Genomic DNA, 59,577 nt, shown 5'->3' with positions numbered 1-59,577 from the left:
GAATGTGGACTAATATTCTAATCTTACATCTTCCATTACAACACATACTGAGGGTGCATGGACAATAGAAAAACATAATTCCATATAAAAATACATTTATTTTGAACAATTTTAAAATGGCAATTTGTCCACAGTAAGAAACATGATTCAAAACAAGACGATTAATATATCATAGACAAAAATGATCAATATCATAGATCATGCACAACTTTTGGCAATTGCACAACTAGACTATTAGACAAGTGTTTAATCATTTGTTTAATGTGTAAACTTTTAAACCAACTATGTATATATACAGTACTTGCTCACCCTAATATATTATTATATGTTTTATCACAGATAATTAGGGCATGCTACTGTAAAAAATCAAAGAGGACATACAGCTTGCCGTGGGACTGAATGTCAGAAACATACCACTGCCTGTATGTTCAGTGAGTTGGCTTTACAATAAAGTAGAATGGTGCTGCTCAATAGCTTTACAATCCATCTCGCTCTATATACAATTTTACAGGCCGGACTTACATGTTCATACGTTACATTTTTGCTGCATACCATCATCTGAGAAAGCACCATGTTATCTTACAGAGCAAAATCCAATTCATATTTCTTTCTTATTCACAACAGGCAGATTTTGACATTTTATATAATATTAATTTGTGTATATTTACAACTCAAAGACCTCTAGTTATAGGGCAGTAAATGTTAAGGTTTATCAAGAGCATAAAGTGGTTACCTGACATAATGAACGTATGACTAAAATGATCTATTAATCATATTTCTGTGGTATGGAGTCAGAGCAAACAGATAAACAGACAACTCTTGTTGTTTGGCTTATATATTCTGGATATTAAGAAAAGAGGCAACATTAAAAAAGAAAACTGAAAAGGTTACATTCATTTTATAGCCTGTTGGTTCAATTTGTGAGTTACAGAAACATTTCTTTAATTAGTCTATCATTTTAAGTGCTGAAATACACTTTTGCTTAAGGGCCTAAATGTTCTTATAGTAAGTCATGATCATTCTCTGACATTAAATGTAGAACATAACTTTTACTCATGTACAGTATACATTTTTTGTCTTACACTGACCCATTAAATGGTACTTTGCCCATTTAAATATAAATTCCCTCTGCAAAATGACCATTTATATATCAATTACCCATTGATTCTTGAAGAAAACGTCTTGCATGCCTCCACGGTGAATGAAGAATCCAAAAACAGAATATGTGAGTTTGTAAACAGATAGTTTTGCTGCTGTTAAACGTTGCTGCCCATTACTTTGATGCTTCAAGACTTTTCTCCATTTTTGGATTCTCCAAAAATTTTTCTTCTTCAAGGCAACACTTGGTGAATAATTGATATACAAATGGTCATTTTGAGGGTGAAGTATTAACAACAACTCAGTCTGTTTGTCCCATCCTGTTTTTCTCCTAATTAAAAAAATGATAATATGTCACAGGCAGTAAAGCATTCATCAAATGTACACACTCACTGGCAGCTAAATATTGAAAAAAATACTCATATTGGCGTTGATGTAGAGTGAGGGAAGCTTGAGGCTAATTTGACATTTTGTGCTAGGTAACGTTATCAACCAACTTCACCAATTCACCGCCCTAAAAAACTAGAGGCCCTAGAGTCTGGCTCGGTGGATTGATCTTAGTCAAGTATTGTAAAGTAGGTATTTACTCTACCCATGTGGGTTGAAAACATGACATTGAACAGGTGCAGCTATCAGCATGAAATTATTTTTAAAAAAACCAATGCCAACAAAGCAAACAATTTCAGCACAATTGTAGCACAATTTAACAATCTGTACTTACTCAGTAACACAGTCTTAGACATTAGTACAGTTTGGAAATTCCCTTGTAACAATTCTCTCCATATTTCTTCCAATTCCACCTGAAAACATGGAAACAAATAATAAAAATAGACTAAATACAGGGACAGTCAACTGATTTTGTAATAACATGCACATCACAAGTTGCTTGTTTTGAGGATAAAATAATGAAAGAGACTCTTTGCAAACACGTCTGTGATATTTCTGCTTTATCTACATGACATTAATTTTGCCTTTAACATCAACCAAATAACTCAAAGTTCAATCTTGCTTTCTCTCTAATCCTTTTACTTGAAGATCAAAAGTTTCGTACAAGCTTTTACACTTCATAATAAATTCATTACCAATGCATATTGGGTGAAAAGCCCCCCCATTGTTTCAAAGGAACATGGCCTCTCCGCGCAGGGCTGTGCTGTTGATGGAGGGCTGATAAGATACGATTGCTGTGACAAGTGGGGTCGTTCAGATTGTGCAGACACAAGCTTATTCAAAGGTGGCGCTTTTATCTCTCAACTGTGCCAGTAGTTTCAATTCAATGATTTGTATAAAGCTGTGTGAGGCCAATTTCATGTGCGCCCATACACCTAATAACCTGGTAGGGAATTCATCAAGGTAAAGATCCTGCAGTCAGTTCAGATTTACTTTAGAAAATATGATTTATTAGGTTTAAATTGCTTTTACATGGAGAATATTTTAAATGAATGTATGTAGCAAAACCACAATTTGTAAAGTAAAAGATGAGATAAAGTTCAAAATAAAGATTCAAATATGTTATGAGCACTAACAGAAGTTATGGAATCAAACGGGACTGTAGGAAATCTGCTTGAAAGATAAAAGTAAAATCCTTCACTTTTACTCCATCTAACAAACTTAAGAATAAAATAAGAAATAAAAGCTGTTTATTAAAATAAATTATTACATATTTTTAATTGAATATAACAAAATTTTTGGCCACTTGGTGGCAGTGGAAACAAGTTAACATTAACATTATCCCCCTTTAAGTAGAAATGTAATAAACACTAATTCTGTGTCTCTCACATTGAGAAATACTGATTAGATTGCTCGGTAGACCTGTTCTAGCAATGTCCTGCCTCATCCTGAATGTCTTTTACAGCTTAATAAGTTCTTATCTCAACTAAACTGCAAATTTCTACCTATCATGAAACATGAGCCCATGTTTGAGCGGTCATATTAATCATTCAGAACCATTTTGTATTAACATAAATCATCACATCATTACATTAAAAAACTAATTTCAATCTGTCAAATCCTGTTTTAAATGTTAAAATCTTCGTTTTATGAATTTTGATTAGACTTCATAGCTGTAGCTGCATTGAGAAAAACTCAGTGACTAGCAGATACCCCGTCTTCTTAGAGCTTGTAAAGCTATTTGGACTAAAATGTGAACGCATTAAAATTACTGAACCCAGATGTTAATTAAATTACAACTGGATAATGTTTTTTCTTCTGGTAGGGGGGCATTCTTTCCACTGGCTGGAGCAAGACCTACCTTACAGGCAATGGAAAAGTACTTAAAATAGATTTAAAAGGGATGTTCTCTTTACACCTGGCATATTTTAAATACGAATAAATCAACATGTATGTATTCACAATATTCAGAAATGATGGATGATAGATTGTAAATATGTTCTTGTAAAATGGATACAACAGAAAAATCAGACTGCATGGGAATTTATCGCAGCTTCAGAGTATTGATGAAATCTTTAAACAGCAGGTTGTAGATTAATTTAATCTAGCGAGTTCCAAATCAAAAGGCCCCATGCTGCTCTGCCCTTTTGTAAATAAACACTTTTGAAAGCAACCAAAAAGAAGTTAATTAGTTTCAGATCAGCAAGGACACAGAAAGGTAGAAACAGCTGAGAAATGAAGAATAGCCAAACTGCTGAGTGACCAGAAAAACGGCCTGCAGCCCACATGTCTTTGTCAGGAGCACTGCAGTGCTACTTTTGTCAAATAATCCACAGTGTCGGCAGGGACTGAATAATTCTCATCTAGCAGACGTCACGGTGGATGTCAGCCGTAGCAGTCAAAAGGTTAACATGTCATCGTGATATCTGGTTACTGTGCTGCAGTTGGGCTTGTGGCATGCAATTTGCAAAAATATGACACACTGATAAAGACGTTCCAGCTCCTGAGATGTGTGCTGCACTTCAATGTACAGTCATTTAAACATGACTGAATTTTATTTTTATTTGAGTCAACACCAAAAATACAGTTACAGTTTATTCAAAACAGATGCTCAGTGAATTGGTTTTTAGGGCAATGCAATGTTAATCAGTATCAGTCTCTTACAGTGACAGTCATCCTTTAAATCCTGTATTAGTGTGTCTGAGCAGCGCACAGTTATTAATATTCTGTATTTCATTTAGTCTGGGCATAAAAGAATGCATTACAGCTGACATATACTTTCATTTTCGACATCCTTAAATACATCGATTTATGTATTTTTGGAAAGTACAATCCTCAGTTACTTTTATTTTACTTGAGTATTTTAATCATATACTACTTTATGCTTATATAATATTGTACATGTTACTCCACTGCATTTATTTGGTATATTGGTTTATTTGGTTACTTTGAATGGGTACACCACCGAAATGCTTTTAACATGTTAGCGCATCAATTGCTGCTTAGTTAATACTTATACTTTTATATGTTAACATTTTCTTGGTAATACCTGCATACATAGCATTACGTGGCATGTTGCAGGGAGGTTGCAGATTGCAACCAACTTAATACCCCTTCCTTTGCAAATGTGAGGGTAGGTGCTAGAATGTATTACTGCTGGTTACATTATCTTGCTTATAAGGTGAGTCATGCTTCATGTATAATTTGGCCTGGTACTTATTAACTACAATGTTGCGTTGTAGCAGGCTTCAAATAACCGTCTGTGCTGACGCCTGTGCAGCATGCTGTATTGATTTTATGTTACTACCTTCTAGCATCTAGCACCTGCTGTACGCTGGCCTTCGGGTAACATAAAAATGTGAAAGGCCTTGCCTAGATTTTGGTTTGTCATTTCTACAGCAATTGTGGATTCAAACCTTTTCTTGGTCAACATAAAGGAAGCAGCTCAAGTTTCAAAATCAAAGCCGCAAGCAGCATCTAGCCTTCCCCCACTGCATAAAATGCTCTATATTCACATAATTATCGTCAATGGTGTTAAGCAGTAAATATATAGCTAACGTACCTCTGCTCCTGGCCTCCAGCTCCTTTTCCATGAGTTCTTTCGGAGAGGGAAACTCACTGAGCTTGACCTTGGTCATGTTCTCGTTCTGACCAACCGTACTGATCACCTCCGGTTCTTTCTCATGACTGTCCTCGGTCTGAACATGGATCCAGGGGATTTTCCTAATCACAAGGAGTTATCAGAGCAGCCGGGAAGGTTTTCACCAAAAACAAAAATAAATCATTTTTTATAAAGAGGTAAATTCAATACAATTTATTTTATCTATGTGAACGCACCTTTTGAATTTGTAGATGAAGAATGCCGCTAAACCAACAAACACCACGGTGAGCAGCATCAGCATGGCCGACCCACTGTGGATGGAGTTTGAATCCACAAGTGGTGCTGAAAGACAAACCCATCTCATTTGGACCCAGACAAATGCTTCCTTTTGTTTCCTTAACCATGTCTTATTTCAGAGAGATTACTTCAGTCGCCCCATGTCATGTAACTCCTGAAGGTGCAGTTTGAAGAGCTGCTCTCTGCATGTTATCCCCTCAGGGTATTAAAAGGAACCTTTAGGAGGGCTGCTGCCTCTCCCTGGGGTCCGTCATGCAGGTAGCTTATGCATAGTCATGGATTTATAAATGCTGAGATGCAATATTCAAAGTATTTCCCCTCACCTCCCATCTTTCTCTCCTTCAGAAAGAAGCCTATGAAGTCTATGACCTTTCTGGATCATTTTAAAGGCAACTCAGACCTTTGTATGCAGACACAAATGAAGACAGATCCGTTGGTGGATGAAAAGGGTAAAGCCACGCAGTGTTGATCGACACGTTTTTGCAGTATGCTAAAGACCCGGTGACCCTGCAGATTTCCTCAGTGCATACCAAATGCCTTCTTTGTCAATCATGTCATTGATTGGCTGATTTCAAAAGAGAACTACTGTCTCATAGGCTCAGGTTCAAAACTGATTCACTGTGAAGGATATTTATATCCTGTGATATACAGCATCATATAAATCTCACTCAGGGAATACTGTTGTCTTATTTTTTCAGTGTTTTGGTAGGTCTCAGTCATCTCAAGAAAGACACATTGATTACCTTTGGCACATCAGCAAGCAGAACAAATAAACTGAAGACTCACTCTACCAAACTGGCAAAAAATAAGACCAAAACCGCTTTTTATGTACCTGAAAAAAGTTTTTAAATGCACAAAAATGATAGGCTCAGGTTAAAATAAAACTTACCCAAAGTTTGCTGAGTCATGTACACAATAATGCGAATATCAGCTTTCAGCTCAAATTGGATCAGGCCTTGGTTCAGGGCAGTAACAAAAATATCTGAAATCTGTTTTAGGTTTTTAACAAAAAACAGAAAAAGACAGGATGATATATTATGCCACAATACATACAAATAAAAGATTATGAACTGGAAGCTTAAAACTAACACTTTCCTAAATGATGTATCTTTCAAGAGTTAAATGAGAATATTGACACCAATCATGTATGTACTGTACATTGAGCATGGAGCTTAACCCTGGAAGGTTTTTAGCTTAACTTAGCATAATGACTGTAAGCAGTTGAGAACAGTTAGCCTCGCTCTCTCTATCGTTCAAAAATGCATCTACATATAAACAGAATTGGACCAATTAACACATTACAGAATTTAAACCACAATTTGTCACTTTTACATTTATCTTGTGTATGTAATAAAGAAAGAAGATATAACCTATTGATTTGTTAGCTTTAGATCTTCATTCTTAAAAGCATCTTTGGGTTTATTGGCTCCTTTACATAACAGTATGAAAAAAAGTACATCAAAGAACAACATAATTATTTACTGGTGGACATAATTTGGTAACAGCCTTCCTATGTTTTTGCATGTATAATTGTCTGTGTCATCTTAGTAGAAGTGAAACTGCTATTCTTCTACATAATAATATTAATATTCTTTCTAAATATTTACCGTCTCCAGAGCCTCCTCAGTCCCTCTCTTGTGTTCACTTGATGTGTGCTCATCAGGCAGGATAAAGAGCTCTGCTGTAGACGGAAGTCCAGGATACAAAGAGACCAGCAGCTGATCTTCAGGAACCCCAGAAACCTGCAACGACAAAACAACACATCAGGTATAAAGTTTAGACTGTTACTTTTAAATAAAGTAAAAAATGACATTTTCACACTCGATAACTGTGTCTGATTACTGTCAAAGATAAACTAAAAAAAGACAGCATGACTTCTGTATCAATACTGCACACAGGTCTAAATAAGTAATGACCCTGAAAGCCACTGGTGTGGCTGCTGTTGGCTCCAGGAAAGACCTCTGAGTAATATGGACTTGATGTACCTGTGACAGAGCTGTCCGCACCACACGCCCGATGTCATCCCTCCATTCAGGGATGTCAGGATTGTTCTCATCAAGAGCTGGCGAGAACGACAAAAGCAGCGACCTGAAGAACTCTGAAAAGGCAAAGTGATGTCTGTTAGAATATGAATGTTACTTCTGGTTTTGTTTTTGATTAATCTGATGTGCCGTTTTGTCTTCTTTCATTTGGCAACATACACCTTGAAGTTAATTGCTCCTCAAGATTTCGTGTTCGCATACCGTGACATTTTATTCATTAGATAAGTCCACATTGACTTGCAGCCTGGACTGAGAGCCATCATACTTTCCCAGAGATAGCATATTGCATATTCATGTAACGTGCATCGCACCAATTAAAGCGCTTTGAAGAACATCTACCGCACTCACCTTTAACAGTTATAACTTTGAAATCCTGCATTATGGTGTTCCCAGATGCAACCTGGACCGTGACCTTGTTTTTTCCCTCTTTCTGAAATGTGTATGAGATGCTTCCCTCCAAGGTTATAATGGGCTGGATTTCAAAAGGAAAAACACAGAGAATTTCACAGAAAAGCCTGCATCCTCTCAGCTGAATATAGAATACTACGTACATGCAGCCCTTGACATACTGTATAATGAGCGGGTGCTGCAGTGAACAAAATCAACGTGATAAATAAATATGACCATCCATCCTTACTGGATCTTCCAAAAAGACACAGCACAAGTCACGTGCTGTCACATGTTATGATTTGTGTGAAAGCTCTGTGGATTTACACTTTGTAAACAACACAAGGACACTGAAAGAAGATGGAAAAGACTGTAGTAAACAGTGACGAAAAGTGTGAGAGAAACAATGGTGGGAGTAGAAGCTTCTCACCTCGGAGCTGTTATCAAACCACCAGAAGAAGGTCAATGTTCTGGTGTGACTCGGCCAAACCACTGCAGTTAGATTAACCTCCTTCCCCCTGATGGCTACAACGGGAGCGGAGAGATATACGTGCTCCACTGGACCTGAGGCAGCAACACATACACCACCACACATTCATACATACATGGATTAAACGTGTGCATTAATAAATGCAGGCACACACACACACATACACAACACAACACACATTCATAGTATTAATGCGATCATAGCTGCTGTACATTTAGCTCCAGGTGTGTGTTTTTCCATTTTCCAAGGCTAAAATGCATAAAAGTAATACAGCCATGACTGAAATTAAATTCGGCAGAGTGGGAACGTGACTACCCATGAAGTAGAAGAGATTCATGCTATGTGCACTGCCGCAGGAATGAGTAATGATGTTTCATATTCACATACTGGTGATGTGTAAAAACAGTGAGCTGCTGTCAGATCCCTGGCTGTTTTCAGCAGCAGCTGTCACTCTGTAAATCCCAGTCGTTCTGTAGATGTGGTTGATGCCATCATCGGTCCTGCTCAGGTTAGAGTATGTGATCTTGATGCCATCCCCAAAGTCTAGCTGGATGCTGGTCCTCAGCGAGTCTCCCTGTGGACAGGCGGTAAGACATGGCATCTGTCACCGTGGCTTAGCTCAGGATACTTCAATTAGACCACATACGAGTGAAACAAGCAGGATCTACGACTAAAGTGCATGGGGCTGGGATGTCTTAGAAGACCCGTCATAAACGCTTTGCAGGTGAATATGAATGGATGAAGACAGAAATTCAATTGAGAAAAGGAACGGTAAAGTTAAAAGAGAGTGTAAGAAAGTGTCCCAACAATTTATTTATTAGCTGGTGCCGTCTTGCCAACTGATAAAATAATCCAAACCAAACACACCTATTCCCATTATCTAAGTGTTTGCACTTAAATTTAAAAAAAAAAAAAAAAACTTTGACTGCACATAGTTTTAGTGTCATTCACCCATACTTATATATACAGTAGGTATCTGTGTGGCTACCACAATAATATGAAAGCCCAATACAATCAATATTCATTTGCGGTGCTCACAATATTCAGAATTACATTTAAAGAATCACAGCGTATCTTTCCACTGTCAAAAGTTTTTACAGAGATGATTTATTCAGCAGAAAGTAGTTCTGTTCTGTTCACAGGCATATGTGAGGATTATTCAGTAAAGATACTGTTTGAATCTTTAAATTTGCCTTATTTGCCTTCACCCCCACAGTTTTAGGCTGGGGGAAGAAATCGCAAAACCTGGACCATTAAAAACAAAACTATGTTCACCCATTCATGGTTTCCAGAGGGTGTATTCTTATGACTTTGGTTATGCAACACCACAAGGTTGGTATTTTTACTTTGGTGATCACCTTTTTTAATTGCCACTGAAATATTGCCACATCTTCTTGGTAAACTAGCAGAACATTTGGCACGTCCATTGTCATTCACTGTTGCCAAATGATGAATCTGTGATTGTCTAACTTTTCCTCTCACTCCACCATTTGACATTTGTGGTTTTGAGTAAAATATTTCAACAACTATTGGATTGATTGCCATCTGGAATCATCCCTTTGCGCAGGGTCTTTTGTTCCCAGAGCATGTGTGTCTCTTGGTATAAACTAACATTGTAAGTGATTGGTAAGGGCTGTCTTGGCAGCTCAAATTGCAAATGCAGTTTGAATGGTATAAATCTGTTTAGCCACTGTGGAGATACAAATATCAACATTCAAGAAAACTGTCTTGCCAAACAAATTGGAGGGCATAATGAGGAGTATGATATCAGTAGACTATTATCTGTGGGGGATTTCAACATGTTGAGCCATACATTGAATATTTTATCTAGGGATAAACAATGCTGAGAGCATAAAACTGTTTGAAAGGCCTCCTCTCAGTGTGTCATTTAGATGAGTTGGGGACCACTGAACCCTGGGGAGATAGATATTCTCCCACGTAATACACATTCAAACTGTAATAACTTTGGTTATCCACAGATTATCTAGTGCCATCACAGGTAGAATGTTTGAATTTGTCTAATGCTTTACATTACTTACAAATTCAAATATGTGAAAAATGAATGCAATGCATCAGCCTCAGATGTGCTTTGTGTTTAGTGCTAAGCACATGTAAGCATCCTAGTATACTACGATGGTAAATGTGGTAGACATACGTGCAAAATATCATTGTGAGCATGTTACCGTTAAAAGTTAGCTCACAGAGCCTACAGTCACGTTAGTCTTGTTTAAATTTAGTTGAATTAACCCTTTATATCCTAAAACTACAGCTAACACGGCGGTGTCCATACAACTCACATCATCGAGGTAAACCATGAAAGTAACGTTGCTTCCAACAGTGGCACTGAGCTCTCCTTGACTGGTGGACAGCCGGAGGCCTCTTGGTGGTCTGGGTCGACACGCCTGCCTCTTGGGGGAGAACACATTCCTCCCTGCCTCCTTACAGTTATTGGACAAAACCTTCCGATACCTTTGAAGCATTAAAGAGAGTGCTGAGTGTTGTCATTATCCTGTATTACATATGAATGTATATACTATCGGCTATTTTTAGTAGCATACAACTTTGCATAAATGTATGTACTTTCAGTGAATGAAGACTTGGCAATAGATATGTAACATACTACAACTTTGGATTGCTACTGTCCAGAAAATCAATCAATAGCTTACAGATGAACAGTGGTGTATACTTGGTTTTGTCACTTTTTGAGTGTGAACACGTTCCATACTCAAAATTGGCTCATCATCATTATGTATTATGGAACTGGGACACAGTCTAAGTTACTTTCTTCCGCTTTACTCAGAGGCTTTTTGTCTAAATCATTGAAGAAGTGGACCATTTTTTTCTGTTTGTGTTGAGACAACATGACAAACAAGCTGGAATGGAGTAATATTGTTTTGTGATGGATTGAACATTGGGAGCCACTTACCCTGTGCTGTTAAGAAAGCTTTGACTGGTGCTGCAGCTTTTAGCCACACCATTTGGATTAAACCAAAAAGCAGGGGAGCACTTTCCGCCTGCCTGGCGTTCCCACCCATAGTCACTGCCAAAAATAAAAACCCACAACACTTCATAAAATGATAAACACTGCTACTCACTAAGTAGTCTAGCTTCTACAAGCTTTTGTAGTGGGGCAAATGCTTTGCAGTTCATTCGCTTCGTGGCATATTTTAAAACCATAACTAGAGACATGATTGTCAGACAAGCGGGATCAAACAGAATTTTAGACAGATGGATAAAAGATATTTAAAATTAATTTAGTGATTTATTATTAATTGCATTCTAATAAGTCACTTGACATTATGCAAATTACAGTAGCATGATGAAAAGTTCCTAACTCCCATCTACAATTTCAAAAATATAATTAGAGTCGATGAACAGTCATATTTGTTTTCAAATAAATGTAAGATGTTAGATAGATTTTAAGGCGTATGGAATTCGGCAAAGTGATTTGCAGTGTTTGATGGTAAATGCCTACAAGCAGACAAAAGTAAGCACAAGTGAATTAGTTGTTAAAAGGAGAGGGGATGTTTGGTACACAGGCAATAAAATAAATAAAGGATCACTGGGGATAAAAGTCTCAGTTACAGTATGGACCCACTTATAGAGAAAAGGGCATTACCATTCAAAATCATAGGCTGTGCAGAGGCATGGCTCTGAGGAGTAGATCCTTGAATAGTCCTGGGCCAGCATGCAACGGTTGCCTGGCCTCCGCTTCATATAGATCTGCTTCTCACCCATTACACACAGCTCTCCCTATCAAATAGAGAAAAAGATGTCATTTTGCACAAAATTTAAAGAATCTCTAGAAAGAAAAAGACAAACAGAAATAAAGATTTTGATCATGCACTAAGCGAGAGTGCTGTGTTTACAGTTACGAAAGGCGTGCATCTCTTCCCGCTGACAATAAATCAATAAGATTTAATATTCCTGTTACCTTGTTGTGCAGGTGCCATGTTTGATAATCTCCATCCATACATCTCCTGCTAAAGAGGCCTTTGTAATCGATCTTGATCAGCTGCCACTCTGACCGATGACTGAAGTGTCCAAAAAAACTGGAAGATGTTTCACCAAGATGCACATTTAAGATGAGACCATCTTGAGACACACATAAAAGTAGAACTGCAAATATGAATCATTTATGATGACAGGCAAGATAGGAGCACCAGGTGGACCTTTCTTTGTTTACGTCCACAGAATTCTTAAGCCAGATAATATTTCTTATATTCCTGGTGGACTGTACTTGCGTGTCTCTGCTTACGTGATAATGTGATTGTCAGATTCTGGCTCCATTAAAACTCCGTCCACATACAGAGGTGCCAAAGAGAAACTGTGACGGTCCCATTTTTTACCTTCGTCTAGACTGATCCTTCAAGAAAAAAAAACAGCTGTCAACGCATGTACATCGGTCTATTCTGTCTATCCATTTAGTTTATCTCTCTGCAGCCACTCAACATATTGTTTTCCCTGTGCATATAGCATTAAACATCCCAAGCACGGATGTTAAGTAGGGAAAAACAAGGTACAAAGAAACATGATAAAAGATTTGGGATGATTTAGCTTTTGCCACAGTTGAAAAATGGAGCACCTCAGATTCTCTTCGATGTGAAAAATTATCTCGGCACCGAGCGGAACAATAGAACAAATGTTCCTCGGCCCAGGGAAATTTTTTGAAGGTGACAAAACAACAGAAAAGAGACTCATGTTGTAACATTAAAAATACATTTGAGGGGTTTCAAATCACCTTTCCTCCGACTTAATCACTTTGACAGGGCTGGAATGTGCAGGGACATCAAAGTATATAGTGTTACAAACCGCCACAATATAAGGGACTTATAAGGGCCTTCTCAGTCTCATATTTCCATTTTGCTCCACTTTTCATTTACATAAAAGCACTCAAACCATCCTATTCAACCGAGAGTACAAAGCTATAACACACTCTCCTCTGTTGGAAATGATTGTGACAGTTCTGAAGCTGCGGTGCCATACAATACTAGTACAATAATCATGCAAACTTGGCCCATCAGCATTTCAAAACATTAAATGTAATCATATGCTGCATCAAACCCAGAAATTATACCCAGGTAATTTCCCTCTACAAATCCAACACCGACAGTTTCTGCCTACGGTAATTATGATATCAGCTATTGTTGAGCATCAGCTACACCTACCACAAGTGTCGAATAGGTGTCGCTGCATGTAAGACTGCCAGCAAAGCCCCTCCATTGTCAAGAAACCAAACATTGTGCTCTTCATCAAAAATCTGTAATGGTGCACATTGAAAAAAAATACACTCATGACAGAACACTTTCAATATGAATACTTAATCCATTTAAGGATAAATGCATGCAATGTTTAGACCTACCTGTCTCCAGCTATTTCCTGCATCAGATGTTATAAACATCCCAAGGTTGGTGGAGGACAGCTCTGTTCCGATATTCCCTGGGAACAAAAACGTGAATAATTTCCCTCAGTGTGTATTTACATAGCAAAGACTACATAACACACCCACGGTATGGACACAATCACCTGATAAAATCATTAAGAGTTATTCTGTGAATCTGTGCACGCCCTCATTTTCCACTTGAGGACATACCTAGGACTTACTGCAACCTAATCATCTCACCGAAAATATGAGATTAAGGAGCTGAAGCTTCAGTATCTGATTTCAATGACAGAAAGAGGGCACTGTGTGATTAGTTTTGTGTGTTTTTGTGGTTGCACTGCTACAATGCATTCATCTGAGAAAGTAGGATACATCTGGACTAATCTGATCTGATCACTTTAATAAATAAAATGCACTTCCTTTAGGTAACTCTACCTGTAGCCACAATAATTCCGGGCACAGACTTTTTGCTGGTGATGGGTCCGGACGTGTAGGGATTCTCTGACATCTCCAGATGAAGATGCAGCGAACAAAATGGCTGTCAACAAAACGGATTCCATTGGAGACAATATGTATCAGACAGATCTTCACAGAGGCAATTATAATTAGCTTTGCCTTCAAACTATGCTTCCCATTGAGAGGAAAGTGCTAACATTTTCAGATAGCATTTATAAAACAAAGATACTTTGTTCTTCTCATCTCCTCTGCCTAGAGAAAAAAAAGACAGGAAATGGCTGAGAGGACACAGAGGGCATTTGAATTGTTTCATTCTAAAGCAAACAAGGCATGTAATTAAAATTCCCCAAGATGCACTGATAAAACTGGCAAAATTGATTCAAATCATTTTCACTCATCTCTCAGACTAAAGCACATTGAAAAACATCAATACGGCTTTTCAAACAGCAGAGGTTGGAGGGGGGTCAGAAAGCAGACAAGAGCATAATGGTCATCTGTATGATAAAGCAATGCTGTAACCTGCTATTAACTGAACAATTTACATTATTTCAAACAGACTCCAAAGAATATACTGACTGGATTAGATGAATATCATACCTGCTGAATAACAACACGGCCGCATAATGAAATTCAGTATAATCTAACATTCATTAGTCCAGTGTGACTACAGGTAGTAAATTGAAATCACAGAGGTTAATGGGAAGTCTGGACCCCTGAAACTATACACAATGACACTGTGTGCTTTACACTGATAATAGGAATATTCCAGCTGAGCATCTCCTCTGCTAGTTAGAAGACTGAACCTGAAGCTGGAGCCTCGCCCTGTGCAAATATGGCTCTGAATCAGAGAAGAACCAAAGCCCCACTGATGAGGTTGAAATATTTGATGAATGATATATCTCATATGCTTCATTTTGTGTGAATAAGAGCATTCATTCACTACTGCCGAAAGGCTCAAGCTCACCAGAATGCAGTGAAGGTTATTTCCACCCACATCAATGGCAGGAGCTGGCAGCATGGCCCATGTTTGTCCCTTGTTGTATGTGATGAAAGTCTTGACCTGATTGTCCAGCAGTTTGTTGGCGAGATACATGCCATGTATCCCCTCAACCTACGAAGAAAACAGCAAAGATGCATTTAGTACATCTACATAGAAGGTTAAGTTAGCTTTGGTTTGTTTGTCACCAGGATCACAGGAAAACTACCGGCTGGATTGCCATGGATCTTTATGGAAGGGTCTAGCCTGGGTCAAGGATGAACCCATTCAATCTTACAGGAGTTGATCCGAATCACTGGGCAGACACACAAATGATTTTTCATTTTTGTTGACATTGTAAGATAGCGCATGGGCTTGGCGGAGGTCCGCACTCTCCGATTGTCTTTCTAGTTCCTAAAAATTTTGAAATCTTCAAAGTTGTACTTTTTATATTCCACCGCTGCATTTGAGCTTCTTAAATGTAAGGATTTGCTGCTTTTTTCTGCTTCATGTCAATTTAAAATGAATATCTTTAAATTGTATACTGTTGATCAGATAAAACAAGCAATCTGAATATGTCCCCTCAGGATATGAAAAATGTGATAGAACATTTTATAGAAAAAACGATTTTCAATTATTGGATAAAATAATAGCCAGATTAATTGATAATGAAAATAACCAGCAGTTGTTGCCCTACTTCAATTCCAATCACACGTAAGTAAACTGACAAATGTTTTCTATTACTCTGTGGAAGTAACATTAGTGATGCAGTGACAGCAATAGACCATGAACAAGACTAACTACGCACCTTATAAAAGTCAACCAGTAGGTTACCGGCAGGTCCTCTGTTGGTTCTCAGGTTTTCTAATGAAAGGGTAAAGTAGACCCCGGGGGAGTCTGAGATATACAGGCTGTATGTGTTGTTCTGATTCCACTCCTGGACTGCAGCAAACACCTGCTTTTCATCTGTACTGATAATATGCATGTCCTGCAGGGAAGTGTGGGTGAAGGGAAAGTGAGACGGATGGAAAGAGAGAATGGGTGAGAATGACAGGTGCAAGCGAGCAGACACAAAGAGGGAAAGCTTTCCCTTACAAAACAACAGTTGTAGGTCTTTTATCCTACAAAAAAAAATCATTTTTATCAATGATAATGCATCTTTTTTGTTTGTTTGTTTTACAATTATTTGGTGTCTTTGTTGCTTACCTTTGGGAGACAATATTTTGGTAATTTCATGCGCTTGAAGGACTCTCTCATGTAGGACACAAAGTAGCTGGCTCGTCCTGACTTGGTTACCTTTGCAATGAAGTCAGAGAAGCTTTGTCATTCTTTAAATAGTCCACATATACATATTTTAGTGTTGCTTTACCCAATACCTTGTTTTTCTCTATTTTAGGTCAGTGACTCTTATTTACATTTTGATGGATGCCATTAGTTTTTCCTACATAGAAAGAACTATGTAGACTGTGAAAAAATTAAAACAACAAAATGGGATGTGAGGTTTTATTATTATATTTTCACAAAATATAGTCACATCTCAAATGAGATCTAGAACGAGGACATGAAGCCAAAATGTCTCCTGAAGGAGGAGTACCACTTTGCAACTCATGACTGACTTGATAAAATGCTTGCGATTTGTCTTGAAAGCAGTCTAAAACTACAAGCACAACAAAAATGATTATCATTATCCCAATTAGTCTAAAGCTAAGAGGCGTTGAAAATTGTGTTGACTTTATCTACAGTGTGTCTTGAAGATCTTAATGCACTACCACTTTCTCGTCCACTTACAGGCTGGGTAACACGACGTGATTGCTTATTTTCTAATCAACTAGAAGGATGGTGTTTGTCCCCCAACACACTACATTAGGGCTCTAATGGAATAATCTATCGAAAATCAATGAGCTGCATTTTCCCAGGCCACATTTTTGAGGATGTTGCACTTGGCTGTTCCTTCTCTCCCAAGAGAGTTTGGAGGTGTTGAAGACTGCTTATTTCGTTGTAGCCCAATCGATAACCTCATTACTCTTTGTCAAGTTAAATCCAACTGCCCTGAGCAATGAAAGTCACAAGAAAGTCATCTGTGCCACCACAGCGTCGTGCAGACACTCTCTGTGTCCAGTTATTTTCACCAGACATCTTCCTCATGTCTGCTTCTGCCTTGACGGTCAATCTCATCTCAGCTAAATGCAATTTGGGAATTTTTTATTGAATCACCATTTCTGAATCACGCTCTGATGTATTTTTTTCCCATGTATTTTCATTCTTACATCGCAGCCATTCCAATCAAGTCTGTGGATTAAGTGTGTTGAAAGTGAAACTGGGTCACCGCTAAAGTATTGCTGCTGTAACATCATATCATATCAAAAGATTTAATCCGTGAATAAATAAATTAAAACATAAACAGCCAACATTTAGGGGATTTCATTCTTAATGGAAGAGTGCATAGTGCAAACAATAAACGTTAGATTTTTAGTCTAACAGGATGACCAACTGCATCAAGGCTGACCGGCGGAGAAAAAATTACTGAGCTGGGGATGGAAATCAATGACAGCAGAGGGCATTTGAAAATTAAATTTCTAATAATGACCCTGACTGCCTCTGTCTAATTGGAGTCAAAGTCAGAGTCAATAGTAATAAGGACACCAACCTGTCTATTCACAGTTCCTTTGCCGTGTGAGCTCAGCTAGCAAACACATTTTTTTCAGGCATGGGTATGTGTGTGCGGAAACTCAAACACTAAGCGTGCCTTCACATGAACGAGACAAAACATAATCAAAACACACATTGTGCAAGTGGGGAACAGGTGTGTTGTGGAAAGCCATTATGGAGGTTTTGATGGAAAAGCATGGACCTGATGATAGACCAAAATAAAAAAAAAATAAAAAAAACCCAAGAAAACCAAAAGGAGGATATGACTAAAGGAGAAAAGTCATATATTGCAACGCAAACCTGTGTGAACACATATTCATCCTGCACAACCAGCGAGTTGGTATCTACATGCCCAGGAAAGAGGTATAGTTTGTTGCCTTCTGTGCATCGTTGGGCTCTGCACTTCACATATTGTGCGCCTGAAGAGATGCAAAAGGAAATCAATCAGAAGCAAATTACAACCATTTACACTGTGTATGTACTGGAGCTGCCATACATATGCATATGCTAAACATACTCTTAAGTTCATAGTTGAAACAAATTTAAGCTTGGTTAACTGTAGACATAATGAAAAAAATATTCAAGAACGAATACTACAGTAGACAGTCTGCCCTTTTACAGTCCAAATTAGCTGAAATTGAAGACAAATGCAGAATTTATATGAGACAAAAAGAGTTTGTATGCTAATTCAGAGACAGATTTTCTCACCACAGGAGGAATATGAGCATATTTTCTAATACAGGAAACCCTTTTAATTGGTTTGACAGAACGTACCATGCTGTTTAGAAGTGGGGGAGTTGAGGTTTGTCTATGAGACGCAGGGGATAGATTAGAGAGCAGAAACATCCATCAACCCACTAAAACTCTCAGTTTTTGTCAGGAGACACCTATTCTGCTTTACTAGACTTCAGGGACCAATCTGAACTACAAAACTTCCCCATGACCTCGCTCTAAATGAGAAGCAAGGGGTCCTGTGGGTCTTGCTACCGCAGCAGACTGGAGAGCAGCACTCACGGCCTTTTGCGATGCGCGTCTCGATGTGGACCACATCTGATTCTCTGTCCAGCCCCATTACCGCCCTTGGAAGAGTGTGAGGGGGAGAAGATGGAGAGGAACAGAAATGGAAAGAAAAGGGAAAATGAGATAAGAGATGGGGAGGCCAGGTCAAGTATCACAACTGTAGATGGACATCTTTACTGTGAAGCCTGCGTAAAGATGTGTTTATCTCCTGTAAATCAGTCAGTGTAGAATCTGCTCCACTGGTGGCAATTGATCTCAATTCTCCAGAGCATCAACACAGGCAACAAAACATCAGCCATTCCAAGAAATATCTGCCATAGAAAATGTGTTGTTATAAAATTGTAGGTGTCTGAAACACTATTTTGAAAAATAACTATCTGACATAATGTGCATGAAGGAATGGTTTTCAGGAGCACAAATAATGCATTGTTTCGGGTGCTGCTATATCCGCTGTGCTGTTCTTATCTATCTAACGTCTCGCTGTTAACACATGTGGAAAGGATGTCCTCCATCCAATGTCCTTTCTCTCACTGCTACAAACCGCTCTTCAGTTTGACACGTGACATGACAAACAGGGATAAACAGGCTCACATCATTATTCACTGTCTTGTACCCAAGTGGTCGAGATTATTTAATGACAGCGACAACAAAAACAGCATGTCATGTTTGTATTAAGGCAAAAGAAGCACAATATTCCTTCAGGTCTACGTGAAACGGATTTAATCTGTTCTATGCTTGACTGCCTTGATTGAGATCTGTTTTTGACAAGAGGTCACTGGATCATTCTGGCAGTGTCATGAATGCTATCATTATGCAAATTACAATCAATCACTGTGCAAAAATAGGATCCATAATCATACCAGTAGAAACGGCCTGGCATTACGTTGTCGTGAACAAGCTGCCATTTCCTCCCAAAGTCCATTGAACTGTACAGCTGCAAGATAAAAAATCAGGCTGATCTTCATCACACAGGAAGATATTGTTAATGTCCATCACGTTGACAGCATCACATTTAAAAAGTATGTGATTTTATTCAAATTTTAAAAAGTATTCAACACCATATATTATCTTCATCATTGTGGATTCTTTCGGAAGCTACCTTGCTGTCATGACTGTAAGCCAGGATCCAGTTCTCCTGTGCCGGGTGGAAAAGCAGGCTGAGGATATTGAAGTTAATGGGATACTTCTCAAAGCTTGCCCCTTCATCTGAACTGATGAGAACAGCGCTCTCTACCTCTGGGTCGCTAAGCATCATTATCTAAAGTACATAGGGCCAGACAAGGGATATGGCATTAGAAGAGGGAGAGAGGGACATACCGTCATTTGGCAGCAATTTAAAGAAAATCCTGTAATTTGATGTCAGAAGTGAGCTTGTGAGATCTCAGACAGAGATAAAAGCAATGGGGAATAGCTGACCTTCTGTTTGTTGGTAGGGCAGACATACAGGTAACTTAAAACGGTCCTTGAGCCCACTTTGTCGTTGAGTTTGGTGTAGGTGCTTCCATAATCAGAGGATCTGGACAAAAACAAGCACCACATGTTGTAAGTTTGACGGAAAAATACATTAGAGATCTGCCTGAGACAGATTTTAAAGTACCCTAAACTTGTTTGGCATGTTTTAGCCCATTAACTGCAAGAAAGTTATCCTTCGCGTGACTGCATCTCCAAAGCATAGCACACATTTTTAGATTGATTTTCTACCTCTAAGGCAGCCTTTTGCTTTATGGTATGAAATTCCACTTGAGAGAGCGACTAGCTTCATGCTAATGTGTTATTTTTGTTTTTGTTCCTCTTATAAAAGCACTTTGATGCAAGAAATGTACTGAAAAAGTGAGCAGTCATTACTCCTCTAGTCATCTACTGTTGGTGCTGAAATTATAAAAAGGACCAAATGAGAGAAATAACAGAAAAACATACTCTCTAATGGAAAAGTCAGCTCTTTATTCAACCAACAGTTTTCAGCCCAGGGTGGCAGTTCAATAAAAAGCGGAGCTTTCAAGTAATCACTTAATGTTGCAGAGATATATTTTTAAGAATGTGCTTTACAAAAAGACTGATTAATTTAATAACTATTGGCGGAACCCTGTGGAGTCTTTGACCCACAAGTAAGAAATGCTTTGATGAATTTTTACCAATTTTGTTTGTATGTTGTGCTCTACATGCAGTGTTGTCAGCTAATATCAATGGAAGTAAGCCTGCTCAGAAAGTTTCTGGATGTTGCAAGATTACGTCAAAAAATAATTTGCATATCTGTAATAAACTCATTCTTGTAAACTCTGTGTATTTTGGGACATAATTAAACTTAGATAGTAAAGTAAATCGTTTACAACAAAAACAAAGGAGGAGGAGTTCCCAGTGGGGATGAAGATTGTTTTATCCACTTTTACATTTATGTTACAGCCGAGCTGAAGATTGTCAAACTGAACATCGACATATTATAAATATTAGCGACTCTCGTATCATGCACGTAAGTTAAAAAATACACAGTGAAAAACTGTAAGACGCAGAGAAGGAAGATATCAGCCAGTGAAGCTCAGTGAAGGTGAAGCAGCAGTCAAAGCGATGCATTCACTGTAACATTGACCATGTCTTTCAAAATAAATGATCAACATTTGGTGGCAATAACCCTGTAAGAAACGTAAAAATGCACCTAAAAACAGGACACAAAGATTATGCATTACCAGTGCAGGTTTCAAAATGTTGTATTGAAAATGTTTTATAAGGAAAGTTATGCATTGTGTTGTGCGCCCTCAAAGATACACACAATAAACAACACTGAATGTCAACATAACTGTGCTCAGAGGAAAACTCGACAGGGTCAACAGTAATGTAAGTGCATCCTGTAAATGCAATTTGCAGTAAAAAGATCTGAAACATCTAACACGAAGCATAGTCCTTGGCTTGAGTACAACTTCTCTGAGTGAACACATTGTTATCTTACAGTAGATAAGCCATTATTCTCCTTTCATGCTATTCGATGTTTGTATATCGAAAATGGATGCAAGGAATTTAAAGACACCTTTCCCAGAGCAGTGGAGAAATCCTTTTACATCTTAAATTAGTGTCCTTTTGTTCTCCTTGCTTTCAACTGACTTAGATATTTAGTTTCATCTTATTGAACTCAGTTTTCTTTTCAGCAGGGGTAGCGTAAACGTGGTATTTCTGTTACTGAAGTGCAACATGTTAGTAACAAAAAGTTAAGTTAAAAAGTAGATTTAAGAAAAAAACAACAACAGAACAAATGACAGTTATAGGTCCTTATTACAGGTCCTACATTGTAAAGAGAGAGGAAATCCATGTATGGTTTGATTATAAAGCAGGTTGTGGTGCAATAGAAATACTGGGAAAGTAGACAAATACACACATTGGAAATTGTTCATTTTTACAGCCCATCTTCATCCCACCTCGTCATATATAGCCGCTTTGTCAGGACCCCTTGGCGTCATTTCAATGGACTGGGTAGCCCTGGGTGTTGGTCTCCTGAGTGAAAATCCTGTGTTTGTATGACCAATCCATCGCCATGACCTCCTTCCTGCATAACTCCCTACTTTACCGCTCTTTATCCTGGAGCGCTTCTTTTGAGCATCTAATTATGCCAAGGAAGGTTTTACAGTTGAAACGTTGGTGCGTTTACAACAGACACTCAAGGGTGTGCGTCGGTATAAAACTGTTCCTCATCTCGCCCGTGCATCCCATGACAAGAGTAGATGACGTGTCTGTCATCCCAATCTTCATATTTCTCCTCACAGCAAACAGCCAATACACACTCTCAGTTCTACCTGAGTGCCTCTAAATGTAATTTCACTGCATAATTGGATAGAAACCTAGTGTCTGCAATCGTTGTCTGTGCATTAATCTGAATCTGCTCATTCGGTGTTGACACTGTTTACAAAGACTTACCCCTCAACACATTTGTATTAGTGCTTAAGTACTCGTTTCCGTTGTCTTTGATTGAGGCTTCTGAAAAACGCTTCTTAAATGATATTATTACATCCTGAAGTCTCTTTTGCAGAGAGAGCAGCTATCTGAAAATACAAAGGCTTCTGCAAGTCACCCATTGATCTGCACATTGCATTCTGCCACCAACAGTGGCCTGGAGCTGTAGTCATTAATCATTTATTGTGTTACCATAGAAATCATTTACTCCCATTCTTTTCATAACATTCAAATCTCTGCTTTTCTAAAACCCATAATAAGAGCCTCGGTGCACCCCCTGAGGTACACTCTAATTTACTTGTGGTGCTATTGTTAAGCAGGCACCTTGATGACGGAAGACCTCCTGTACACAATATGGGATTTCAAAACGTGTCGAGTCGGGTGTAAATCTTAGCGGCGTCTCTGGTGAAACAGATATTAATTTGAAACTCTATGCTTGGTGGACTGATGGTCTGTTTTTCACGTGTATTTCAGAATGAAATGAGTTCGCTGCAGGCTATGGGAGAGGTGAGAAAAAAGCCATATCAGAGGCTGGATTGGCCTCTGTGGTATAATCCTTAATGAATTCCATTCTTATTTATGATCTGACAGGGCACTGTAACTCACCTCTCAATACATACAGAACGGAATTACTACGGCTATACAGTAGCAATTGCATGTCAACTGCTTCTGAAACAAAAGGTTACGGATGACAATCAATCAAAAAACTCCATCAGGAAGTTTCTAGGTCAGAGGGAAAGAGACACAAACAAAGAATACTTCAGATAAATCTTCCGGTTTATCTTTCAAAAATAGTCTCTCAAAAAGTTTCTTTCCTGATGATGGACAGAAAATAGGTTCAGCCTTTTCTAAAAGGTTTTTTCTGCGTTGTGTTATTTATGGCACTGAAGGAAGCATAGATGAGGATGCTTCATTCTGAACCACTTCAGATTGCTTTATTAAAACATACTTCATATTGGCTTCCAGTGTAACTTGATTGTTCATATCCTAGCAAGAGTACACTATAAATCACACTTGCACTGTACCGCACTCCCTATGAATACATTATCCTTATTGTTTATAGGGCTGTGCTTATGCATTTTTCTAAAATCCTTGCAATGATGGCATGACATTTCTATTTAGACAGAAAAGGAAAAATAGCATTGATTAAAGACAAACTTACCTCCAGAGTGAGCTCTCAGTAACAGCCCCAAGGTTGAAGTCATACAGCTTAGTCAAGATCAGGATCACCTACAACATAACAGCAACAGACATTCTTAATTACATGCCAGCGTATACACTAAAAAGCTTTTGCATAAGTGTCTTACAAGCATACATCATCTGTCTACACTTAATGATGTGGAATGAATACAACATGTCTGCTACATCCCTTTACTAATAAACAGCAGCGTCATACAGTATGTTATCCCAATGACAAGTGATCCTCATGTTGTCAGGAGATGTCAGTCTGCTGGTGGCAGGGTCTAAAGAAAATGCATGGGGCCTGTCAAGAATTGTGTCTGCATCTCATGTGGAATGATACCTACATAACAGAAAAATCTCAACATAATTGTTCACTGAACAATAAAAAGAAATGCAGTTGAGTGGCTGCACCACACAAACGCTTATCCTTCCCTTATTCTTGTCTTGCTTTTACCTCCAAAAAATGTTGATCTCAAATGTTGATGGAAGATGTTATGTCACTTATTTTAATCATTGGAAGACGTCCAGCTCCAGTTTTGGCTAAATGCTTTTGCGTGTACTCCGGGGGAAACAAAAATGTGGCCCATAAAAGCCTGCCAAGGAACAGAGGGCAGAGTGAAATGGTGTGCAAACGAATTATTGTCACTCCAATGGCATTATAAATGACTTCCCATGGGGATGCTCATAACTCAGGAAAGAAAGGGGGGTCGGGAAAGAGAGTTTAAGGCAGGACATGGAGGGCTGGCGAATGAATGGTAGATAATACCAATCAAGGAGCAAGAACATGGCATAATATGACAATTTTTTGAGAAGCTGAAAGATAGGTCAAAAGCTCAATTACAGTGAGTTTAAGCACATTAACCTTATGGGACCTACGGAATGAGTCATTAAACCGAGAGAAGCCACACAAGACTCAGAGGAACAAAAGACATGCCTATAAGCCTGCTCTGAAAATGTTAAAAACCCAATTGACCCACAATTTAGCCATCAAACGGCCACTGTGCGTAACTGGGACTATCTGCATTACAGGTTAATTAACCAATCACACAGAGAGATAAGCATTTGCATAACTAAATGCACCATGTCTGCAAGGTCCAACGCTGGAGTCGGAATCAATTTGGAGTACAGACTTAGTTAAGTGGCTGTGTTGTTAGGCCTAATTGCCTGCTTTGAAAAATAGATATGAGAGAGAAAATCTGCCAAAATGTTGATCGTTTGTCTCTTCAGTTCTCTTTTGCTAACAACAATGACTCTGTGCCATGGGACATTATAAATACTAAGAGGTAAATTGAATCTGGAATTGATTTTATCACTGTCAAAGTAGAGGCAGTTCATTTCCAACCAAAGAGATTCAAATATCCAGCACTTCAAATGAACTGAGTGAGCAACGGATGAATGTTCCCAATGTTATGGGCTTTAGTTTAATTGAATGCTCACGAATTTAGTAGAGGATGTAAAACAGCATCTAAAAATAGCCTCAAATGGCAAAACTTGATAACCAAAAAGCCTCTCAGCACCCAAGCTGTAATTGTCATTAGGAGCTCCCTCTTAAATGTTGTCAACGTGTTTGTGTGGTTGGCTCATTAACAAAAGCTGACCCGTTGAATTGGGTCAGTGAAGATCTACCTCGGGAACCAAAAGACTAGTGAGGCAGATGACTGTTTGGATGATTTCTCCCTAAGTGGATACATCAAGAGTACATCACCGGAGACTGCATGTTCCCACGTCTTCAAAATTATTGATAGCTGTGCCTCAGTGGCTGTAGTCAATAGGGAGCAACTACTATACATGCAAATGCTGAGGGAGAGCACATCCGAGGCGTGACTTAAACCATGAAAACCAGACAAATGAAGTAGAATTAATTCTAAGAGTTTATGGTGCAGCCAGCGTTTATGTAAATACTGGAAACAAACAAACACAAAATGGCTTCCAGAACTATTTAGAGCCTTCTAGGTAAATACAATTTTCCATGCATATCATCGCTCACTTGAATACATGAAATTAAGTAAGGACCCTGGAAGGCCAAAAGCAGTGCATTTATTCATGTTTATGTTTTATTGATGTGAGCAAAGAGAGTTTTGCCCCGGGAAAGTCAACCAATCATTTTTCAGATTGGCTCTCCCCCTCCGAGGAGTTGAGTTTAGTCATCCTTTTATCCCACATTCTATTCTTGTCACTTTCTTTTCCTTATTTGCTTCCTTTTTTTCTTGCTGTCCTTCTTTCTTTCAGTGATTCTTTCAATTTTTCTTTCTTTCTCTGGTCTTTCTTCCTTTTAAAAACGACTCTCTTCCGCTGTGTATTGTTAAAATAAAATTCATGAGGACACATAGAGAAGACCAAAAAAAACATTAAAAGGCGCAGTCACGTGTTGTTTGGCCATGCAAAGGTACAGCAGCCTCCATGGCAACCAAGTGTTGCAGCCATGATGTCACTGTGATATAGTGTATCATCCACACACAGGCCTACACGCTACTTGTCCTGCACATTTACACACAGATTATTTCACCAAATCAAATCTTTAGAAATTACATACCCATCTGATTTTTTTTTTCTGAAGAGAAATGCTCAATTTTTTTAAAGTGCTTTAATGGGACGTGAGAGGCATCTCAACATCACGTTGGTGGGCAGAGGATTTTCTGCATAGCTATTTAGGTATGAATCATCTCTTGTGTATTGTACTGCAATATGGCTGTTAATAAAATGAAATAGACTGTCGCAGCACATGAGCACAGTTTTATTGTGCTATCTAACATCATGCTCCAAATGGAACCTGTTGCCTTTGGTAAAGCATCATTAAAAAGGCACCGTTCAAAAATGATTTCTCTTTAATTGGGTAGTCAAGGGGAAAAAAGGGACCCTTACTCTAGAAATCACAACTCCAGATTGTTGTTTCTTTCCTTCTCAGGAGTAATACACAATAGGAAGTTGGAGCAATCTTTAGAAATGTAAGAAACACTTTCATGTGGATCTGGCACTGTTTTTGAACCTAGCCGGAGGGGCCAACTGAAGGATCTAAATTAATTTCCAAGGGACCCCAAACTTGATAACAGTGAGTGATGTAAGGCTCTTTGTAATAACATGGCTAACGGCTCCTGCTCAGAGAAGCATTGACACATATCTCTATTTTATTTACCTTTAGCATCCAGTGAAAAGTTCACTGCTAAAATGATACACATTTACATTCTCATGAATACACATTAACTTTTGTATATTGCACTCTAGGGTAAATACATCCACACACAGAGAGCTATCTCCCAGGAGTAACCCTTGTCTACCTACCTCCTCTGAGTCTAACCACAACATCAAAATGCCTGACAATTCTTAGAAATGTGTCAACAATAATTAAATCGGGTCTTAAATGTAAGCTTTAATAAGCTGTGTTTACGCAAATATGCCATTTTCTCTGTCAGCTGCATCAGGGGGTCGGTTTTTGTGACCACATCAGATTTGGAAAACAGAGTAAAGGTGGTTTTGAATCTGTCAAAGGATTTAATTAAAGCATAATCTAAAAGTCCAGACTTTCTTTTATTTACCTGGGCTTTGTGTTGTGTAAAGTAAGTGTATATCTTCATGCACTTTTTGTGTTTTTCTAGGCAATGAAGATGATAATACACGGAATAATAAACATTTATAATAATTATGACAATATTAACTTAATTTAACCAGAAAAGTCTCTCTCCCCCAACCAGTCAACCAGGCCGCCCACCACAGTGCCTAGGGTCTGTCCAATGTTCCTGCCTAAAAGGAAGGTTTTTGTCTCAACTGTTGCTCAAGGGGGAATTATAAGGTCTCTGTAAATCATAGTTGGTCTAGACCGACTCTATATGGAAAGTGTCCCTAGACGTCTTTTTTTATGATTTGACACTATAAATAAAATTAAACTGAATTGAGAAGTTCTTCACTGAGACTAAGGGCCTGTCCACACGAATACGCGTTTTCCTGTAACCACACAACTTTTGTATTGTTTTGGCCGACCATCCACACGGAGCTGGCATTATCAGGGCCTGAAAACGGTATCTTTTGAAACCAGGTCCCAGAGTTGGAAGATTTGAAAACGCCCCCAAGGCGTTGTCGTCAGGAGGGCGAAACTACATTTTTTAAAATCTACTTTGTTAAACGATGCCGTCAGCGTCCCACCTCTGGTCTTTACACCGCAGCGTCACATAACAACAACAGTGCTTCTGCGTGAAAGGAGAGACGGACCCATAGACTGTATACTGAACTGGACTCTGAGCCACATGCATTGGAATGAATTAGGCCGACCAGATATTTCTCCTTTTTCCCTGATGGTCTCTATAAGTTGCTAAATTGGTCACTAGTCACTTTTCATAAATAAAGTTGCTAAGAAGGTCTGAAAAGTCGCTAAATCTAGCGAGAAAGTGACCACCTGTGAGTTCTTTGCTACAGGGAAGGGACTCACAGCAGCACCCGCTGCTCGTTGAGGACAATAACTGCGAGTTATTCATGCATCAGAGTGTCCAAAACAGAGCTTAGATCGGGCCCAGAAAATCAAGCCCGACCCTACCCAAGCCTATGAATGTTTGGTCCAAGCCCGGCCCGGTCTGACACATTAACAGTAATTATGAGCCAGAGTCTGATTTCAATCTGACATTTCTTTAAATAAATGGGCTGTTTTTTTTTTTTTTAGTTTGTGCAATTTTTTACACATGTGTTATTTAGGCCTGCTCTAAACATACAGTATAAAGAAAAGAAGGTTGTTTTCTAACATGTGGACGTACCCTAAAATCTCTTTGACAGTAGTGACTCGACCACAATGGAAGCAGCACACAGAACACACAACACAGAAGTTAAAAAACATGTAACGCCAACTAGAGCTAGAGTGATACAGCCATTATTAGCTGATTGCAGATATAACAGTAATGGTGTATATGTCTACATGAAATTGCAATAGCCTACATAAATGTTGAACTAGGATTGAAGTAATTTAGAATGATCTAGTTTGTTCATCAGTTACATTTAGACAATATTGAGGTGGTTATCAAATGATGTGGATGTGTGTTTATTTTCTCTCTCTCTCTCTCTCTCTCTCTCTCTCTCTCTCTCTCTCTCTCTCTCTCTCTCTCTCTCTCTAATAGTGCGTTTACAGGATTAATCTTACCTGTGTCATAGTACAGATTACCCCAAAATTGACTGAATTGAATTACTGCTTTTTGAATAAGAAGCACAAGAAATGGCTTGGAAGAGGAAATGGGGTGAAAAACATAGTGGGGAGTACAAAGTCTACCAAATAATGCAGATCCATGGGAGTCCCTTAATGCATCCCTGCCATTAGCAGACACCAAAAGCTGGCATATCAATGTGAGAAGAACACGCTGAGACTTCCCTGTTCACCTCAATACACTGCATCTCACTGGACTGTTCATGCAGTTGCTATCCTGAGGACATCTAAATAAAACCGGTTTGTTGTTAAGCTCATTACATTCTCAACTTCATTAAGAAGGAAGACAGAAGCCAAGGGCGAGCCGTTTGAGTAATTTGACAAACACTGTTTTCCTTAAGACGAGCCAGCTAATTAATGTCCTAGATCTTCTGCGCACACTGACAACTTGTTAGGTCCGTTGTGGACTATCACTCTTCATTCTCATTTCTTGTGATATGAAGGGAAAAGGTCAACAACTAGAAAGGAATCTGTTAATCGAAATTAGCTTAAAACATAAGTGCCACAATTTATTCAATACCAAAGACATAAATTGTAACTTATTATTCTCTCTCATAAGATTAAAGATTAATATATTCATGCATCCATTAGAAATAATCTGATGCAAACACCTGCAGAGAAAAGAAATACAGTATTGGTTGCAAATTTGCATACATTTCTTTAAGGCTTGACAGCACCGAGGGTAAAATCAAGATGCACTGCAAGTGGGTGGAGGGATAAAAACACAATATTTTGATTGTGGCTTTGATTGAGGACGTCTGCGAAGTAGAGCACTTAGCAGAAAAGACAAGCGTCTTAAAAGGAATGGTGTGGTCAAAGAGAGGCCTTACTCTGTCCTCATCTTATCTGCCGACCAAATTGATTGTTTGTACTTTTAAGGGCGAAAACATACTCTGGGGATGCTGCTTTCATCAAGTAAACCCCAGTGAAATGTCCCTTGAGCATTTGTCTGCTGTCTGCATGTTTGCTTATCCTCCTGACTCCTGAGCTTTGGTCATATAGCTCTAATGCAGGTTGCAGCAATCAATGCAGTCCATTATGGGGGGGAAATTAATGAAATGGGCTGAACAGAAAATGCTTTGACTTCAAACACAGCTCTATTGTGAGGAGAGTTTTTTTTTATTCCTGTACTGCAAACAACAATACACAATAAACTGAGCTGTTTGCCATTAGAGGGATAAAAGACTGTGATTGGTCTGCTTCATTTCTTTTATGAAAGCTTGGGGTTAAAAGCCAATGAAATATGTTTAATGGACTAGGTATGGAAATATACACTGCACTCTGTTTTTTATTTTTCCTTTGTGTTTTGATGTTGATATCACGTCCCAATGCTCTGTGGTTTGGTGAAAAACAAGAAGAAATAAGAAATGCAGCATTCAAGGACAAATCTGATGACAATTTTTGGAAGCAATTTAAATGGTTTGACACATCTGACAAAGTTTTAGTCACATCCCGTGCAAATTTTAAATTAATTTGATGCATTGTAAGTGGTGTGAAGAGCCAACATTACGACATTAGCATTTTACTCTTACAGGTTTCTTTTGTTCTGTGCCACTCATTTGCTCATATTTCTTGTTCAGAGGTTGAAGATACATGACTACATTGACCTCTTTCTGTGTGTAATCTTGTTATTCATTAAGCTGATTGAAAATCTACCAGGGTGAAATATGATTTAACATGTTTGGCAAATTAACAAGTTTTTCATAAATTTGAATCCTTTTCAGCATTTCGGAGAACTTTGACAAATGTAACACCATTCAGACATTTCTTCCAGTCTCTTATTCCCTCACAGCTTTTGGCTCCTAATGGCTTGGCTTCTGCCCTTGGGGGGGATGGAGCTAAAGGCACTAGTGGGTGAACTGAGATTTTGGAAGAGAGAAGCCCTCCACCTTAAATGACCCCCTTCACTGCCAAAAGAGCTGTGAGACTGAAAACAGCTTCAGCTTATTTTGTCCCACATATCCCTGTTTTGTCTTCAACCCATCACTGATTTGCATTTTTCATTGCATTTCGTGGTGGAGACTGCTTTTTATGTTTAAATCAACATTCAGGCTTCAGTTTCTATTCATCCTGTAAATTAAAGATCCCATTTTGTAAAAAAACAGACATGCACACAGAGCAGTTATAGTTTTGTTTCAAGTTACATATTCAGAAACATTGCCTTTAAATGGGCTGTCAGGACATCTGTACAGTCAGGTTTTCATAACTATACTATATATATACTATATACAGTGCTGTTACAGTCATTGCCTGGCTGCAATGATGGTGCAAAGACACACAAGGTAGAGATACGGAAGACCCGTAAGCACTGGCCAATCAGAGCAGACTGGGCTTTCTCTGGGAGGGGGACTTAAAGAGACAGGCGCAAAAATGGAGAGTTTCAGACAGAGGTATATTCAGACAGACAGTATTAAAAAAAATAACATTTACAATAAAGCATGTAAACATCGTTTTAGTAGAAACTAAAATGAGCTTAATATGGTTTGTACCACTTATTTGTTTTGCCAGTTACCTTAAAGTGAAACTGCCATAAATATCTTCAGTGGGAAGGTATTTTCCAGGCAACAGAGTACTATGTTATTGGACTGGATTTAAGTCATGGTCAAGTTGGAGGGTGTCAGTGATGCCAACCTTACAGGGGAAAATAGGTTTTGGGCACCTTGTGATAGTAGGGCTTGGAATTAATTTGATACCTTTTTTTTCTAATTGATTCAATACCCATCATGGGAACTGAAGCATCCCGACACACTGAACTACTCATTAAAATATACCATGCTCAAATTCACCACACCACAGGCTGTATGAGTTGCAGATGGTGCAGTAGTTGTCCAATCACACATTGCATTAAATTGAAGAGCACTTGCAGTGATTGGCAGCGAGCAACACCATATAAATAGTAATTTATTGTAGATATGGGGGAAAAAAAATGATTGAATGCAGTAGTTTCTAATACTTGGTAATGGGTTATTTTGGTTGATTATTTAAAAAGGTATGGATTGCAGCCCCTATATGATTGTTTGGACTACTTTCTGTACTAATTGAGTGGTTTCCCCTAATAATAACTTGTAGACAGTCCAATGAATCGGTCACTTTCCTTCTCCAGGTAGCCTATTATTTTTCAGACTGACAGGGCACTGAGTTTGATGGGTTCAACACGCAGTAACTGATGACTGATGACCGACAACACTAAATATAATTTCAGTTCATTGTGATATCTGAAGCACTTGAAGCAGGTGCATTTTCATTACTTTAACTGTAGTTGTGGGTTCACCTAATTTTTCTAATGAAACAGCAGACCAATGGAACGCTTAATTTTTAATCTTACATTCATATTCAGTCACAAAACAAAACAGATTTCTGAGGAGCCAAAATCCTTTCCACAGGAAAAAAAACTAATCATGTCCATTACGCATAAGTTTTCTACATCTGTCGGTGGCAGAAGACCAGGGTTTGCATCCTGAGTCCCACATGTGGTTAGTTTTAGGCAACAAAAGCTCTGTCAATGTTAGGAAAGGTCATGGTTTTGATTAATGTTAATAAAGTAAATATGATGTGCTTCAAGCAACTGATGACTTTTTCTATATTTATTCGAGACCGTTCCTAACATTTGCCAAATGTTTCTTAGTGCATTAATATATATAAAATCTACATGCTTTGGTTGCTACTATTGGCTATTGTAGGAAAATAGAAGAAAATGTTTTCAGTGAACACTTTGCAAATGAGTTAAGTATCAACATCTTGCGACTTGCTGAATATGTTTTTCACATTATGTTGATAGAAAACATCATCTGGGCTTCATTATGTTTGCTTCAAAATGTATTTGCTGTGTCAAATTGTTAAATTAGTATATAAACATAATACAGAAGACTTGGTTGATAATGTCACACTAGGATGCCCTTTCACATGAATTGTGTATGATGAGACATTGCTTTTTCTTTTTTTTTGTTTGTTGACAAAATATCAATTAACTTCTTAACTCTAATACCTACATAAAGCTACCACTTTGCTTATTCATTAATGGTAATATAATGAAAGATGGTCATTTAAACTTTTTGAAGAGCACCATTGAAATATCCAACTGTGTCAAATAAAAGCACAGAAAACAGTTAGATGTTATTTTAAATTCAATGCTTAGTTGTTCAAATAATTTATAGTCTCATGACATTCTTATCGATAACAATTCACATCCACTCCAATGCAATCATTCTCCCGTGTAAATTATGTGTAGTTTCTGTCAAGTCTTTCGCCTGCTGATGAAGATTCTGTCATAATTTCTGAATTACAGCCATAATTTGGTCCATGTTCTTTTGTCCTTTTATATAGCTTCTGATTTTGACTATAAGTCAATATTTCTGTTTTGTTCACAGCAAAAAACAACCACTTGTTTCGGAGGATTTGTTCCAGGATACTCATTGAGTGAGTATTCCTTTTTCTAAATGTGTCAATGTTGTGGTTGGAAGTTTTCCATCATCTCCATTGATTGTGTTTGTGAGTGTGTGTGTGTGTGTGTGTGTGTGTGTGTGTGTGTGTGTGTGTGTGTGTGTGTGTGTGTGTGTGTGTGTGTGTGTGTGTGTGTGTGTGTGTGTGTGTGTATACGCTTAAGGGTTGGGTCTTTTCTATCAAACTAAAAAGGAAAAACCATTTCCCCCTAAAACTAATATATTCCTGTCACTGTAAACTGCCAAGTCAAACCATTACTTAAACTGACTGCCACCTGAGCAATCCCCGTCATCTTTAAACATGATAGTAACTGCTGTGTTGCTTCAGGCAAAATGCTACTTCAAGGCCCTGCGAGTCTCAAGGCATAAAGCTCCAAACCAGGGTCACTTGGTTCGCCACATATTACAGTAGGACTGATTAAACTAAAGAACAGAACAAAATCAACCGTGACCTTTAAGCACAAAAACTTCTTTCATAAAGTGCCACAGTTTGTGTTAACTCTATCACTGTGATGATTAATTAAGAGGTTGTCTCCCAATTTGAATTTCAATTTTATGAGTTTCCCAATCAGAAAATGCATAAATTTGTTTTCATAACCTAATCACAGCTATAGTATGTGTCTACCACACTGCGACAGTTATTAAACTAATTAATCACATGCAAACCTGTCAAATACGATTCTGCACTCGCTTTGTCACTTTGATTAAAATTGAAATATAAGTGTCTGTACGTGTGTACGTGTGTGCGTGTATGCGCATGTGTTAAACAGAGAGATAGAGGCTGATAGGAATCAAGCAGCGACAGTTTGCTTGAACATACTACTGGTGGCAAGCATTTATTTGCTGCTTAAAATGCACTTTGTGAGCCAAAGCTACAGTCTAAGTGCTGAGGAAGTGTTGAGAGCCTATGTTGATGTGATGCATTATGGTCCCCGAGCACAAATGATTCATGAAAAAAAAAGGCACACATGCATGTCATTTGAGGAGTAAAAACTGGGATTTCACTGAATTATTACTACAGAAAGGGTGAAACTTAACATATCCAGTGAGTCATAAAATAAAACTGGGGGGGGGCAATAGGAATTGCGATATTTCTCTGAGCAAATGTTTAGAAATTGCCCATCCAGGCTCCTAAGAAATTGTTTTTGCTGTTGTGACCAGCAGTCTACCTCTTTCATAGCACGCAGGGTTGCTGCAGTTTCTATCAGCATCTTACAATCACATCAGTGGACAGTGCACCCCTAAAGGCTTGAGACGGGCTGGATTAATGAACAGACTTATGGTGCTGACACCCCGAGGGACAAGCAAGTAGAGGATGAAAATGCCTGGTAGAAAAAGAATTACCTTTGTTTTATTTTTTTCCATTAGCTACCACTTTAAAATAAATATTTATTCAGAAATCTGAGACTTCACACCACGGTGTATTGACATTACGGTACAAAAACAGTAGGGCTGGGCAATATGGCCAACATCTTCTATCAGGATTTAGGTAATTTCATATCTCGATAGCAATATATATATCACAATATAGCATATTTTCTGGTAATTCTATAAAAAATAGTCTTTATGTAATAACAACATGGTAACGTATGTATAGTCCTGTGTGAATTAAATAATTGATGAATTAATTTCATAATTCTAAGAACTTTAGTGCAAAATGAACCTAATTTGCAAGGATCAGAGCATAAAGCATTGTCAAAATGATGTATATATTGCCATCGTTTTTAGAAATCGCAATATAAAGGATATAGAAAAATACATCTTTATATTGTTTTGGACCATATTATCTTCCTTCCTCTATCAGGGCAATAAAGGAAGGTCTTATCTTAATATCTCAATATCATCTAGTCACATATGTAGAATCATGTGTTTTGTGATCCAGTTGATTTTTGATTATTTGCACGGAACTGTAAAGTTTGATTATGAAATTTGAAAAAAGCAATTTTAAAATGTTATTCCCACAGGTATTTCAGACATAAAACATTTTCTGAGAAGTCTGAGTTAAAGTGGTTGTTATTGACAAATTAGACATTCATGATATCGATTCCACCGAAAGTCAATAAATGATCATATTAAATTATACCCAAGCCCTTAAGAAAGGGCACAAGGGAAACAATTTGTACTGAAATTTTAAAGCACTGTGATGGTGATTAAAATCCCCTTAGCAAATGTAGCAACCGGGGGGCCAGAGGATGATGAAAAGAGCACGATTAAAAGGTTTTACAAGGTCGTATACCAACCCCCTTTGACTGAACATCATGTGACTTTTATTAAATTACTCCAAACTAGAACTGCAAAACCAGGAACATGCAGTTGTGTGTGAAGAATATGAAATAGAAATGTGAGAAATCTTCATAAAAACAAAACCACATTTAAACCTTTGTTGCATCCAAACATCTCAACAGAGGCAACCTTTTAATGCACTTTTCATCATCTTGTAACATCCACAAACTCTGGTCAAATGCCTCTGTGAATTGGGAATTCATTCCATTTGATTTTATGGATCAAGGTGTTTCTATGCAACCAGTTCTGGCATGTTAAATGAAATGGCTGTCTATCTAATGAACCGATTTTAAACACAAGTGTCCCCCAGGGCTGTGCCATTTCCTCTTTTTTATTGTCTATTTATACCGATGAGATTATGTGCAACAATAACTGCTTCGTTCTGATTAAGCATGTGGACAACACCGCCCAGGAGGCCTGTGTGATTCCCAGTCAGTCACAGAAAAAAAAGACAATGTTACAGAGCTGAGAGTTTGGTTTGACTCTCGTAAAACAAAACATTATCAAAAAAAAAATCAAAAAAACAGATTAACTCTTTAGCTAAGAACAGCTGACCTCATCAATGTCCAGCTCCTGTCAGAGTGAATTTCTTTCAGCAGGCAAATGAGAATGACCAAACCATATTCCCAGGGTAGGTGTACAGTATCATTTCAGCAGCAGAAGCTCAGGGGATGTGAAATCAATAAATTCGCTCATTAACTCTCTTCGGCTTCAACATTGTGTCCTAGTTTGGTTAGCTGTCTGTGAGGAGCTTGCAAAAACGGTCAATCAAGAGTCTAAAATCATTTAGCTGCCAATAACTCCCAGAACACCAGCTGGCTTGCACACTGAGACTTTTGCATTCTGGTGGGTAGGAGGGGGGACCCTGCATCGCTTGAGTGTAGGATGTGCTGCAATGGCTGCTGAAAAAGATAACCACCAGCGTCACATCACAGCTTGAACACTCGTGTGAGGCAAAAAGACTCAAATATTGATTTGCCATGGGGGACATCTCTGGCCAAGTGTAGTCATCAGTATTTTTAACTGGTTTCATTTCTATTTTGCTCAAATTTATGGCATACAGTATATGATTATAAATCATGATCTTTGTATCTCCATCACCATTCACATTCAGGCCAGATTTAACAAGGGAGACACATGTACAGTCAGTCAATAATACGTGTAAGAATCATAAAATTAGAAGAGAATTTGTGCAGTATATGTTCCAATGGTTAACACCAATAAATGTTATCTTAAAGGCACACAACAGAAAGCTATAACTCCAGGCTTTGATGTCTCAGACAATTGCAGAAATCAAATCCTAGTTGGTAGGACTGATTTGTGGACAGATTTGAGGTTTTATACAATGAAATTCTTTATCAAATCTGAACTCTGAAGATGCCCTCTGGCGCATTCACCGTCACTTTCTACATCTTTCTAATTGAACTCCCTATGGGAATTTTACATCTTGGCCAGATCACAGACAAAGTCTTGAAGTGAATATTTGATAGAGCTACCCTAGACCACAGGAATGAAGTAATTTTCCTTCAAATGTCCCTTTTAGATTGGATTTATTATCAGTCATTTACATCTAATATAGCCTGAGCTCTAACATTCAGTCATAAAATGCCATCAATTTAAACTCTGCAGTTCCATTCGTACTTTTGGGACACAGACAGGGTTCAGACTGTATAAATCTCAAATGTTGACTGGCTGCAGTGACAAGCCCATCAGTGATGATCCAGTGAGCAGTACAAAAGGCCATCGTTGGTGAAGATATCTCCAACACGCAGCTCGCACATCCATTTTATTAGGTGCATTTGCGGTTTATTTATAAAAAACAATGTCGACTGCAATGCATCGACATGGTCAAAGTCTGTGATGCCTCTGACATCATGACATGTTACCAAATGTACCAGCTAAGAACATACGAGTAAAGGTCAGATTAAAGGAGAAATCTGGTTAAATATACTGTATGTGCATTTTTGGAGAATCCATAACTATTCACAGGGTTTCTGGGACACAAAAATCTTCTGATGTGGTCCCAGATTAATGTTGCTGCCACACACCTTTTTGCCCAGCCAGCTGAGGTGATCTGAATTACCTGCAGTAAAAAGGCAGAGTGGCTCCTTTCTTTTGTACATGGCTGTTTGTAGTTTTAAGATCTTTGTACCTGATAAATGCTAGAGCTTGCAAACACTTTGCATGCTGTATATGTAAAGTAAGAGATACAATCTCCATGGCGTTGTCTTTGTGATGGTAAAATGGTGTGTGAGCGTGAGTGTATATGTGTGTCTGTGTGTGTCTGCGTGTGAGAGTGGGGGGTGATCTGGGTGGTTGCTGCAATGTCTTGTCATCCATTTAAGCTGTGCACTTTCTCTATAACCTGTTTTGAAGTGCAAAGCTTGGACACATTTCAACAACAAACATATTGCCATGCTGTATTCATCAAGGCAATTAGACAACCACCAACAAAGTGTGAGTCAAATGTCAAAGACAAAAGCATCATTTGCTAAAGGTCGAACTGTGCTTCATCAGCATCACATTAAGGACCAGGTTGGACACAATCACTATTAATTGTAGATGCTACACCTTCCTGAAACAATAATTGATTATTTCATAAATAATTAATGTGTTATGATTGCTGCCAAAATGTCTGCACCTTCCCTTAGCTCAGTGACACATAAACATACCTGCGGGAATAATGGTTAATTTAAAGTTCAGAGGAGAATAAAAATACTTTGTCGAAATAAATCAGTCTACTTTGGTTTCAGAAAAGCGAGATGGAATCCTGCAAGTGCACAGTCATACCCACCAGGCATCCAAAGAAACAGGCGCGCAGTCCGCTTACAGTCACAACCTTTATCTAGGCAATAACAAAACATCATCATCACCATGAATGTTATAAAAGGACTAAATGCTCTGCCCAATTCATGAGTGTGTTAGACTAAAATAATTAGTTTGCAGGTAGGAATTCCCCTCGTGCGCGCTGGAACAGCCGTGCGTAAAAATGATGTGTTTCCGTTTCAGAGAGAAATAATAATAATACGCATTGTCTAAAACCTTTAGATCACGAAAGTGTTTTTTTTTAGTAAAACTGAAACTCACGCTGCTGTTGTGTCCGGACCAGTGCACCATCGCCTGGTTGTGCGCCGAGTCTCCCGATAGAGCAAAAGTCGAAGTGTCCAGATGCGGCTCACTTTGCCTCGGGTTAGATCCTCTGGCTTCCTCCCCAGTGCGCCGGTACTCGGGTCTGGAGTTGGAAAAACCTTGAACAGTCTCCACAAACCTCTCTCTTGATTGAGCTTCACCGCTTACACGCTTATCCACATTTTCTGTATATGTTGCACTCCTTTTTACCCTCTTTATTGTGCCAGGAAATGTGTTTTCTAACATTATCGTCGCTACAGGTCGCCTTTGGTTGTCCTCGGAGATGTTACCACACTTTTTACCAGGTATTTTGAGACGGCTGTCACAGTTTGGTGCCGTTTTGTTGCCGATCATTGCCTCATTTCCAAGTCCACTCTGCTTTTCATTCCCCACTTGCTTGCCATTGTTTGCGTTGAATGCGCCGGCTCCTTCCGATTCAAAAGCGCTTGAAACTTTTGGACTGTTGTCGATTTTGACTTCTGTTGATTTTCGGGTTACACGTGCCTCCAGTGTTGTTACCTCAAGGCGATAAAACCTGTCTCTTGCTCCGGGAGAACTTATTTCCGCTTGAGCCACAAACTTGGGGTGAAAGGGATACAGCAATGCGAAAGCCAAAAGGGAAAAACTCCAAAATGACCACAGTCCCATTGTGTTCTTCCAAACTGACAACCAGTGGGAAGAAAAAAAAAAGGTGTCAACTTCTAAAACATTCAAGGTATCATCTTTAACGAGCAAGAAGCCATTCAGCACTCCCGCTCACGTCCAGGAATTTGTCAAAGTGAGGGACCAGTTGGGGAGGCGCTGCGCATCAGGCACACGCACCGACGGAGAGAGTGACTGCAAGAACGATTCCAGCTCATTGTTCATGAGGATGTTCGGGTGGGGAAAAAGTCTATAGAAATGCTGAAATCATTTTAAAATATCCCACGATTGTATTTTCGTCTAACGTGGCAGAGTTCAGAAACCTATCAGGGGCTATTTATGTACACCCGTAAAAGTTATTCAACGCAGCCTTTTATTGACTCGGATGTTGACAGCAGAAGTAATTTGTGCTTGGCAGAACAGTGTTGTGGTCACGCTGTGCCAGCTGTGGCAACATTTGAGCCTCAAACGACAGAAAAAAACCCACATCATTTCCTGACATCAATCAACTCCGGATTCACCCGTCAACTGTGTGCACGCGCGTGCGCACGTGTGAGAGTGGCTACATTTTTGGGGCAATTCAGTTGGGCTTCCTAACAAAGACTCGGGCGTGATGGTGATATCGTTTTGATGTGCAGAGTAGTAGAGGTGCAGAGGTGCTGGGTTTTCTCCTGTGCCTGTTTCTGGTGGCACTCTAAGACTTTTTATAATTAGGCCACTAATACAATGCACCTCAGGCCTTCTATGGCACAGCAGCCCAGGGAACAGGAAGGACTTTGATGTCTATATGTTTGCTGTCATGCTTCATAACTTGTGGTGCCACACAGGCAACTAGTCTCCTAGAACTCTGTTTTAATCCTGGCACCTTCACATTGTGTATTATTCATTCATTTTGACTGTGCACAATTGAAAAGTTGAGCTTTCTCCGAATCAATACGCTATTTGAAATGTATTAGTTTTAATTAGTGGAGCCAAATGAATCATGAAAGGCAATTCTTATTTCCTGCTGACAGAGCTCTCTGTCCATTGTTGCAGAAAAAAAACGTATTATTTTTACTTAGTACCTAGTGATAAGGAGCTGAAACACATTAGACATGCTTTCTTCAGCTGCCAGATAGCTCCCTGAGGGAGAATCATCAAAAAAATGATCTCAACAATGACAAAAACATCTTTGGATCACAAAAAAAAAGAAAAAAATGTAATCACATATGTCCTTGTGATGTGTTACATATATTTTGCGATACATTGAGAGCAATTACTCCATTCTGTCAAGGTTAAACCAATCCAGGACCTGAAGTTACTCAGCGCAAACTTCCTCACTTGCATGAACATGTCAAGTAGTCCTCACATATAGCCATGAGAGAAACTGTAAAAGTGAAGAGGGTACTATCTGTGCTGCCAACTTACTCTTCATTGATAGTGAACAGTGTCCAAACACTGTACAACCGTATAACGTACATTTAAAGGATTCATATTTAGGGTTGCAGCTTGTTGCCGTACTCTGCAAAACCATGCATCTACTGAACTGTAAAACATTTTGTAGTGTGCCGGGATAAGAAAATCCACTGTCCTTGAAAGCTGCACACTGGGAACTAAGTACAAAAGAATCTACTGGGAGGGCTGACATTGACATGAGTTCATTGCTGAGAACAGCACCTTCTGATCTTGTACACGTCCTCAGACAGTGCAGTGAAATCAGCAATCAAAAGGCAAGCCAGTACCGCCATCCTCCTCTGAGGGCTCACTTCTTGGTCACCGTTTTTTTGCTTGTTTGGCACGGCTGTATAAACACATTGAGATTCATACAAGTGAGGGCTCTGGGCAGCAGGTGTTACTGTTGCAACTCTGCCGCACGCCAGACAGCTCACTCTCTACAGGCCATTCCCGCCAGAACGCCTCTGCAATGAGGGGGTAATTGGACTGATCACACTCTGTTTACCCATTATGCTGCTAAAATGAAGTGGGTTGTTCCCAAATACACTGTGACAGGCCAGTGAGGGAGGAGGAGTCTCTTCCATCAATGACACGTCTTTTAATCTGTACTAACCTTGGGCTGGGGGAGCATTATGTGGATATTGTCTTGTTTTTGACTTAGCGCCTGTGCGTGTGTGTGAGGGAGAAAGAAAGTGTTTTGTAGTGAAGAAATATTCTGGGTGGAATAGTATTAATGTGTCTGTGTGTGTGTGTGTCAATGCCCCACATCCTGCATGTGCTAAAACTATGACAAGGAATACTGCATATATTTATGGGTGGAGAACATCTCAGATTCTGCATAAATCTGAACCAAAGTGAAAGAGAATATGAGAAAAAGAGAGATGAAAAGGCGAGAGTGAAAACTGTGTACATCGGTGTAGCTCATTCAATTTTATGTGCTCTCCTCCCCAGTGTAGATCATTAGCAAGATTATCAGATGTAATCATCTCATTCTGGTGGCGCATAACTCAGACAGTTCCTGCAAACGGCACCATCCTCTCTCCTGTTCCTACTGAAGACAGGGAGCAAACTCTAAAGCTTTCAGGACAAAATCCCATTTGTGCATCCGCTGTCTGCATCCCAAGCTTGTTAGTTCCAACACTTCAGTGATCCCGGCGGAGCGGACGCACAGGCAGTAGCAGGAACCATAATGGCCATCACCCAGACAGCTCACACTCGCATGCAGGAGATGAACAGCAAGGTGCACTCCCCACTCGGCTATACCCATGCCATTAAAACGAGAAACTTTCTTTTATTGCAGATGGCAAAACACTTATTTTGTATCTCCTTCATCGTCTAGATGAAAGAAGGGCATTTTAAAATCACAGTGGGAGGAGCAGTTTAGGACAGTTTGCCACTGCAATAAACTGGTGCTGTCACTGAAAATACAACTCTCCTCATTGGTGAATCAGCGGATTACCATTATCTCTTTGATGTCTTTGTTCTTGAGCCTTTTCCCTGTACATGACGAACACGGGGACGAGCCTGTCGAGATATCAATACAATTTACTTGATCTCCCACAGCTGCAGCTAATCTCTCACACATGACTGTAATGTAATAGTTTGCAGGATTTGCCCAAATGTGCTGGGTCAATTATACTTTTTGTTCCTTCATCTATATACTTTAATATGATCCATTTTATTTAAAGGGTATTTCCCATTTAACTTGGAGTGCTATAGTTTGGCCATTGTGTCTGTCTATTATGATATTGTACTCACCAAATAACTGCTGTAGTCTCGGGACACAGAAACTCGCCTCAAGATTGGGGGAAACAAGCAGCCAGAGGATCAGACAGGTTAGGTGCAATATTATCATTAGGTACACCATTCTTTGGAGGTACATTATAAAAGTGAGCACACCCAGAATGTCCCTCATTGCAATCATGTCATCTGGAATTTACATTTATATCCTGTATAGCCAATTAAGCAACAGCAAAAAGATTTCATAAGAATCGCGATGTTACACGAATTATGCTTTCTATCAATATAATGTGGAAATTATGTTAATGCATGTTTCTGCAAAGTTGCAAAATATTGATACTGAGCATATCAGTAAAATGTTCACTGCCAAGTCTCACATAGCCAGACTACAGTGCAATCTCAGCTCAATTAAACATGATAAACGTTTTTTATGGTTATGTTCAAGCAATCTCAACACTCGGTTATGGCTGGGGTCGGACTGAGGTCTTTGTTAAACATCGAACAAGGTAAAAGCACAAGACACGGTATGTTTACTTCATTAACATTCAACCGAAACTACAGTCTTTCCCTAAAGAGCTTTTATTGTCCATGCCTAACCATACACAGGACTCCAGTGTCAAAGTCCCGCAAAAACAACTCCCTATGACTTGCGTGGAGCATACAACTGTAGCACTTCCCACAAAAGGGCACAATCTTTCTTTCATCAGTTGACAAAAAAATATTTGTTGACAACCTATTTTTCACAACGAAAACAAAACAAAACAGTAACTAATTATTGTTCGAATGCAAAGTATTATACAATAATTGAGATAGCATCTGTGAAACACACACTGTGGCTCCTTATTAGTAAAACTGTATCTGCCACCACCCAAAATATCAGTATATTCAGAAGTTCACTTGGCTGTTTAAACCATGACACTATCATTAATGAGAAGCATCTTGCATTCGGTAACATTCTGTCTCTGCCAATACAGTAGGTTAGCACATCGACATTTCTAAAAAGGTCCGCTGATATAACAGTATCTAGCCTTGTGGATGTGGATATAGCAATAACATTACTTTCAGTTGGCTATTTTTCGTGTTGCTATGGAAAGAAATTAGTAAATTCCAGGATTAATGTCACCAGTCAATCATTTATATCTTGCTCTAGATGTCAGCTAAATAAATATTATTGTGCTGTTGCTATCAGATGATTTAAAGGTCCTATGTATTGCTAATTTTCAGTTTTATGTTTCTTTGCTTTCTACAAGAACATTTTTACAAGCTTTAATGTTCAAAAAACACTTGTCTGTTTTTTATATAGTGTCTGAATATACCTCCATATACTATACCTATGCTCAATTTTAGCGCCTGTCTCTTTAAGCCCCCTTTCTGAAAAAAGCCCAGCCTGCTCTAAACAGTCTTTGTTTTCTAGTCTTCTGCATCAATGCTCTTGGTGTCTCTGCACCACTGCAGCCGGGGAATGACTGTAACAGCACTGTAGCGGCACTTCCTACCTATATATAGTATAGTTGTGACATCACAACTTTACAGAAGTCCTGACAGCTCTTTAAAAGGGAAAGTATCTGAATACGACTGTGTGCTGTGTTCTCTATGGATTGAGAGTGTTGATACTTTCACAGTATTTATATTTCACCTCGACCAGTTTTTGTAATTTAAAAAGACATCAAAATCTCACTTTTTACAATATGAGACCTTTGAAAACATTTTTATTTAAAGACTCAAGCAAAATCTAATCATCTGGTGCCAAAACACTGCAAGGGAACAAAATCCAGGCAGCTATTACATTTCCTCTCAAAACATAATTGGCAATAGAAATTATAAGTAAACACATCATTTATAAGAGACATGGTTGCTCTTTGTACAGTAATACTGTGATCTCAGGTCTTAAAATGAACAGGTTGGGGTATCATTTTTTCCCCCTTTATTTTCACTTCAAAAGGCTCAACCTTGAGGTTCATTTAAAACCCGACCATCTGATTGTCCTTGTTTCTTGCCCTGTCAGACTTCTTTTTACAGATGTCCCATGGGCGGAGCCGGACAGCTTCTGGGGCTCCAGCACAGTATGTTTTTTTAAAGCTGCAAGTCTTTTAGGTTTTTAAAATACCTAAATACCTTTGTTTCATTTCCCCTGAGTCTCTGTGACTGGACCAGTAAATCAATGGAGCAAAAGTTATATTGCTGGGGAAATATCGCCAGAGTGAAAAAGACCCTACGTCTTCAGCATTTTGTCGGTTTCAGAATGACGTAGGCTGTACAGGATGATTTTTTTTTTTGTGAAAGGGGGGTGGGGGTCATGTTTTTCCCAAACAATGAACAGATTTAGGGGCATTTGTTTTCAAATGGCTTGAAAAATTGGGCATATAGCTACTGTAAATGGGGGAAATAATCTCCCTGGGGTTGCCTGCCCCTGCCTGGACTCCCCTAGGTTTGTGCTGAGCCCAGAATGTTAACAACGACTGGCTCTGCCACTGGATGTCATGTTCAATAGATGTCAGTACAAACTACAAAAACTAGAAGGGCACTCGGAGAGCACAAACCCCCGCCATGGCATGCCCGATTATCTGATAAACGCAGCGCAAATACCTCCATATCTTGCAATGTTAACTAAAGTGATGATGACTGTAGTGAATTGATTTGCCTATCTGCCCTCGCGATAACACAAGATCACGTTCAAGTCACACGAAACAAATGCGTTTGTGCTTCGGCAAGAAGTCATCCAGCCAATGAGGGTCTTGTGAGGAGCTAGTTGAGTGGCGAGAGGCAACCACTCTTTCAAAACAACAATGGCGGCTCCTAAAGAGGTTAGCTTAGATGCTGCAATAGCATCACTTTTATCAGAACTGGAGAGTTTTTATTCATTGAGAGAGAAGAACGTTACTGAAGGCTTTGTTTGATGGAAAAGACGTTTTCTTTCTTCTCCTGATAGACATCGGCAAGAGTTTGATTGACAGATCGTTCATCCAATCACATGCCAGGTATGTTTTGAAAGCGCCAGCCCTTTCACAATCAATTTCCTATGACGCTTTCTCAGGTGGCTCTGTGTAACAACCATCCGACGAGTCAGGTCAGTTATTCGAATCAGCTTCAAAATGTAATGGTTCCTCTTTGGCCCATGCTACACCCTTCCACCAAGTTTCGTGAAACTCTGACCAGTAGTTTGTCCATAAAAGTTTGAAAGTTTCTAAACAGTACTGAGTTTGCATGTTATCTCTGTGCTCCCTTCACATACAACTTGGGTGAAACTCATACTTAAAACTGACATACCAGGCAGGAATGTGTGAGGCAGTCTGTCTCTGTCAGGTTTGATGGACTGACAACCTTTACAGTCTTCCTGTCTTGTGCCAAATGCTGGGAAAGGCATCACACCCTGAGTAGGGTTATTGTGTATGAAACATTAAGTAATGAACTCTTCTCTTCCTCTATTAAACAACCTTTGACAATGTGTGCGTGAACATATGTTTTTGAATCTTTTTTGCTGGAATGTCACCACACTTTGGCCAGTGAACATGACCATCAGATATATTAACACAGTTATAAAACTGTTCTGTTTATTTCTAATGAACATGTTTGTTTATTTATTGCCACTGGAGAACGAACACCATCTGTTTTCAGAAATTAATTGACCCACTTTGAAAATACCAGATCTTTCTCTTAAAGGGAAATACCAGCAGTTGTTTGCATTTTGACTTTCATAAATGAACATTTTGATTCATAGCTCAGTTGTTAGCATATAGCATTAACTGTAGCAGGGTTTTTCCTCCGACGGGCGACATCCATCCTGGAGATACTCGTGTTTTAATTTCATCTTCTGAATTGAGCCTACTTAGACAACTGAAGAGAGAAGCATTTCAAATCTATAAAGACATACTAGTGAATAATCAAACGTTTTTATCCCAACTCGTCACTTACGGCTTCCTTGTCAAGACCCCTTGGCGTCACTTTACAACACACTGGGTATCACTGTGTGTCAAACTGTGACACTCCAGTAGATAGGTCGCTGTTTTAAACACAGTAAACAAGTAGATGTGAATTCAAGAAGAAGACAGAGAGAGAGAGAGAAACACAGAAATTATTCTCATCTGGTGTCAGCGTCTACACAAATGAAATTTCTGTCTGAGAAAAATTTTACTGTACAGTACTGGAGCAGTTTTCCTTTTGTCTACAAAGTGAACTCTGTTTTCACTGGAACAGCATCAGTAAATCAGCATATGGACACGATCTTGATTCTCTGGTTTCTAGCTTTAGGACATTTATGTTTGCAAATAATGTTTAGGATGTCTGACATTATTGTGGGAGGAATATATGCATGCTTAAAATTGAGTGGTATTCTTATTTGAGTTAGTTCCAGTAGGAGTGGATGGCAAACAACAACAGCAATAGATTAAATTAGAAAAGTGATAAAAACATGCGTGCCACAAGTTCATCCAAATCCCTTGTCTCCCTGTTAGTATTAGTATGATGTTGGAGATTTATAGCAGTATAACATGGCAAATTAAAAAGAACCAGTACGTGTTTGGAATAACAACTGATAAAACATCTTCCCTGCTCCAACGTCATAAACAAGTAATGGTTGTATCAGTTTACTGTCGTGTTATATTTTATGCTGACACGAGAGGAGCCAGAGGAAAGAAACATCTTCCCCATTAAGGATTTTGTCCCACGTTTACACATCAGCTGTATTGGCTAGCTCGGACATTCAGCGGGTTTCCTTTAGGCTTCCTCATAGACTGAAAGGAAAGTCGATACTGCCTAAAACCCTCTGCAACTTTTCTTTTTTTTTTTTTATTAGAACTCAACCAAAGCCAGAGTGTTCTCTGCTCCCATACGTTTTTGGGTCTATTGGCAGGGCTATTGCTTATACCCCGAACAGCCCTTTTCCTCAAACCGCACACAAACAGACACACATACACACATATTTCTCCTTTTTGTCTCCATCTCTTTCTTGGTCTATCTGTCTTCCTTTCAAGTACATTCCCACCACTATACCCAGCCCTCTCTGTGTGTATGTGCCTCCACTTGCACTTCCTCACTTCTTTCCCATCTCACCCTCTTTTGAAGTCTGAGACAGCTCAAAATCCAATGTGGTTCTTTTTTTGGACAGCCAAGGGGAAATGGCTCAGAAAGAGGGGTTCAACTTCGATTACAGCTGTTAATCAAAAATCTACACTGCCCAGCATGGCGTGATGTGAGAAATGATTTTGGTTTCAATCTGTCAAAGCCACTATATGTTACATGCACAGACCTGTATTAAGATATATTGTACTGTAAATCTGCACACACTTACTGCCTGGGCAGAATTAGGAATATGAAAACTTGCTATACAAAATACACACCCGTGCAGTTGTGCAAGAGAGGACAAATGAAACTGAAAACAGAATAAATACACCTCCAAATATCCATGCTCAAGCTACTGAAACTTCTCTGCCTCGGTGCAACTCATTCAACACCCAGATATAACACCATTCTACAAACCTTATTATTATTCTGTGGAAATGTTAGTGAGCATATACTCTCGAAGGTTTTTACATTTTTGTGTGATTGAACATTTTTTGAATTATTCTGATGTATGATTTTGTTTGTACATAAATGAGACAATCCAGCTCAAATTGTTGTCTGGCAAATTGTTTTTTTTGTTTTTTTGGTTAATGCTTGTTTTTGGACAATACCACTTGGGGCTCCGTCAAGTTCAAATTCTACACATACCTTTGGTTTTGTTACAGATTCTTATTTGTGCAGATTTGTGCATCATTTCCAATCAGCAGTAATTATACGTTTTGGGCAAGTTACTTGACAAATATAATCAATTAGGCATTACAAACTAAGTGACTCAACTAACTACTCAACGGCAAACGTAATTGGTTATATCACGCATGACTTCACTTTCTTTACTCAGTACTATTCTGCCAATGATAAGGTAAGGTACCTTTAAACAACTCCAAATCCTCTACATCCACTCCCCAGATATACATTAGCAAGCCAGCGAAGAACACACAACTTTCAAATAAGAAGGAATCACATTTCTCCTCTTTTTCAGTCACTATGTCAAGCTATAACATGTACAGGATGAGTCTCTCAAGTGAAGACAGAGAACAAACTGATGCATCATCAACTACCAAAAGCTTTACCTTCTTAACTGTTTAAAAAGTCTCAAATTTAAATTGTAATCCCATACACTACAACATCACTAAAAGTACATCTAAACTGTTGAGAAACACAAGCAGTCAAACCTCCAGCGTAGCCAATTTGACCTCTTGTTCTTGTTGTATTTTTGTACAATGTTAAGCAATAGAAATTATGTAAAAAAAACTATGGAGGTCAAGACATTGTTAAACAATAGAATACTGTGCACTAAAATTGCATAAATGCTCATCCACACACATCCTAACATTTTTCGCTCACTGGCCAGTCTCTCAGAGTTTTAATGGCCTTGGACAAAAAAGGAGGGCAAAAAAAAACATGTTTCCATAATATTTAATTTATTAATTGTACACACATTGTTATGATTCACCCAAACTTGAAAAATGCCATAGGATTAAACACTAATAGCTCAAGGTGTCACCATTCACTAGCCACCACCTTTGCTTCTTGCAACTGCATCATTATCCAACTGTCCTACTATCTTTCATATGCATGCAGTGGAGTAGACCAAAGGCAATGAATTGCATACCATGAGACTCACTTAATAGGGGTTTCTTTCCTTTTTTAACTTTTCAATTGGAATACCAGGCTGTCACATTTACAAGATCCATTGTACGTTTCATACTAAAACTGTGCAACTAAAAAGAGTGAGAAGGATGTATAATTCTGTACCTAGGAGAGCAGAGCAGACAGCTAATTATACAGCCAGGGTCAATTTAGGCCAAAATATAGAGAGACAAATGAGATGGAAGAACGATGAGAGAGGCTGGAGGACTACAGCAAATAGAGAGATGGAGTTTACAGATGACTGTACAAAAATAACGCTCATCAATAATATCACTGCATTTTATTAATATTGTTATGTTGTATTAAAATGGGTTTACATATAGCTCTACCTGTGTGAACGTGCAACATAATAGAAGATCACTCCTACATTCTTTGGTCTACTGCTCTGTGACTTAATTTTTTACATGAAGATTTGGACTGGGCTCTTGTGGTACAATTAAAGAAAGGTTTGATGCTACAGTACAGCATAGAAGATTTTTTTCCTGCATTTTGAAAACACATTTGCTTTTCCATCATGAAAATGCCACCGTGCACAGAGTGAGGTCCATAAAGGAATTTGGTTTTTTTTTTCAGAAGTTTGGTGTAGAAGCCCTTGGCTGGCCCACACAGAGTCCAAACCACAACCCCCTCTATCACTTTTGAGATGAATTGGATTGTCGACTGGGAGTGAGCCCTTATCGCCTAACATCATTCTCTTTTGGATAAAAGGGAGCAAATCCCTGCAGGCAGGTTTCAAAATCTTGTGAAAAGCCTTCCCAGCAGAGTTCTTACAGTATATTAATGATGTTAGAATGAAATGTTCAACACTTGCATATAAGTGTGATGTTCAGGAGTCCACTTAGTTTTGGCCATGTAGTGTGAATTTGAGGTATGGCTACCTCATTTCCTAGAAATGACACTCAAATTAGGGAAAAGATAATTGTTTTGAGTACATGTTTAAAAAGTTAACTTGTGTTTCACGTCTCTGTAGTATAAACCAAATTTGTATAAGACTATGAACCACTACTGAAAAACGTATTTTTGATTTTCTAAAGTAAGCCCAATTCAAAATGAAGGCACCATTCTTTATGCATAATTTAGCTCTATAATCCAGGCCAATATAATTCTAATATATCCAGGCCAATATAATGTAAAGTAAGTAAGCTAAACGTATCAATTATTGTTGAATTCAGGCAGTCCTTCTTTCACTTGTAAAGTCATGAGATATGGGACCACAATATGTATTTTAGCTTGGGACTGGCTGTAACTGATGAATATATCATCAAGTGGACCGATGAAAAGTCACTAGAAATAAGTAATAAGCCAGACATAAACTTAAATATGTTGTTACTCTCAGGTCATAACTGATATAAGTAAGATAAACTGATTTATTAAGCAAGATTGTTGCCCTGTGCTTAGGTTAATTTATACAGGAACTCTAGTTTCCTGAAACTTCCTTGTTAACTACTGGCATTTACCATTCAAGGGAAATTTCCTAGTGATAAACTTTTAACTATACAACTCTGTGCACCATTAGTTTCTCTCTGCGAGGTTGGACCGTCTTATTTGGGGAGGTTCAGTCTAGCCTTCAGGTCTTTTGAAGGAAGGAGTTTTGAGGGCAGCGTCCTTCAATAGATGCAAGCCTCTGAAGCAAGTGTCTGGGTCGTTATCCTGCAGCTGGAGTTAAAATATAACTGAAGAAAGTATCATTTTTAAATATATCTGAAATTAAACCCATCCTCTAATGAAAGCACAGATTTAAAAATACTCTCAATCAAGAGATATGATAAAGCCAATTACATATATTGTCTGTGTTGCTTAAGTGTATTAAGACAATCAACATACAGTATATAAACTATAAGTCTATAAAAAAATATTTTTTACTATAAATTTCCAGCATAATGCATCTGCCATGTCTGCTTTGATTGACAGCAGCTGGCAGGTTGTCAGAGGCAATCTGGGGAAGGAGACACTCCCCTCCCTTCTCATTTCTCAATTTGTACACCCTAGATTCTTTTCCTCACTTCCTCTCCTCACGTCTTAGTCCCTCCCACCTGAGATGTGAGGGAAGGAGGCAAGGAAGTGACACAAGGAGATAGGAGTCAAGGCAACAGGCATTTAAGAGGATGAAATATCCATGCTTTGGAGTCATCATTTTAAAGCGAAATTAATTAAATATGACAAATGACACAGCTGCCTTGTTTGTATAATCCAGCTTTGTGTCATGTCTCCTTTAAACGTCACAGGTGCTGAACAGACTTTTCTGCAAAGGATACACCAGTGCATCCTCGCTCATAGCTCCTGCGGCAAACCTCCTTGCTCCTCGAGATGCACTTTAGGAAGTAAGACATCCATCAATATTCAAACTGAGAGTGATTTCCAGGTCACAGATAGAAAGGACAGAGGAGAGGGGAGACGAGGAGGCACTAAATAGATCCAATGTCCTGAACAAACATGCTATGTAGCCTAGATGTCATGGAGACAGCACGTGGTATTTAAGGAATGAAGATATGAGGGAGGGGAATGTAAAGCACGCTGATGGTAATATTGTTGTCATTGGTTTTCTTTTACTGGGGTAGTGACGTTGATTATGTATGCAAAGTTTAGTTGTAGGATGGACTAAACCACAGCGGAAAGTTGGTTTATGTAAGGGATGTAGATTAGAATTAGAATGACAATGTTAAATTCATGCTGCTTAATCAATTTTATTTATTTTTTAAATGTTTATTTAATTTGATTCTAAGAGTAAGGCCCACACCAACATCTAACCCGACCAAAGTGAGCAGTTCCTGTTTAATGTGCTGCAGCCAAGCAGCTAATTAGCTTTTTAGCCTCCAAACTTTCATTAGCAGTGCATATTTCCCCAGTTTGCTCGCTCAACAAGCTAAAGTTTTCCATCAAGTTAATACAAAACTAGAGGGTGCCATCATGTTCCCAAAAAAATATAGCGTAGAAATGAATCTTCTTTGGTTTGTGATTTTATTTTTCTCAAAGGAAAACACAAGGCAAGTAATTTGGAAAGCATATGAGATATGTATGCGGTCACAGACAAAGGCAATCTAATTTCAGTTGACCTAAGATTGATTTACCTGTAATTTATAAAACTGACAAGTGGCTCTAATGGACTTAATTAATCAAAGTGCATACAATTTATACTCATGATGCAAGCATATTTCATATATTTAATTAATGTTTGAACGACAAGCCTAAATTGATCTCTGTTGCTCTTTACCTCATAGCACAGCTCACTATCTTTGTTATACAGTACGTTTTGATCATTCTCATGGTGTAGTTTTTGGCCACAGCAAGCGCCTGTTTTCAGTGAAAAAGCTCTACAAGCCCACTGTACATTACATGCCCAGTATCAAACCCTGAATGGACAAAGTTAGCAACTAACCTGTGAACATAGTGAAGCATTTAGAAACTGTCAGAGATTTCCCTCAGGAGTTGGCGAGCCAAACAGCTGAAAGGAGAGTGAATATTGAACTTAGATTTGCAGGTCGACAAGCATGACTCCAAATGCATACTAATGATGCTCCTTATCTGCAACTGTATCCTAAGACGTTTGCCATATTTGACAGTATGATTGTGTTAACAGATTGTTGTGCTGGCTCCAAGTGGCCAAATATAAACAAATGCAGGTTTAAGGGCTTCAGAACTCAAATAAAAACTCTAAATCATCAACATTCAATTCAAGTGTTTCCAGGCACAACTGATGTACACAGCACCAGAATACCAGAATGGCATATTCAGTTGTATTCTTGTCACAACTCAGGAAGTGCCGCATAGGACCTAAACACAGACGGCACAGACAGGGTGGAGGAGCTCAATGATTTATTGCCACGATGAAGACGCATATAAGGTGCGGTTCCAGGTCCAGATTAAAGTCCAGATTCAGCTAAGGGGAGCTTGAAAGCAAAAACACAAGGCAAGAAGAGAACATTTCAATTTTGTTGCCCTGACAGGGAATGAATGGAACTGGGACTGTATATGAACTGAGAGCCTGATGAGGAAATGAGTTGCTGGTGAGAAGGTTGGGCGTAATTTAAAGGCCAGGCAACTGCAGAGCAAGGAGGCTAAAATATTGTCAAAGTCAAAGTCAAAGCTTCATATCGCGTCGATATCACTGAGGTACAACACATGCCCTGTAAAATCTGGTCTGTAGATAGCTGGCACACAATCATAGAACATGGATGATTGATTCGTTTCACTGAGGCGTCCGTAATCGGCGTTCACTTGGAATATATTTTGTAAGAAAAATAAAGTATGTATATCGGCCACCATCCATTTGAGTGTAACCAAAATGTTCTGTCAGGCTGAGCGCATCCTAAGAACACCTGAGCGGAGACCGTCCCTTTATTTCTAACATTATCGGCTGTAACTCCTCCAACAACGCAGCTCCGGTAACTTTGCACGTGTCATATACAACATCGCTCACATTGGGACAGAGACCATGTACCAGCCTTCATTTGATAAGCCTTGAGCATACAACAGAAGTGAAAACAGGGGCACGTTAACCCCTGACAAAACAATGTTTATCTTAACAGAAACCATGGTGCGTTGAATCCCCTGTTGTGTTAGCGCAATGCCTTTTTAATACGGCATGGTTTATACACGTCGGTGCTGACAGCTGCTGAAACCAAATGAGAGAAAACGTAGCTCAAAGCTCTTTGCACACTGTGGCAACATGTCGTTCCAGCCGGAAACTGTAGCAGATTGAACACGTGTAGATGGGAGGGGCAGTCAGGTGATGGGGAAAGGAAGGAAAGTCAGAGGGCGTCTGATGGATGGATGAAAAATGGCAATGAAGGGACCTGGGGAATGTGGCAGCAGAGAAGGGACAGACAATTTGAGGCCTAATTGTTGTATTAAAAGAACAAAATCTGAAGAAAAATGGGATGTAAGAAGGTTTGAAGAAACCAATTGAACGACGAACCTATATACAAACTTAATAACTGCATTTCTCATGAACACAAATTAGATCTTACGGTTCAAAAAAGGAGTAGTAGGAAGAATAAAGTTATTAAATCACACCCATTCTCTGCTACTCAAAAAATAATTAACAAATGATCTCTTTATCATATACATATAAACACATACACAAACATACATACATGATATACAACACATATACAGCACCGTGTCAATAAACTAAACTTTTGGATCGTGCTTCGTTCCTTTTTATGATTAACATTGTATACCCTCACATTATATACAGTATCTAAAACACTAAAAAGTGCCTGCGGTATATGCCTGAAGCATCTAAGACGACTTCATCTGAGACCTGTTTGGATGCACGTCCTCGACATGCTTATGTGCTGAGATGAAAAAAAAAATCATGAATAAATGAAGGCTCACATTTAATTTGGCGTTTTACCAAAGTGCCAACATTGTCAGCTCAAGCCACTGAAGCAAAAAGAATTGGTGGTGCAGAGTGTTTAGGGCTGAGGGTACAAACATGGTGTAAGAGTCTGATGGGCATTCATAATTTCCAAAGTTTAAACTGCCTCCTGTAGGGCTAGGGGCTGAGTCTTATCAGAGGTGACACAACTTTTCCTCTCTGGATCGCCTAACTACTCAGTGTGGTTTATATGCTTTACATGTTTTGGGCTTCGCTCTGGGATGAAAAAATGCACCAAAATATGACAAAGAAGGTGTATGTTCACACCAATTACCCAATAACTCGTCATCACAGGAGCTCTGATGGAAGTGCTGTGATGGAAGCAAACGATGTAAAAGGGCAACGTACAGCTGCAGCGCTCCACGCCGCGCTCTCCCTCCCTGGTAGGTTAGAGGCTTAAAGCTTTCCTCTGAGACTAAATTAAAGGATTCTCCTCCTGTGCCCCAGCTCCTCTGTACTCTCCCCCTCTCTGTTTGGCGGCTCTCACCACAATGAGATGGAAATGTGACACAGTTAGGTGGGACTCCTGCCTGGGCCTATACAGGGAGGAGTGGAGGTGTGTCTGACATATTTCCAGCGACTCCTAGCTGCTCCCACAACAGCTGCCGAGGACTGTTATGACAGCTTTCCACTGAGAGCACAGGAATCCATCTTCTCTCCACGACACTTCTATTCCAGTTCAGTCACTCTCATTTTTCCTTTTACCACAGTTTTTGCAATGCTGTCATTCAAGTAGCCTAGATTTGGTTGTGGGGGGCTGAAAAAGTGGTGGAAAGCATTACTTAAAAAAAACCAACACTTGGCAGATGTAATTACCCAGTTCTGTGAAACTTTCATAAAGTATCAGGAAACAGAGCTCCTGAATGCTCAAACTACTTACAGACAGATATTAGAAAGACACCCTTTGATCTTGCATCTTCTAAACATCCTTTCATGTGACTTTTGACGGCTTAATCAAATCAGGGGTAATGCTTTTGGACAAATCTGGGATCAGATGGAAACAAGAAAGGCAATACAAAAAATCTTGCAACTCTTTAATGTTCATGCCTTTGTACAGTATATGCAGAGTAAAAACATGTATTTTTGTACTTTCTATGAACTCTGCAGAAAGGTAGATGTTCAGGTTCAGTTCCACAAGATTCACTTACACTGAATAATCTCAAAACGGGCACCTGTTTATGTCGGCTTTGCTGTGCAGTAGCAGCAAGAGACCAGGAGGAAGACGTGTTTTCTGAGCAGCTGCTTATGCATAAAGCTCTGCTGCAAGACACAACACGCAAAAGGAAAATTAAAATCCTCCACCCAGAAAATAAAATGCCCAGAAAACAATAAAATTGGATTTTGTCTGTGTTTGCTGTGGGTCTTTCGGAGGGCGCAAAGCAAATTTCTATTTCTTTTAATAATCTCTCTGAAACAGATGACATTTATGTTCCAGTGATGTTGTCTAGCTGTGGGTTAAATATTCATTGGCTGTTGCATATGAGGGCAGAAGTGAAGAGCTAAAAAGTCAACCACGGGGCAGTTAGTCAGGCAGGCTCGATGCTTGTGTGTTTTCAATCAACCGACAGTGGGCTCCTGACAGTTGATGTGGCAACCACCAGAACCCACACACAAATGGTGATAAAGTCACATTCAGGGGTGAAGTAGTCAGACGTATAGTGGAACTAAGTACCCCAATGTGGGGAAAAAGCCTGGAATTAAAAGTTTGTTTTCACTGTACTTTTGTGTTAGCAGCATTATTAGCAAATTATTGATGTTCACTCAGGAAATTGTTTGGCTATATTTTGTCTCTAAAAACAATGTGATGCATACTGTTTAGTCCACTCCCAGAGAAGGGCGGACAAAATAGTCAGGCTATAAAGGTGATAAGTGTGCTACTACTGATGCTTGAGGACTTTAACTTTTATTTTTGTCCTTAAAAAAGTAAAATGAGGCGACCAAAAGAGTATGCAGAAAGGCAGAAGCCAGAAACAAACTAATCAGATGGAAAGCAGCTGTTGATACAGTTTGTTTACTGTGTTTTATGGTTTAAGAGTGGTATGTAACATGGCTCATGGCAAATAGCCAGCTTATATAAAAGCTATCCAGCAGCATTGCCTTCAGTTTCAGTTGGTCGTTGGTGATCTTAATCCTGTGAAAATCTGGCATGTCTGTGATCTGTCCAATAAAAAATCCACTGAAAATCTACCATATTTCACTAAAGACAGAAGTAATGCGATGAAATCAGTCCAGCACAAATCTTGTTGGTCTGGGGTGGAATTCTTTTTGTTTTCACAAGGTTTTTTGTTTCTCCATGCCGTTTTGGTCCTCTTTCCGAGTTAAGAATTATGGACGCTGCACTGGCAATTCTAAATTAAAGTTTTGACAGTATTTCGGGTGCAAATTCAGAAAGCTCATCTTGCTACACAGCATGGAGACCCATGCACAGAAAGAGCAAGCTGAAATCCATCGGAAGGGCAAACTCTGGAAAGATGATGAGATGGATGACATGCATGGCAGCATGCGGTAAGGACATTTTTTCCTTCTTCCAACAGGCTCAACAGTGCCTTGACATCATATCTGGGGGATAATGTCAGTAAAGTTGAGTTAAATACTTTGCTTATCCAGTGCGAATGTGCTGCACAAAACACTCCTTTCTAAATCCCCTGGGAATACTAGTCCTGTGCGAAAAGGGCTTAATTCACCATCATTTTGCAAATAAAACAAAATCTTCTTCAGCTTTCTTTAATTATGAGATAACTGCCAGAGTTAAATGTTTTTTCTTATGTTTAGGGTTTAATGAAGAGCTAAAACAAATGTGAAATAATCTTCTATAATATTCTATAATGTAAAACCTCACAGTGAAAGCTTCACATAGTATCACAGTATGTTGAGAGAAGAAGGCTGAAATATGTTGAGACGTCAGATCGGGCAGACTTTCTTAAATAGGTTCAGGCGCATGTTTTTACTGGTTGATTTAGTTATTTGTACAGGTGTGAATGTATTCAAAAGGGAGGCCTCAGTACAGAGCCCAGATTTATGTGCAACATCACAGGTCACATTTGGTGATTGCAATCTATAAATCACAGGTAAATAAAGCTGTAGCACAACATATTCTTCCTGTTGTATACCTTGAGATGATCTGCAGTGCAAATGAACCTATAAGTCTGGAAATGGGCTTTCCACACAATTCTGCAGGAAAGAGAGCAATCCAGTGCAGTTGAATAAAGAAAGATGAAGGTTACACTGGAGAGCAATTTATGCTTTCCAGAGGACTGAATTAAATTTTTGGGTGACCTTGCAGTCAGGTGAGCGTGAGGCAATACAGCTGATTCTAAATACTGCTTGAGCTGGGGCAGATCAAACTCTGCCTAAAGCCTTTCTAAGCTCCAAACTCTCAAATCACCACTTCTCAACCAGCAGACAACAGTGCGTGGCCTCTTCGGCTCTCCTTGGCTTATGTGTATGTATTTCTGCCACTTTGTTCTGAGCCTTTATGCCTCACACCATTAGCAAGCCGCCTCTCTCCCCCTTTCTTTCTCTCTCCCCTCTGTTTCCTGCACACGGCAGCAGGATTTAGATACCCCATGTATTATGGATAGAAAAAATAAACAGAATGGGCCAGCCATTTATATGACACACTTGTGAGATCACAGGACAGCAGCGATTAGAGTGGTCAAATAAAGCTTCAGTGGGAGGGGGGGGACTGAGACAGAGGAGGTCTTATAAATATGCTACATTTTGTGTGACGCTTCCCTCCGCATGCCGTCTTGTAACCAATTACATTAAGCCACCACTCCCACTCTTGCTGGGAGTCTATTAAAGTGGTCCTTAATCTAATAGAGGACTTATGTGTGTTGTTGTGATAATTATTCCTCTCATTGAGTGTGATAGCACCTTCATCAAGCACAGCCTGGCTCCAAAGGACCTCCCTATGCACAACTAAATTAAAATAGCTGCATATTCAACGTTGTCATGCACCACAGCGTTACACTTAGGAGAATAATTATTCCCAAGGTTAGGAAGGGGCACTTTTCTATTAAATGGTCCCGAACTTTATAGCTCAGGTAGCCCTCAACATATTCAAAAAATCCACAGAAGATTTAGCCTAATGGTGATGTAGACTAAACTTCCCACCTTGAGCGTTAAAGGTCGGGTGAAAAGATAATACATAATAATACACTACTTTGTTAGGAAGGTCAGTGGTAGACGTTCATACTGCATCAGCAGAAACAACTAATTGCTGTTAGAAAAATTGCTGCTTGTTTTGTGACGTTAAACTACTGTATGAACAGCTTTTGTTTTTTTCTACTCACAAGGTAACCACTGTCTGGAGTTGTACAGATGTAATGTTTTCATTAAACAACAACCTTAGGGCCTGAAAAAAGAAGCCAATAAAAAATGCAGCTACTTGAAAGGCAACTTGAGGTTGGCTCCTAAAGTGAGTCAATCCCCATAGATCTCCATGTGAAAATGCCGAACTTTACAGCAGAAACAAACATGTTTACTGCCTGGTACAAAAAATAGTTTGTGTCTCTATAGAGGTCACAGGTGGCTAGCATAGACTGATGTATTCATCCAGCCCGTCTCAGCTCAATCCATGCTCCACCTCTTTTTTTCCATTTTTGGATTAGTTGGGAGCAGACGGAGACAGGCACTGCCAAGATGGAGACAACCGAAGCAGAAACCTTTGGGTGACGTCACACAGACTACATCCATATTTCATACAGTCTATGGTTTTCATTAAAGGGCCTGAAAAC

The 59,577-nt window shown here is 39.0% G+C and overlaps 1 protein-coding gene across 1 annotated transcript; it reads right to left on the bottom strand.

The window, feature by feature from the left end:
• Window positions 1-1,833: 1,833 nt before the first annotated feature.
• On the bottom strand, window positions 1,834-39,582 carry sorcs3b (sortilin related VPS10 domain containing receptor 3b; the record flags this gene model as incomplete). Its single annotated transcript, XM_083923418.1, has 27 exons — window positions 1,834-1,898; window positions 5,048-5,208; window positions 5,323-5,428; window positions 6,273-6,372; window positions 6,991-7,125; window positions 7,369-7,481; window positions 7,774-7,897; window positions 8,243-8,376; window positions 8,690-8,876; window positions 10,600-10,771; window positions 11,229-11,342; window positions 11,922-12,055; window positions 12,237-12,354; window positions 12,561-12,668; window positions 13,471-13,562; window positions 13,665-13,741; window positions 14,121-14,223; window positions 15,106-15,252; window positions 15,926-16,105; window positions 16,324-16,413; window positions 18,067-18,185; window positions 18,781-18,845; window positions 19,647-19,720; window positions 19,886-20,044; window positions 20,203-20,302; window positions 23,885-23,952; window positions 38,893-39,582. The coding sequence occupies 27 exons, from the start codon at window positions 39,580-39,582 to the stop codon at window positions 1,834-1,836; spliced, it is 3,735 nt and encodes a 1,244-aa protein (XP_083779544.1).
• Between the last annotated feature and the right edge of the window lie 19,995 nt (window positions 39,583-59,577).

Source organism: Echiichthys vipera (genome assembly GCF_963691815.1).
Source record: "Echiichthys vipera genome assembly, chromosome: 11".
In the NCBI taxonomy this organism is placed as follows: domain Eukaryota; kingdom Metazoa; phylum Chordata; class Actinopteri; order Perciformes; family Trachinidae; genus Echiichthys; species Echiichthys vipera.
The sequence above is the reverse complement of the archived record's forward strand: the minus strand, read 5'-3'. Positions and strand labels throughout refer to the sequence as shown.